The 72,089-nt window shown below is 40.1% G+C and overlaps 4 protein-coding genes across 6 annotated transcripts in view; all 4 read right to left on the bottom strand.

The window, feature by feature from the left end:
* LOC111566453 (glutamate receptor ionotropic, kainate 2) overlaps window positions 1–24,159 on the bottom strand; it is a 63,595-nt gene extending 39,436 nt beyond the window's left edge. The window contains exons 1-5 of one of the 3 annotated variants that reach the window (XM_035946709.2): window positions 23,487–24,159; window positions 5,751–5,918; window positions 4,570–4,833; window positions 1,888–2,069; window positions 154–207 (exon numbers count right to left, since the gene is read on the bottom strand). In XM_035946709.2, the coding sequence (XP_035802602.1) occupies window positions 154–207; window positions 1,888–2,069; window positions 4,570–4,833; window positions 5,751–5,918; window positions 23,487–23,610 (792 nt within the window). In that variant the 5' untranslated portion in view covers window positions 23,611–24,159. The remainder of the gene's footprint in view (window positions 1–153; window positions 208–1,887; window positions 2,070–4,569; window positions 4,834–5,750; window positions 5,919–23,486) is intronic. The other 2 variants (XM_035946708.2, XM_023267043.3) reach the window with 2 other exon arrangements.
* A 19,137-nt stretch (window positions 24,160–43,296) lies between these two features.
* On the bottom strand, window positions 43,297–46,284 carry LOC111566445 (uncharacterized). The gene is made up of 7 exons (XM_055015802.1): window positions 46,263–46,284; window positions 45,712–45,741; window positions 45,582–45,614; window positions 45,246–45,417; window positions 44,394–44,506; window positions 44,051–44,231; window positions 43,297–43,863 (listed from the first exon to the last, which is right to left on the bottom strand). The coding sequence occupies exons 1-7, from the start codon at window positions 46,282–46,284 to the stop codon at window positions 43,764–43,766; spliced, it is 651 nt and encodes a 216-aa protein (XP_054871777.1). The 3' UTR covers window positions 43,297–43,763.
* Window positions 46,285–53,949: 7,665 nt separating this feature from the next.
* LOC118470288 (uncharacterized) lies at window positions 53,950–59,382 on the bottom strand. The gene is made up of 8 exons (XM_055016126.1): window positions 59,224–59,382; window positions 58,552–58,998; window positions 56,197–58,049; window positions 55,930–55,969; window positions 55,512–55,545; window positions 55,350–55,400; window positions 54,986–55,145; window positions 53,950–54,242 (listed from the first exon to the last, which is right to left on the bottom strand). The coding sequence occupies exons 3-8, from the start codon at window positions 56,625–56,627 to the stop codon at window positions 54,122–54,124; spliced, it is 837 nt and encodes a 278-aa protein (XP_054872101.1). The 5' UTR covers window positions 56,628–58,049; window positions 58,552–58,998; window positions 59,224–59,382; the 3' UTR covers window positions 53,950–54,121.
* A 3,406-nt stretch (window positions 59,383–62,788) lies between these two features.
* Window positions 62,789–66,631, bottom strand: LOC118470077 (uncharacterized). Its single transcript, XM_035946734.2, has 6 exons — window positions 65,427–66,631; window positions 65,160–65,199; window positions 64,465–64,498; window positions 64,308–64,355; window positions 63,925–64,096; window positions 62,789–63,188 (listed from the first exon to the last, which is right to left on the bottom strand). Exons 1-6 carry the CDS (start codon window positions 65,705–65,707, stop codon window positions 63,044–63,046), a joined length of 720 nt encoding a protein of 239 aa, XP_035802627.2. The 5' UTR covers window positions 65,708–66,631; the 3' UTR covers window positions 62,789–63,043.
* Between the last annotated feature and the right edge of the window lie 5,458 nt (window positions 66,632–72,089).

The following is a 72,089-nucleotide window of genomic DNA, read 5'->3' as shown; positions in this document are numbered from 1 at the left end:
AGCGTCTGCACGCCAATGAGCCCAGGAAAAGAAAACTGTCCCAACCACACATCATCAAACGGACAGTGATGCGCAGAAAAAATATAAAAAATCTAGCAAATAGCAGTCTATCAATGCATTTTGTCAATAAAGAAGAAGTGCCAGTATACTCACCAGGGTAGTAAAAATATAATGGTAGTACTCAGTCATCATCCCCATGGCCAGAGCCTGCAGGGAGAAATGAATAGCAGGCAGCAGCTAAAAGTTAAATACAAACAGCTTAATGGGCATATTCCGCTATCTATTACGATTATTCATTTAGCTGCTATTTAACCCATACAGTCGTCCTGAGACTTGTCAGAAATGCACCTGAGAGAGAAAAGGTTTCCCATTAAAAGAGCATATTTACAACATTTTAACTGGAGCTGGTGGTCGATTAATAGATTTATTCAACAGTTATTATACTTAGAATGCCATACTATCACCACAGGTAGTAATATCTCATCTAATCTATCCAACCAATAACTGACAGATATTTTTCATATAATGCAGAAGAATAAAAAGCAGTAGGTTAAAATTATGCAAAAAAAACCCCACAACAACCCTCCAATGACACCTTTATCTTTGAAAAAAAAAAGCCTGTTTTGAGAAATGATTTTAAAGTAGCTATTTTTCACACAAAATATGTTGTTTGCACTGATGTGATTTAGTTTATTTCACAGCTCCCTTGCTATGTGAATTGGCAAAATACCTTCTAAAACTCCTTGTTATGTTCAGTGGGCACACTATTAAAGCTATTTACAGTCAAGAAAGCAGTGGGTGGTTATGATGAAGGAGCGAAGAATGACATGCACACAGACTTAAAGCCAGTCGACTTACGGAGTATGCCGCAAAGTATTCATAACGGTTTCTTTTTTTTTATTTTTCAGAAAACATTCCAGAGTCAAATTCACAACACTCCCTCAGCAAACTGCTCGGCTGATGTTTGGTATAAACCTTGGGCCTTTTGTGAAGCAGAATTTACCCCAAAACCAGAGATCTCTGTGTGCACAATCCCACTAAAATACATTACGATTAGCACCGACAACAACCAAGTCCATTTCATATTTTATTGCTCATTATATGATGATTACAGTGAAATGCAAGAAGCTTTGTTCATGTTCAGATGTGCATGACGCAATAAATAACCAACTAACTATTCACCCTAATAAATAATCATTCTTGTTGTTTTCCCGTAGAAGCGCCGCAATAGAGTGAACTCCAACTTCCATTCAGTAAGAACCCCCCACAGTTCTCATAAATAATGTGCCTCCGTTAAATGAATTTAACTTGCCTGGGAGCTGAATTAGACTTTCTAATTAAAAAAAACTTTATTGTGCAGTGGAGAGCATTCATTATGATAGGCCAGTAGTAGAGATCCAATATTGTGCAAAGAGATTAAAGATGCCCAGAGTAGAGAGTAGGTATCCAAATCATTTGCATCAGTGCTTAACGAGAGAAAGAGTAATAAAGGGAACACGCATGATCTTATTGTTTTAGTACATATACATAATGAATGAACAGTGACTCTGTGTACTCAGTACTGAGTCTGTATCTCTATAAGGGGGAATTATGCAAATTTTGAGACTGCAGTTAACTTGCTTTTAATTAAATTCAGGAAATACGATGATAGAATTACTGATGTTGCACACAAATGTTGCAGCCTCTTCCATCAACTTACCCTCTCTAAATGTTTACATATTGTACCTAAAGGTAAAAAATATGGGACCTAAAAGTGTTTAATGTTAAATGACTTTTTTTTCATACCTACTTATCATTTATTTATTATTAATGGCTTTGGGGGTTTCGGTTTGTTCTTTTGCAGTGACTCTAAGAAGCTATCACGGCTCATTAAGGTGGGACTCATACCTGCTTCAGGATCCAGGCAGCCATCTCGTGTCCACAATCAAAGATGACGTGGAACTCCTTCGCCTTCTTCATCTCCTTCAGAAGTGGCTTGGCGTCCTTGGTCTCCGTGGGCAGCTGTCGGATCTTCAAACGAATGTTGTATCGTGATGGCGCCTTGATCAGCTCCTGCAGTCGAATGAGACCTGCAGACAAAGAGGACACATATAGCGTGAAAGAGGAATTTTAAAGATGCGGCAACATACTGTGTTTGATCTGCCGCCATTTTGAAGGATCTCTGATTCGAAGGAGGCCATGGAAAACCAACTGGAATCAGGTTTTCTCAGCAGAAAAAAAAGAAAAGAGAAAAGGCTCATATGCATGCCTTCCTAATCCTCAGTCTATTGATCCTCCTACTCATGCTTGGCAAGCAAACACACTGCTACAGACCTATCAAGAGAATGTTACACCAATCCAGCGCGTTGCACTCTTTTATACAAAAAGCACAAAATAGAACCAACCTCCATCTGCACCCTCCTACGGAAAAACTTCCAATCCGACAGAAGCTTCCCAAATGTTGATTTGCTCTTGTCTTTCATGATACCGTACAGTAGCATGGAATAGCTTCAATTTTATCCTGATGGAAAAGCCGTGGTCAATCCCACCTCTCCTGCCTCTCTCTCGCACACACTTCAGATGTGTTCTGATGAGAGAGGCTCTGTTTGCCCAGCTTGTACTTGCCCCTAGGGAGCCCGACGCCGCCGCCGTCACATATTGAGCTACAATCTTCACCTTTCATTTCTCGACCACACGCTCAGGTAGAAAGCTCTCCGGGAGATACTGTGATGAGATTACAATGAGTTTCTCCCTCAGTAAAGAACTTCAGAGTCCAGGGATGAAAGAGGCTGGATTGATGGGAGAGATGATTACTTGTCATGGGTATAAAAATGGATGGAGCAGAGAGGGTAGTTTGAGAGGGAACTGGAGAGAGATAGGATTTTTTTTTTCTGTGGAACCACTTTAAGATAGCTCAGCCTATTTTTTATTTTGAAATGAAGTGCTGTGTGAGCAGTTTAATGGTCTTACTGTGAGTGGGGCTGGGTCTCCCCGAGGCCTATAGCGAGATTGGTGTGAAATAGGAACATGCAGGTCTTGTTGTGAAAAGTACCATTGTAGGGAGGAATACTGAACCTCCAAGAGCTTTCCTCAGGTAATCCCAATAGATCCCTACTCCAGGGCATGTGTGCGTCTCCCTGTTTTTGTTCGCACTGACACTTTGGGAGGTGTTAGGCAAGTAAAAAAAAAAAAACCTGTCAAGGGAGCTCAACGTTTGGGAAACACTGTCAGTGTAGATGTTTGTGGACTCTGGCTAATGCCTTCAGACTTTCCCCCTGGATCTTCTAACGGCTGTGTGTGAATATTTTATCCCCTCCGATAGTTTTTCCTGCCAGCCGTCAGATAGGCTCCAATCAGCAGTGCGGGGCCCTGGAGCATGAAGCTGTGTGATTACAGCCTGAGACCGGGTGGAAGCGAAGAGGGAGGTAAAGGAGGGGGGAGCAACACGGACTCTGCAGCTGTCACACTTTTCAGGGCGTCAGGTGTGTCACAGCAGAAATACTCCACAAAGGAGGCCTGAATCCCTCCTATCTGACACAGACAGAGAGGTGAGAGGTCACGTTTTGGCATCTCTCTGGGACAGTTTGCCAGAGAATGAGGGTGTTAACGCACTGAGCTCCGAGGCAGGAAGTACAGAGAGGTCAAGGAGACGAGTCAGAATAATGTGGCAAGTGGGATGAGCCACTGGGATATCATTTGAGTTTAACATATAGGTGCTAGAATCCTGCAGCACTGGAATAAGTGAAATGTATGTCACAGGTGGGAAGGGAGAGACACTGGAGGAAGGAAAATGGCTGTAAAAGGAGCAGTTTCAAGATGCGTCACTGGTAATGCAGACAGAGAGGGGTTTAAATATCTATTTAGAGGCACAATTTAGGTTGTCAGCTGCAAGACAAGTAAATTCATTAGGCAACAACCTGTCAACAATTTAAATCTCCTCCTAACTCTGTAATTTACTTACATTTACTTGTCAACCACATCACGCCAAATAGCTCATAAACTGTGAATAAGCATTTGAATATTGTTATCTTCTGCGGAGTGATTACACTTTACCTCATAAAAATATCACAGTGCTTCAGCTAAAATACGACTCGCCTTTTATAATGCATATTATGAGCCACTCCACAAAGTCACAGGATACACGAAACGGCTCACAGACACATTTGATAGCCACCCTCAGAGATCAAGTGTCTCTGTGTGTTATTAATGGCTGTTGTCAGCGCCCACATACTACAATTCTGCATTGCATTAATCTGAAGAGACATTGGGTCATTCTGGGTAATGTGGTTCTCTTTTTCTTTTTTTTCTATGCTGCTGCTCACTCTCCTGGAAGACTGACATGGGCAGCACCTGGAGGACTGAGGCAGAACAGTAAGCTATTGATTTCTGAATTAACTTGACAGGTTACAAAGCACTCACTGAACTCTGTGCAGCAGTGCTGCTTTTTGTAGTTCACCTGGCGCCTCTTTTTTTTGGTTTTCTGGACATCTTACAGGGTAAATGTTGCAGGTTTAAAAAAAAACAGTCACATTTATCATCACACAAAGCAGACACAAGGGTGGAAGATGAGGACGGACAAGACAACTGTACCTGTACCTGTGCTGTCGTCGTAGACCACGGTGACCGTTCTCCATTTGAAGAAGTGCACCAGGTCAAGGATGGCTCTACTGAGGGAGGAGAAGTCGGGGAACAGGCTGACATAGTACGAGTCCCTGTTGTCTGACACTTGATGCTTCCACTTGGTCTGAATGTGGGGCACTCCCAGAGCGTTGCAGATGGACTGGACTGCATTCGCTGACGAGCTGTGTGAGGGGCCAAAAATGGCCGCCACTCCGAGGGAAAGCTGGTCACATGCTGGTAAGCAAAAGAAACAAGAAGTAAGCTTCAAATCTTTATTATTTAGCCACATTGTAGCCCGAACAAGCAAAACATAATCAGACAAATTGCTTAATAATATTCACAATCCAGCTTATAGTCATAATTAAAGGCATCCTGTGGAGACATTTAATACCGCTAAAGATGTGGAGCAATGTTTTTGCAAATGCCACCGTTTATTGGCTACTAAGACATGTATGCTACAATAGAAACTTGACTGTAACAATACAGGCTTCAAAAATAGCAAAATAATTAGAATTTTTTGGGACTCCACAAGCATTTTTCATATGTAGCGTTATTTTGCAAGCTCATTTTTTAATTTAACTCTCTATCAGTTAATCGTCCATTTCAGCAGATAAATGTCTTTGTGGATGTTTTGCCATTACAGGTTGTATAAGTGGTTCGATGATGTGAATCACAGAAAAGAATACTAAATCGACTTCATGGTCGCGTCTAGAATCAATACCCTGTTTGTTCATTCACGACTCGATTTAATAAAAATGAATAATTATCTTCTGAGTGAGCAGTAAATCGAGATTTTTTTTAGACACTTCAGACATCATGGTTGTTTTGCCTCATCATTGAGGCGTAGTGTTGCATGACGCCAATGAATGATGCATCCATCAAATGTGATGCATTATATTAGGGGAATTTTAAGCATAAAATAGTGCACAAGGATTGGATATTACTTTTCTTTTCACACTAGGAGGGGATTATCTTAGGGCGCTCCACAGAAGTGTGCATAAATTTGACTTTCAAATAAGAGAGCGGACAGGACGGTGATTGTTCAAAGGGCTTCGTGTGAATCACTATTTCACAGAAATGTGGTGAAGGACAAAAAAACAGCGCTCATGGTGAAGCTCTGCCTAACATCCCTCCCATACCTCCTGACTCACCTTTCCGGGAGGCCTCAAAGCTGTCAAAGATGTTTATTCTCTGGATGTCATAGGTCAGCGTGGTGTTGGGGAGCAATGTGCGGTTCCTGTTGATTGTGTTCAAGGCAAATTTAAAGGCTAGTTCCTCTGCTCCGGAGGGCCCACTCTCAATGGATTCGAATATTCCTCCTGAGGGTTTAAAAAAAACGAAAAATTACATAAAAGCAAGACCTCTGAATTGTGACTTCAACCTCTTGTAATAGCCGTAGATTCCTTAACTCAACCGACATTCAAGCAAATGATCGATATGATGCAGGCAACTTCAGACTGAGCAGTGCCGTCATTTTCATCCCTCAGTAGTTGGACTCATATTATCGATGCTTTTGTACTCGCTGCTCTGCACAGCTCAGTCACACGCTGACATGAAACTGATTTACAGTGCAGATTAGGCATTTGGACCTCAACTGATTTGCATTCTCCGGTAGTCACTGGTGTAATTATAGGCAATTAGTTGCATTGGGAGGGGAGTTCAGGGGTGGGTGCCCTTCTCTGACTCCCTCGCTCAGCCTTGACAGAAAGGTTCACTCTTCCATTTTGTCCCATTGATTTCAATGATTCTCAAATGAGACGAGAGCAAAGAAAGCCAGACAGGAGAGCACAGAAATTAGAGAGAAAAAGGTAATGGGATGAGCGAGACAATAGGCGCTATTGGAGGAGTCAGGAACACAATTTAAGTGATGCATAAAAAGAAGCAAGAACAGTAGGACAGGTAGTGAAAAAAGGAGGCCAATCAATTAAAAAATGAATTAATTAATCATGCTAATTAAAAACAAATGACCTCTGCGGCACATATATTCCACTGTTACCTATGTCGATGTTTAATAGGAGAGTATAATGCTGTGCCTGCCTGAGAAATCTTTTGGGTTTACAAGAGTCACACCTCACAATGCTTATTAATTGACAAGATAAGTCACTGCCCAAACGCAAACAATATTTACAGTTTCACCATGCGGCGTGAGTCAGAAAACAATTACCGTTACAAAATAAGGTGTCGTCTACGTAGAACTGCACCCTTCAAACATGTCAGTTATATTGAGCTGAACGAGGATGATTAAATCTGCAGAATGTCCATCAATATTGGTTTTGAATCCAGGATTAGAGGCCGATTATAGGTTTGAACTGACCTGTGATTTGGTTGAACACACACACCCAGAGGCACACACATATCTATATATATTTATACACATTTATGTGTATACACATGGGTATATTGCTGTTTCAATCCCATTTAGATGCTCTGTTTCAAACGTGTCTTGGGACCTTTTACAGAAAGTGTTTGATTTCAGGTGTAAATGGGGTCAGTGAGAACGATGACAGACTACATTCACACATCCAGAAAGAGGATGAGTTAAACCGTGTCCTGGGTGGTGCAATATGCTGGAATATGCGGCATATTAAAATTTTACAACAGCTGAAACAGCAGAAGAATAAAACTACTTTCAACAATGAAAATAAACATTTAAAAAAAAAAAGAATACCCACAATACATTTCAATAGCTCGTACACCTTTGAAAATGGACTAAATCCCAAGAAAGCTTTACAGAAAATCAAACTTAAAAGAGAATGTTTGAGGGGAATAAGATGAAAGGGGGTTGAGAGAGCAGCTCTGAGAAACACTCTTGGAGACGAGAGCAGAGTTCAGGAGTCCATCCACGGCTTTCCATCCTCTCTGAGGACGGAGAGTCGGTTTGACGAAATCCAAACTGAAAAAAAAAGAAAAGTTTAAAGTCTGTTTATTGATTCAATTACCGAGAGCGAGGGAAAAGTGAGAGCGAAAGAGAAAAAGACAGAGAGTGACGCATTTTTAAAAGAGTGGAGAAAGAGACAGAGCGAGCTGTACAGTAATAGACAGAGCGGCTATAAATAGCAACTGGCCATGGCAGGGAGTGATAGAAAATGAGAGCAGGAGGGCAAAGAAGATGTCATTAACCCAAGGAAGCGAGCTCTATCATTGTCACCATGCTACAGCCACATATTAGGATTTCTCACTATATTTTATTGTATTTCCTTTAATATATAGTCCAAATCGAGTCCAAAGTGGAAAAGGATGTTGCAGTGTAAGATGAGAGCTGTGGATAAACTTATAAAGGTGATAAAGTGCATGTTTTTGTACTTCACTGTGTTACTGAGTGAGCTTTGATAATGAGTTTTCCCTTGCACTGTGCCTCCTCCTCCTCCTCTCCAGCGATGTGATGTGAACATGATGCTATTCATGTCATTTCATTTCACCGAAATGGCACATTAATCTTCAAAAGAACGAATAAGCGAGAATCACCATTAAAGACGATACCAAATCATGTCAGTCTGACCTAATAGAATATTATTACACTTTAGCCCTGAGGGAGCAGACTGAGATCCACCGGCCTGTTCAATGAGTCTGAAAATGAACATAATGGTATTAAGTTATGCTCATCAGATTTCTTTGACACACTGTGTGGCTTGGGCATGCTGGATTTTAAAAGAAATCCTATACCTTTGAGAACACAGAGGAGCGGAAACATTAAATTAAATATTTCCAGGGCTGTGTCAACTATTATAACATATCGCAAAATGACAGCAAATGGAAAATGCTGCGTAGAATGTAGCCTCGATTTACATTTTTATATAGCTCCTCAGTGTTGTTTACAGTGATGGATGAATCGAACCATCATCTTGGGGAAAAAAGCTTTCTCCCATGTAGGATTTAATGTATATTTAGCTTGCCTAAAGTCTAGTAGCGCTCTGTTTATAAACCTCCTGTCCGCTTGCTTTTGTCGTCTGTCTGATTGCAGGTGTGTGTGTGTGTGAGTTACAGCTGAGATAATCAGTGTGTGTGTGTGTGTGTGTGTGAATTATAGAGTCGCCATCATTGGGACTGGTGTGAATTATAGTGCAAATGAAAGCTCTGAGTGAGTTATGAGCTGGATAATCACCCTGACGAGAAAACAGGGCTGCTGATCTGAGTGTCTCAGTGTGTGTGTGTGTGTGTGTGAGTGTGTGTATTAGAGCGAAAGACTGAACAGAAAGTCAAAATGAAAGTGCAGTGCGAGAGGGCGTCTCTGTGTATTTTTCTCCCTTTTCAGTGTTTCCTTTTAATGTTTAATGAAATGAATTTGGATTGAGCATCACGCAATTGCTTGGTCAGTGGCTTAATTTCTCACAGAAATGAAGTTAAATTGAAATGAGTTTCTGTGAACAGAAGTCATTCATCTCTGAAGGACACACTTCACAAACAATACCATCGGCCTAACCTTGAAATTCATGCTCAGTAAAATAAATTCTGCGGCTCACACGCTGTTCTGGCAAAGATTAAAGCCGAGGCTGTTTTAGTGGCTTTGTGAGTCCGAGCAGAGAGAGCATATTTGTTTCTAAGAGATAAAGGTTATTTACAAAACTCTAAATGAAAACACAACTGGCTCTTCCTGCTCAAGGATGCTCTCGTACAATGGGAGATGGAAGTCAGATATGTTGCCATGGCAACTCATGCATCTATGCTATGGCTGAGAGGCATCGGCAGTTTTGGAATGTGAGCAGCTGATCAGTGGAGGAAGGGCGTCGTGATAATGTGGACGGCCTGTCTGTGTGACTAATGACCAGCACTGCAGCTGCAGGATGGTGGTGAGCTGTACGGTGGCTACCATGGCAACCGGTGAGCAACGCTGTCGCTAAGGCGAGTGGCCCAGGTATGTGCATGAAAGTCCCTCAGCTCGGCTTTTAAGACCACCGGCCACCACACCCCGGCCACCCCCAGAGCGGTTTCTTTCTTCCCTCCTCTTTCAGCCAGCCAGGATCAGAGCTCGGAGCCAATAGGCAGGAGGCAAAAGTGATGGAAATGCTCCATAAATATCCCTGAAAATCCCGCCGGGAGCGCTCCCTGACATGTTTGGCGGTGAATGGGACATGATGCATGAAGGCCTGCAGAGAGTCGCCGCCCCTGGTCATTAATCTGAAGCTCCCCTTGGTGGAGTGGTAGACTGACCTTCCTATGCTGCGCAAGGGCCAATTCTCCCTCTACCTGAAGATCCCCTGAAATCTGACCCCGGAGCGGAATACACCAAGTATGCTTGATAATCACCATTGCTGTGATACCACACAAACAAGCTATTCGAGGTGCAAAAAATCACTTGAAAGCCATTTAGACGACTACAGGGTGTGGCTGTCTTTGTTTTTCTTGCAAACATATTCAGTGATTGTGTAAGGTGTGATTTTCCTTTCAGCTCTCCTCTAGTCTGCACACATGCGCAGAGACACATGCTGTTTTTAGACCACTGCATAGCGAGGTGATACATAACCTCTGTGATACATAACCTCGGTGCATTGTTTGTCCAGCTACATCTTCTCTGACCTCAGCTCACAGATAGCATCTTGCAGAGTATTGGTTTTGTAAAGGCACGATAAGGAAAGCAGTAAACTTTGATAATAGGGTTTTGTTTTTTTTTTTTATGAGGCAGGTGCTCAATATATTCTTGGTTGCATCCAGCAAACATGCACTTTGCACTTGCAACATGGAAAAATGTGAATAGTATATAGAACTGTATAACTAATGAGGAAGGAATTAGAAATGAAGAGATAATTAATGAAGTGTTAATGCACAGCTCCTGAATTACTCAGAGTCAAGGACTAATGATGAGTTACCAGGACACAGACTGGGAGATACTGTATTAAAAATAATTTAGTAATGATTAGCTCATAAATATCCATGACACAGAAAAACAATCACTTCCTCCATAAGTCTTTTCTGATGAAGTCTGAACCAGCTGCTGAGTGGAATAAAATAGTAACCACTTAGTCATCCCTCATTACTTCATCATTAGTTTCATGTTTGTGCTTTTTCTGGTTTGTTTTTAAGTAAGTAACTGAACCCCTGAGAAAAGCTCAGTTAGTTTTGTTGAAGTGTTACTTCAGGTATGTGAAGACACTGAGGTAGTGAAGGAGAAGTTAGTAACTACTAAAATGAATTTTTTCCGGTTGGGAATAACTAATGATGAAGTAATTAGTTAATGAATGAGCCATTACTAGTTTGTGCCGCCCTGAACAGCTGGCTCACACTTAATCAGGAATGATTAATAAGGAACGTGATCATCACTCAGTTTCACTGATCTGAATGAATTAGATATTTTCTTATTAAATTGGCTTAAAAGAGTAAAACAAGTAGAGTAAATACCTAGTTAGTCACATAATTAGAATATAATGTAAAAAATTGAATTTTACTGAATTTTTCCTTTTTAATTTATAGATATTTTTCCTTTTTCTGAAATATATTGAAATACAATTTTAATTAAAAATATAGATGTATAAACAGACAGTGACAATGCATGTTTTATGGAAAATAAAACTAAAACTTGTACTTGAAAAACCATAAAATTTCTATTTTCAATGAAAACTTTAAAAAAATATTTAAATATTTTTGCAAATTCATCATAAATTTGCTAATATTTCCTTTTTTGTTTGTTAGACAAAATTCTTAAGTTCAAATTTAACAGTGTAAATATATTTCTAAAATTACATAGTGACAATTTTAAAAAAAATGGAAGCATTGGTTATGTAATTTTAAGTTTGTTAAATGAGACATATCTTGTATAATTACAGTAGCTTTCACTGCAAAACGTGTTGGTGCCCCAACTGCCAGAATTAAAAAAAATTTGTTGGTTTTTAACATTTATTTTGCAGTGATATAGACTAGACTAGACTAGACTAGACTAGACTAGACTAGACTAGAATAGAATAGAATAGAATAGAATAGAATAGAATAGAATAGAATAGAATAGAATAGAATAGAATAGAATAGAATAGAATAGAAATGTCAGAATTTAATGAAAGAACCAAAACCTAAGAAACCATGGAATAAATAATGACAATCTAGACCATTTATTACACTGAACTGGAAATGAATTAATACCTGTAATCAATCAGCCTGTAAGCAGCTTGTGTGAACAGCAGTTTAGCTGTTGTTATCCAGCTTGTTTTGCTTGTTCTTAGTGTTTTCTTAAGAATAGCATCGGTCCTGTCACCCTAAAGCCTCTTGACACTGGGCCGGACTGTCACCTGCCACTGCTGGACGCTAAGCCTCAGGCTGACTCACACACTTGGACACAGGAGTGCGAACACACACAATCACGCACTTCAAGGATTGAGACTAAATAAACCTGTCAGGTAAGAAACAACTGAGTCTGGGGGAAATGTGACGGACGTGAGAATTTAAAGCTCGCGCCTGAAGCATTCAAAGATATCTAAGTTCAGTTGCACTCAGAGTAATAATTAGCTTGTCCATTGCCAATCTCATCAATCTCTTATAATGAGCACACACACAGCGTTCAATTAGAAAAGTGTGCCACGGCCCTCGTCCCTGACCCAGCTCCAAGTGGGAAACCAGTGATCATATAACATGTATTAATTCTAAGCACTGGCAACAGATGTGCTAATTTGCTGGGCTCTCTCTATTCATAATAATGTGCCAGCTCCCTCCTCAAAATATGTGCTAATTTGCAAGGGCTCATTGTGGATGTGCTAAACTACCGGCTGACATTTTGTGTGCTAATTTGTCAAGCAGGGACCCCTTTTAGTACTAATTGTGCCAAACTGTGAGTACACTTCCATGGGCCTTGAATTGCCGAATTCCTAAATGACTTCTGTCTGCTTGCAGTTTCCAAGCTCTCCACCGCTCTCAAATTGCGAATGCAACTGAATAGAAATACCAACCACTGTGAAAATAAGATGTATAAGCACTAAGTGCACACACTTGCCTACGCTCTCTCGCCCTCTCTGTCACACACACACACACACACACACACACACACACACACACACACACACACACACACACACACACACACACACACACACATATTCACATAAATATGTGCCTGCTCTTGAGATTAGACGAGCTCCTTAAAGAAACAGAAATGCAGCTAGAATCAAATGCTGCGGTTTGTTTGGTCGTATCATCAAACATGCACACATGAACACGCGCTTTAAAGAAATAACAGCTAGTTCCTGAGATTACAAATGCTGCTTACAGAAACACAGGGTCACAACTACAGTTTAATATGGAGACGTGTTCTGTTAAGATGCACTGTTTTGCTGAAATAGTTTGAGAAATTATCATCTGCATCAACAGCTGCATGTGTGATGAGCAGAGTACAGTGCTGCACTTGAGTTTCAACTGTTTGGACAAACACAGCGAGAGGTAAGTGCTGTGTTTTAATGTGAGTATATGCACACTCACCCACACTGAGAGGCTTTTTCCAAATTGGCATGCACACAGAGCAGCTCCTTACCTGAAAATGACTGATCAATATTGCAGAGCAAACACAGATAATTCAGCTTAGTGCTACAACTAATGGTTATTTTCATTATCTGTTAGCAAGCTGATTGTTTTTTAGGTTCTGTTTTTTTCATTGGTTGATTAATTGGATGCACAATATGAGAAAATGGTGAAGAAGTAATGAAAAAAAGAAGATATGCAACAAAGAATAATAAGTGAGACAGTAGAGTCCAGGATTACTTGGCATGTTGATTTAAAAATAGTCAATTTGTCAACAGTCATAAATTGATTTTAAGTCTGTTGACTCATTGATTAACTGACTGATGTTACACTCAAGTAAACTACTTTATAAGCAAAGTTCATGACATGGAGCATGAGGTCAACTACAGTTTCAAAAATGCAATTAAATGAACACCTCTTGGGAAAAAATGTCATTTGTGGAGGTGAAACGTGGACAATGGTGCCCATTTGGTGCAAATCACATCCACTTTATGTTGCCATCCAGGCGTGGAATCAAAACGAATCAAAATATTTATTGAAACACAGAGGAAAGGAGGCACGCAGAGGAAAACTTGTTGTGGCTGTAATAGCACATGTAGAGAGGTGGCAATGCGTTTTGAAGCTCTTCCCGAGGCGTCATTCGATGGCGCCTGCGGAAGAGCAGTCAAGCTTCAAAAAAATATTCTCACTCTTTTCGAGCAAATACAGCAGTTCTCAATTGTCTTTATGTTGTTTCTCTGTGGGGCACTTTGGAGCAGACAGACACCGAGGCTGAGAGTTTATTTTTCAATGCATCTGCACCATCTGCCCAAATATTCCAGCATATAACAGAAAATATTCAGGATATCGCTATGGAAACAACAGCAATCTGTAAATTGGAAGCAAACACATCTATCACCAAATAGCTGCTGATGTTATTACGTTTGCCGCAGATCTATTTTAATGAATGTGGCATTAAAGTTTGCCATCAACATAACAAATACACACTTTGCAGTCATGATGTGCTTTGTCTCACAGCTGTGGTGTGAAATCACTGTATTTTTTGTGGGTATAAAAAGTCTTATTCCACTAATGCACATGCATTTTGTGGAAAAATACAGTGGCTTTCACACACAGTAGGTTTTATGAGCCTTGGAAGTCCCACACTTCCTATCTGGCTCCCATGTATAAACACGAGTATTCCCAAAATCGCAGTCACAAGGTCGTACAGTTCAAGTAAATAATACAAATCTCCAACCTGCAGTCGGGAGCTTTTTCTGCCACCACGGAAAATATGTGATTTGGCTCTAATATACAGGCCATAGGGAGCGAGCGGGACCACTTATTTAACAGAATGCCTCCCACTGCTTCGCTCCTCATCCGTCTGCCATTTCTCTTTCCGTGCTCCATCTTTTTCCTCTGCTTTATCAAACGCACACACACGGCATATTTCTCACTCCCTCAGACTAGAGTACATCTCATGGTGGCCTCGGCAGGTGACAGATGGCGACCTCGCAGCGGCGCTCACTGTAAACTGAGTTTTAATCAAGCCTAAGCACGTGTGAGAGATGCTAATTATCCACTGCAGGCTAAAGGGAGTCCAGCCTGGAGAACATTGTGACTGTGCATGTGCATCCGTGGTTTCTAATCATTTCACCATTGTGACGAAGCCACCGTTTATGGCACCGCAGAGGAGAAAGGCAGGACGGACCGGGCGTCCCTGGATACTCCAGCCCTCAAGCTGTATTGCTGAGCTAAATAAATATGGAAAAGAACTTGACTAACAGTAATCCTGGAGTCTTTAAACAAACTCTCTCAAAGTTAACCACAGGGATTTCCAACTGTCTCTCAACAAACTTGCCAAAAAGGGGGGCGTTAAGACTCTTATCTCACCACTGCACCATTTCTGAACGTTAACATTTTAGGCATAAAATCCCTCTTATCTAAAAAGAATGTGACAACAGGATAAACTTACATTACATTTACACATGGCATTTAGCACGTGTAGCCGACCTTGGCACGGAGCTGCCAAAGAAGTTCAGGTTATGATGCTGCAATTAGGTCACAGCAAATTATGTGCGACTCTATTGTCCTCTTTGCTCCCCTCGCCGCTCTCATTCTAATTCTCGCTGTTCTCCTGCTCATCAAAATGGTCCTGTATTACACTCTTCCCATTGTAATTTTGAACAAAATGGCTGTAAAATTAGACTTTCTTTCTTGTAGAAGGGCAGATGTAATCTCCCATCAGAGCCAAAGGTCAAGAATTAATTCAGGAGGCAGCTCTTTAATTCTCACAGCTGGGTTTTCACCAAGCGGTGGAGAAAAAAAAGGAGGTTGGGGGGGAGGAGGAAGAAAGAAGAAAAAAAATGAGACAGTTTACAGGATTTTGTTAATCTGATTATAATCATTTTTAATCTTCATAAATTTAGAAATCCTCACAAAGAAGGTGATTAGAATTTCCGGAAAGGTAATAACAGAGAAGCTGGGAAATGCTCACTTTAATATGCCAAAAATAAATTATGTAAAATAAAAATATGTAAAGTAAATCATACAATAATGTTCTGACACACAAAAATTTAATTACAATCACTCAGGCAGTTACAGCTTGTGGTATGCGAAGCATTCGAGCTCTGCAGTAAATCCATATGATATGTTTATTAGCTCATCAAAGCATCTATTTCTGTTCCAAAAAGGGGTTAAATCTCAGCTTTTAATTGCTGCGACAAATGAGCGTTGTGCACACAGTCCCATATATAGGTCGACATATATACATTATGTAGTAAGCTGGTGTGATTGAAGCTAAACTATGGTGTTCTGCTTCAAGATTGGAGAGGTAAAAAGTAAATATTAGATTAGAAAGATGTTATTTGCTTTGAAAATGAAAGGTACAATAAGAAATTGGGCTTTGAAATGTGCCTGTCATTGTGTGTAAGGACACTGAGACCAAGAGACAGGCAGAGGTAAGACTGGATCACAGTCAGGGAGAGGAAAGTAGAGGAAGGACCAGGAGACAAGCTGGGAGCCACAGGGAGACAAAGAGAGGAAGGACGGCGAAGGACAAAAGGGAAAGAAGTGGAGGGAAAAAAGAAGGAAACTGACAGAAAACTCCATTTTCTGGATATTAATTCGATGCTGAAAGTGCACCTCGCCGTCATGCTGTCTCCTCACAGCCCGTCAGATGTTTTTTAGAAAATAACCAGTGATGGCCATTATGTCTAAAGTCGGAATAAGCTGTAGTTAGATGGGAATGCTGTCTGACAACCAAAAAAAAGAGGAGAGTTTGGACTGCGAGGGAGGGGAAGGAAAGAGGATGAGGTGGAGGGGTGGGGCCAACAAAAAAAAATAGATGAGCGAAGGAAACGGAGAGGGAGAAATTGAGAATAAAAGAGGTCACTGGAGGCAGATAAAAGACACTCAATTAAACGAGTGAATGGATGGCCCATTAGACCTGAACGGACACCTGCACCCCTCCCCTCTGCCTCAGCCACAGGGCAGGAAAATGTCAGCTCCGGGTTTGAGTTCATCAGCCTCCCATCAGCCACCGCTGTACACAAGCTCGCCGATAATCAGAGCCACAGGTACACTTTGCTGCAAAGGTGTGTCGATTTTTCCTCGCTTGTTCTACCAGCACACAATTGCACCGCAGTCGACAGAGAGAGGAATGAAAGAGACACGCATGCCTGACTTTAGCAAGGAAAATAGCCAGAGGCCTTGCGGATGAAAAAGAGACTAAATAATGAAGTTCCTCAAATATGTGTACTGATTTTTTTTCTTCTTCTTCTCCCCAATAAATACGAAAACATCCACTGAGGATAAAAGACAATGAAAGTGGTGGGAAATCAGGAGTCCTGTTTTAATCTTTCTCCTGATCTGCTGTTTATTTCACCACTTCTCGCTTTCAATCACACCCCGCTGGGCAGCAAATTCTAAGTCTTTTGTCATGTTTAAAAAGCAATAGCCGGGTGTGTGTATATCATGGGTAGCTGTGCGAAAGGAAATCGAGATGATTGGTTTAATTATCTCTCCTCATAGTCTTAAAAGGAGGTGGAAATTAAGCTAAGTCTGTTCATCTGTTCCATCCCACCATGATGCTATATGTGCGTGGAAAAGGGTCAACGACAGAACGCTGCTAAAGACTACCGCAGCCAAAACATGCAGGTTTTAGCCTTAAAGCTTTATCAAATCACTTCCCAGCCACAGTGGAAAATGCATCTATTATCCTCTAACCTGTTTATTAACAGAGATAAATGCGGCTTTCTTTCCACCACATTTATAATCTCACCTTTTCCTTCTCAAATACCTCCCAAACAAAGACGCATGAAAGCTACACAAAACACTTAAATATCCTCTGAGCAAAAGGAGAAAAAGGGACAGAAAGAAATAAATTCAACATTGCAGGAGGAGACATTTTGCATAGCCCTTGTGGTTCGTGGACAATAGAGCGTCATGCTGATTCAAAGAACATGATTTTAAGTAATCCTGCCTCAATATGTCCTCCCACAGAGCCCATTTCCCCCTGTGTCCTTGGTTCACACAGAGAAACATTCATACATCTGACAGGCTGTGCTGTCAATGGGAGCCCGAATTCTGCTTTCTCCCTTTCAGTCCATTGCTCCCCTCCTTCTCTTGCTCCTTTATTCAGCTGGCTGGAGATGAAGGTGAATCACCACATCCTAACCTGATCAGTGCCTCACATCATAGCCAACACAGCCGGAGGGCTTTTTGTTATCGATTGACTTCAGAATCCCATGTAGTTTGGACGTCAATGCTTTCATTTAGGGTGTATGTGCTTTCAAATATGTTTACCTGGTCTGCGTGTTCGGAATTCGCACCTAATTGCCTCGGCTTGCTGGTTTTAAACATATATACGGGATAAACATTATATAGGCACATATACAGCCGAGCACTTCAGCAAGTAACACGAGCAGCGAAAAGGCAAACAGTGACCCTCCTACATGTATTAATCATAGAACAAATACACAGTAAACATTTACTCAAGCTCCCAATTAGCAGTATCTACCAGCTTCCACAACAAACAATTGACAAGCCAGGTTTATTTCCCTCTATTAGGCAATCACTTAACAGTTAATTACCACGGTTGCGCTCTCGTGAAGTTAAAGGTCTCACATGTTACCCTCACACACGACGCAAAGCGAGCCAAAGGTCTGCTTTTCTCGCCGTTTAAAGCGCAGCTATGAGAGGAAATGAGCCAATCCGACTACATTAAAGCCATGTACCCCTACACGTCACGTGGCTGCTTAAAGCTAGCTCTCATTATCATTACAATCCTGCACACCCTGCTTATAGAGCACATTTGTTCCTTTTTTTTAGTGTTTGCATTCTCACAGATGGTAACCTGCGATACACACACAAGGGGGTATCAGGGATTTGGCACTGGTTGCTTGCAGTGCTGCCAGTTTTTGCCCTTTTTTCTTTTTTTTTTTTAAATTCTTCATCTCTATACTGACTCCCACTATTTAAAAGTCTAGTGGAATTGGAGACAGTAAATATGTGAACAGACAATACAGGTGAATTCATGAGAGGGTAATAAAAGCACATTTTGGGCTCAGTTCTGCGAGGGAACCACAAGGACGCATGTGTTAACAATGTCTTCACAGCTTTTCTCTTCGGTAAAAGCTATTTCCTACATATCCAAAAGTCCCAGGCAAATTTGTTTTTTGAGCTTGTTAACAATGTGCTGACATTTATTCAGAGATGCAACGCCGGACTCCTGGCCTCCCACTGCATTTCCACAGCACACTCCACTGTCCTTTCTGTGTCTCTTCACAGAAGCCATCAGAAAACAGCAATAAAAGAGCACAACTGAGTGTGGGCTGAGAGTGGACTGCACTGAGGCAAACTAATCTATCTTTACTCCGTATCTGCTGGCCTCAACACTCACTGTTTTTCTTCTCACTCACACTTTTACAGACTCTCTCTCTCTCTCTTCCTTTTTTTTCCCTTCTCCCGACAATCACTCTTATTTTTCTTACACCTCTCAGAGTTTTCTTCCATCTCCCTCGGTGAGATTGCGAAAAGGACAGCTCCACATGTACTATGAGATGCAAAATAAATAAATAAATCATTCCTTCCTCTCTGACCTTCACTCAGCTCTGAGCCAGACAAGCAGCCACCCAGACATGCTGCAGGGCTCTTCTCGAGGGACAGTTTCATAGAACAATTGCACATATAACCCCCCTAACCCACCTGATACCCCGGGAATCCCTGAGTGACAATGACAAAGAGTGATGGGCTGTGAATAATGAAAGCCCTCCAAGAGGAAGTGGCAGGACGCAGGTCTCGGATGACTTCTGTTTGATTCGCAAAGAAAAAGAAAAACAGACAGTGTGTTAAAAGATGCAGTCACGCTGGAGGTGTTTACCCTGCAAACAAGGTCAATCAGCTAAAGCCTCCTTCGATGTAAATAATCTCTTCAGATGTGGCTGGTAAATCTCAAAAAAACTGACTAAATGCGAAGCACAACATGAAAACTAATTTCATACCTCACAGATATTTGCCATTTCAGAATGGCAAGAAAATCTGTATCCCTGAATTAATCGCCATTGAGCCTTTTGTAACTGAGGCATGACAGCAAGACCTTCAAAGACTCAGGACTGTAAACATATTTTAGAAATCCATCTAGATAGTTCCCGGCTTCAAGCCTATGTGTGGTGCTGCATGCTAATGCAAGACAGATCTCCTCTTTGTTCTTGAAACCCACGGTGGGTATTTTTAAACCATGGAAATCATTTGCCAGCAGAGATAGTTTCATATTTCTATAAGCTATGGCGGGGCCAAGTGACACATGAATATTTTAAGCAGCTTTGTGCCTATTTAAATGTGTTTGCTGTGAACATGTTGGCAGTGGGCCAGGGCACAGGGTGTTATCCGTAATTCCTGCAATCCTAAACTAAACTCTAAGTGTGCTGATAATTCAGGCTGGCAGAAAGCAAAAGCAAATAAAGTCAATTAACCACAAACTCCGCTTGAATTTGTTCCCTCTGCCCTTGCTCATTCTCGACAACCTTGTAATTTTTTTTTTTTTTTTGCCACCACAACACAGCTGAGACGACGATGCCTGGTAAATATTAGAAATACAATAAAGGACCTGTATCTTGGCACAAGCATTGTGGAGGGAGTTAGATAAACTTCACTTTCACCACAGGAGATATTTTTAACCAGCGAGGGGGAAAAATTGCTTGATTTCCTTTCCAAAATGAAAAACAATGCTGTGCTTCAGTCATAAAATATTCCCACACATGTTGTGTATCGGGAAAATATAAACAAAAGCAGGAAATACAAACAAACAAAATGAGCATCTGTGAGTCAACAATGCTTTCAGCAGCAGTTGACAGCCCAGGGACATACTGCATCTGCCAATGCTGTTTGCAGATGGCGGCGATAATGTTAGCACTCAACCTCACAGCCGCAGACCAACTATGGACATCAGAATTAAAACGCTCCTGGCTTCATTCTTGACTTTCCTTCTGTTGAATTTTCTTGGTTTTATGAATTGGTCCCGCCTGCAAGTAAAAACTCGGTCATCTCTGATGGAAGGAGCAGATGTGATGACTCATTGCTTGTGTGACTGAATGTTTGTTATGGGAGGAAGCGAAATAAAATCATGCACATAATGCTGTTTCCTGGGAAGGAATTAAAGAAGGCTCCTTTAATTTCAGCCAACCAGTTAGCAGGCGCATGATGCACTGCACTTGAAGGCAGCTCTGAATTTCCACTCCAGTAGATTCTAACTGGCCATCGGTGACAAGTGAGGAAATTGAACTTTAGCAGTATTACTGTATTTAACTGTTTCAGGGGAGATGTTACAATCTTTCCTGACATCACTACCAGAATGGGGTTATTTAAAATTTACACGAAAATAATTAAAAATTAATGCTAACCGTCCATAGCTGGGACTGCAGATGAATGCAATACCAAGTGTGCTCGCTTTCCTTCATTGTTCAAGCAGAAATGGAGAGAAAAATCCCCCCAAATTTTTGCTCTGGGTCCATGACACCCTTATCATTATCAGTAGCTACTAACTATAATTCAATGCTTTCAAAAAGCAGGAGAATCTTCTCTCTAGAGGTACTTTATTACAGCTTGTATGGGTTACAGTGGCTCCATTTCAGTGTCTCACTAAATGAATTACCTGTAAGATTTATAAATGAGGAACATGGAACATAATAATTCAATTCTGTGAGGGAATTAGCACAGCAGATTTGCCTGCAGCTGGTGGCCCAAACACTTCACATTTTTTCCCTTTTTTCCCTGACACTTGTCGCTCTGCACGCTGAGGTTGAAGCTGCAAATACAAAAGGCTGACTGTGCTTTGGTGTTACACTGTATACGTGTGTGTCTGTAAAGGTCTCAGCCCTGACAGGAGAACAGTGGTTGTACATTGTGAGCCGCCTGTCTGGACAGAATGGAACGTGGGTCTGGGAAGGAACAGATAGACCCAAGGGAGCTGACCTCCTCATTTAACCGGCCTCCTTGCAGGAGCAGCTGGGATGCTGGCTGAGTAAGCACATCCAGCAGGACAAGAGATGCTCTAGGAAGAAAAAAAAAAGCACCAGTGCAGCTTCCAGTGTCTCTCATGGCATGTCTGTTGCATTTACACTCACTGATATACAGTGAAATCGCACAACTCTATTTTTAATCTACCTGTCTCTTCTGGAGACTCTTTTAAGAGCAAACCCACAGATAAGCACGTCATCTGTTCTAAAGAGAATGGATTACACTCCAAGAAATGGTGCCATCTTGCAGAGACGTGAAGTGGGTGCTGCTGGCAATAGATAAAAACACAAATAGGGTTTCACAGAACGGATATGACTGCGTTACAAAACGTGATCACTGCGCTCTTTTTGCACAGCAACAGGCGCTCAGGTTGCCTCTGTCCGTGGTCCTGAACCAGCCGTCCTGTGTGGGACCACAGACAGACACCACCGGCTTGTTCAGCCGAATCACTGCAACCAAGAAATGAAATATATAAAAAAAATCAAGCATGAGCTTTACCCCAGAGGAAAACAGATCTCAGTGACATGAATCACCTCTTATCTCGCATGGCTATGTCCGTCTTACTACTGATGCCAGATGCCTCGCAGATGTGGCGCGTCAGCACGCGCGACATATTGGACATGGCAAGGTACATTCAACAGCTCTAATCATAGTTCATAAAGAAACACACACGCAAAAAAAAAACAAAACATAAATACGAATCAAACTGTCTCCACATTACTCAAAGTACGCACATATCTCATCCATTAATGCGCAAAATTGTCTCCAAAGAATTTTATCCGTGATTTGGCGGCTTGGAAACTTTATGTGTGGGGGGGATTTTGCCACCACCTTCACCACCAGCCCCTGAAGGATTAGTCAATAGACGCCCGGCGTGTGTCAGACAATGTGTGAGACGGGAAATCGCTCGTCGGAGCTGAAGGATGCAGCAGGAAGACAAGCACATCTCGTTGCCATAGCGGCGGCTCTTGCGGACGCGGCCTGACTCTTAAACAGGACCCTCGGGGGAACTGAGGGGGGGGATTGTAAGGATGTGTTGTCAACACTTGATGACATCCGCTGTCACTGCGCGATGTTTCTCTGCGAAGGCAACACACAGAGAAGCAGCCATCCTCCTCAGACGGATCTAATTAACCGGGAGTCGAAGCCGCAAGAGGCCGTGATTTAGTGACTTTTAGAACAGGTGGTAATGGAACTATTGTGAATTTATGAAGCGGCTCCAAGCGCTGCGTGGTGGCAACTGTTGAAGAACTACTTTTATAGTCAACATGGATTACAATCAGTCAACCAGCAGGCAGTAGTTCTTGCGGCTAATCAACTTTTAGTCCATTGAGTTGCACTTAGGGAGGCAACTATCAGTATGAGCGATGATTACGGGATGGGGCAGCACCAGCATTGAAAAGTGAAAGTATCTGTTTGAAGAATGCCGATTAGTGAAAGGAGAACTCCCGACTGGATTGCACTTCAGTGGGATTAAGGATGAAAAGTAGTGTGGGGCATATCGATTGTCCCTTTTCACAGATCAGCAATGGATCGGTAGCGAGAGGGCAATGTTTACATGGAAACATTTACAGCAGAGGACACGTTGGGGAGCCAGCAGTAAAAGGCCACCGAGGTACAAGAAACTGGTGAGAAGATACAAGCTGAACTGTTGCACGTTGGCTGCAGTCATTCAGAGCAACATGATTTAAGTTTCTTGGATGCTTGTCGGTGAGATGCGCTCATTTAGCCAGATTAAAACCGGTGACATCGAGATATTATCACCATAAACAGATAAATATTCACCAGCATGCATGATTTCAGAGTGCAGACCAACTCTTAATGCAAAACCAGGCAGCAGTAGAGCGAAACACCTCCGTGCATCTGCTCCCGCATCCCGTGAATGCCGCTTCACTTGTGTGCCAAGTGCGGCTAAACGTGGCGATGATGATGATGATAACATAAAAGCAGATTCTTACCAAATCTTAAAACGTGTGGCATCCCGCGAGAGTAACCAAGAAACAGCAGCAGAAGCGGGATCAGCCTGAGGTTGGACCTGAAAACGAGACTGCTTATCATCAGATGATGGGAGGTAATCTTCATGTTGTTTCCAAAAAAACATTTAAAAAAATTTAAAAAATGCACAGTGGTTAATCCCCCCTGGTACGCGGTTTCGGTTCCCGCACCCTCCGTAAATTTTCTGTTACGGTTTCTTGGGCAAGGCAGGGTGACGGCGACGGCCCTTGGACGAGCAAGATCACGGCATGGTCACTTTCCTCAAATCCATTAGCAGTCCCGGCATGGTTTCCTTTTTTCTCCCTCTGTCTTTTTTTCTTTTATCCCCACGTTCTCCGTCGTTCTCTTCTCACTGCGCCAAGAAACAGCAATCCGCGGGGTCGAGGGACGGCGGGACTTCCATGTCGAAGGGTATACGGATCCAGCGGGTGAGGAGGGGGGAGGGAGGGAGCCCGAGCATGGGCTGGTTAGGTGAGGTACGGAGGAGAGTGGGGGGGTTTCGCGGATGAGGGGCGAGAGAGCGCCGAGCAGAGGATACGGCAGCGATATGCAGCCCCCTATGAGGCGCTCTGGGTTGCTTGCGCTCCCATTATACTGCACTGCTGCACAGGCTCTGACGTCGAGCCAAGGTTAGTGCTGTGAACGCGCACCAGAGAGAGAAAGAGGGAGAGGGAGAGGAGAGCGCGAGTAAGGAGAGAGAGAGAGAGGGGGGAGAGAGAGATAGCTTACAGATAGACAGAGAGAAAGACGTGCCAGAGAGGGAGGAGGAGGGGGGAGGATGGAGAGAGAGAGAGAGACAGAAAAATAATGAGCAAGGAGGAGTGGAAAACTTTGTTTCATACCACCTTTCTAGGCAGTAGTTTCCAATGTTTTCCTCCCTTAACTTGGAGCCAAACTTGCATGCATCCGGAAATGTGGAGGCAAATATGCAAAAAAACAAAAGAAAAAAAAATAATAAAAGGAATCCACAGAGCAGTAGGAACTTCGGGATGACCAAAATCTTGCAATTCTATATGATCATGCTCCAAAAAAGTTGCGCAATTGACCAACAGTGATCATCTCTTCCAACTGCAGCCTCTCTGCGTGTTTCTCTATTCAGCACCGTGGACAGAGACAACAAACCTGCAAATCGCTAAATAAGGCACCAAATCTGTCTACGTTCAAACAAGCAGCACAGGTTTAGACTGTAGGCTACCACCGGCATTCTGCTGTATTCTGCACATACAGAAATAATAAACGCACCGCACTGCGCGCAATAACCTGCCCAACCTCTGCACACACAAGGCGATGCAATCTCGTGCCAGCAGGATAGCTTTTGCACTGATCTTTTCTCTCTCCCTTACAACCAGGAGTGGGCCCACTTGAGTTTTGTCATTCACAACTTGCCTCGCCATACCTTTTTTTTCTTTTTACGGGATTTCAAGCAACAACCTTTCAACAAATTTCAACCATCATTCCAGAAATGTGGGAGGAGTGGGATGAAAGGAATTAAAATTGGCAGAACAGCAAATCCGTAATATCGACGGAAGCTGCTGAAAGGCACGAATATTTAACCTATGCAAATAACTCCACTTTAGACTTGAAAGCCTTCCAGCAACAGACTGTTCTCGAGAGTAAGCCATACTCCTCCTCCGATGTGAAGGTGTGTGTGTGGGGGGCGCGCGCACACACACACACACACACACACACACACCAGACATGCAATATCTCCGGAGCCTATCGCGTTTGATCTGCGGGCTCAACGCGGCCTGTATCGTATGGTTTGCGTTGCACCGACGAGATGGATATCTACAGGTTTTGCGCATAGGCCCCTACGCTATTGACTCAACACTACATGCACCTTATCAGCGTCCGCCCCCAATGAGCAGCTCTTCATGGGCCGGTGCATCCACTGGAGGTTACAGGTAAGAGCTGCGCACCCCGCAGGCCCCCAGGGGGGAGGCTGGAGGGCTATTTAATCCCTGCGGAGACGTGAAAGGAGCTCTTTGATCGGCGCCATCAGAGTCCAAGCCTGGATGAACACAGTCATTGTGTGACTCAAGTGTGAATGGCTCGGCTTGTGTGTGTGTGTGTGTGTGTGTGTGTGTCTGTGAGTGAGTGAGTGAGTGAGTGTGTGTGGTGAAGAAACACTCCAAAATAGCTGTAAAATGACTTTGGCACTTTTTTTTTTTTTGCGCACTAAGATGTTCATTACGCACCAGTTGTAGGCCCGTCTTCTTATTAGACTGCATAATTCACAGGAAATCACAGAGAGAATGTGCGGATAAACAAAGAATCCTGACACCTACACACTCTCTCTTTTTTCTGTTGGAGTGCTACTCCGCTGTACTTTAGAGGCGCCATCAAATCCACCCGAACAAATAGAAGCGTTTAATGGCGACGAGGGCGCTTGTATCAGCTAAAGGAAACACGCAGTAATTACATGGGATCAAGTAGGTGGTGTGAACGTTGACTTTGAACGTGTGTCGACTTGCGTGGGTCTGCACACCAGCACTCTGCAGTGCGAGAATATCAAAGAGAATGGCACTCATCATGCTACCATCTGGACCATTAGCATAATTATGGAGGAATTCAGGGTTTCCGTATAAGTCAGCAGAGCTCCACACAGCATGAAAGGAATGCTTATTGAGCTCTGGGAGAAGACATCAACTGACAGGCAACTAAACTCAATGCGCCCTCTGGCCTTTTACTGAGGCACTGCACGCGTAATCAAGCCCTCAGGTGCCCTCACACACCCCAGAATTTAATTTGCACAATAGAATTAAAGCTGCGACAAATGATTCTGATTTAATTTCCAGAACAGAAATCTAAATATTACATCCTTGCGCCTGAGCATGGGGCACTTCAGGACAAATCATCCGCATTTACTCCCCACTCAAAGTGCTCAGTGCATCTTTTGTGTGTCAATATCTTGATTACCAATCAGGAGTTAACAAATTCTTCCCTTCCCAGTAAGGCAGTCAGGATGAGATGGCTGAAGAATGGAAAATTGCCTCATTATGATGCTAAAATGACTCCTGCTCCTTTAGCTTGTTGTGACTAATAGGAAAATACCCCTGTGCCATTTGGGAGATGTACGCTTTTTTTTCTTTTTCTTTTTTTTTCCAACCATGATCAAACCGTGTCGTTTTTGAAGGAGACCACAAATTAGATGAGTTTATACACACCCACTCGCTTGTAACCTACGGAGGCTTCCATATGAGCTGGCTGGTGTGTTTATTCAAACACCATTCATGCAGTGGGTAATGCAAAGGGGACTTTATGCAAAGGAGAGATAACCACTGCTAAAAGCCTTCTGTCATTCCCTCTCTCCTCCATCCCTCGCTCTCTCGCACAGGCAGACTGGTAGAAAGATAGCATTGGCACAGAGGAGGAAACCATGGAAACGAGAAGCTGATGCACTTTGAATGGTAAGACCCTGAAAGAGAAGACATTCATTCAGTTCAGTTGCCCTGCACTAAAGGCTCATCTCTACTGCATTATTTTGAATGCCACAAGTTATTTTAACGCGCTTGGCTCCAGAAAGTCAACGATGGTCTCACTTCATCAGCCCATTATGTCAAGACGACTGTAGCCAAGGATGTCTGAACACTTTGGCGAGAAGAAGAAGGGCCCCCGACAGAAACACACACACTTTACTTCATTTGCACTCACACAACTGTGAAAACCTCTTCCCTTTTTCCCAGCTACAGTATCACAGCATTTTCCCCTCTCAAATGCGCCATGACGTACCAGCCAGCATCCCTTCAGTCAGCAAATCACTTCAGTTTTGAGTTCAATATATTTACATTTCCCACTTGTGGCACTGCCTTTGAACACAGCGTGCAGAAGTCAGCACAGGCCTATATGTCTTGAGCAGTGCTGTCAATGAGATGCCTGGGACCTCAGTGGGAATACATTCTTCAGAGACGACAATTAGTCAAGTGAGACAGTAATTAGGACCTCTCTGCACACTGTCACTTCCAGTTAGTGCTGACGGATGCCCACAAATACCCCCCTCCAGCAACTGCAGTCAGGCAGACTTTTACTTCTGGTGCTGTGCTTTGACTTGGTAATGTGACAGCCATCTGTAAATTTTATTTACCATGGTAACACTTTCAGTAATGGCATGGTAATTTGGTCAGCGCTATTACAGCTGAGAACTATGGTGAATTTCTACCAGCTGTGGTTATGTACCACAAAAAATAGATCCAAGTAAGATATATTATTAAAATTACTATGATAGCATCAATTTATATTTTTTAATTAAATTTAATAAGTTCCATCATTAGCCTTATAAAAAAATACTATACATACCTAATTTTACTTGTACAACTCAGTACAAGTTCAAAATAATACCAAGTTTGTCCACATCTGCCACTTTATTTGATACACATACAGCAGGTAAAAGTAATGCAGTCCTGCAATAAATCATAGCCTCATGAAGGTTACAGCGTTCAAGCTATTTTACAGAGGCGTTGATTCAACTTTACGGTCATTTAGTTTGTGGTCCCATTGAAGTGGACAACATGAAGGTGATTTATTGCAAGGTTGCAGCATTAGAGTGCGTTAGAGTGCATTACTGCATTATTTTTTTGGCTAGAAGTGCCCAGTAAGTGTTTCAGTATGAGCGCCCCAGGAGCCCAACTGGTTGAACGGGTGAGTTTGAGTTTGATGGCCATTTGCTGCATGTCATTCCCCCACTCTTCTCCCCATGTTTCCTGTCTCTCTCCACTTTCAAAGTAAAATAAAGAGTAAAAAGCCCCCCAAAATAACTTTAAAAAACGGTGAAGTTCTGTACTGATTAGCTAGCATCCATTTGGCTTTATTTTTTTGCAATATTCAATAATATATAACTAGGGCAGTTAAAGATTAGTTACATATAGATCCTTGATTTATCACATAAAAGTTATTAGCCAGTAAGGCTGAAGACAAGGGGCATACTTGTCAGTAATGTATTGTTTTGCTGTAGTACCTGGTTGCAGCACTAGGTGGAGCCTCTTACTGTTCAGTGAGGTGGAGTTACATGTATGTTCGCTCACCACCCATTGCAGAAAATGAAAGCACATCCCTGCTGTATATCTGCCAAATTGTAGTCATGCTAGTAAAATCTGCAGCACTGGCAGCTGTACAGCTTAGCTAGCTATCTGAAGTTCATGCTAAGCTACGATTTTCGAACGCTAACAGAGCCCGGGAGCTGAGTGACTGTCAGCAGAGAGCAACTGGAACTGCCAGCATTTAGGAGCAGCATGACTCTGATTGCAAGCTTCCAAAAAACAAAATGAATCGTGACAGTGAAAGTGTATCAGAGGCACTCTGCTCAGAATAGAAACACATTTTAGAGGCAGCAGTAAAACTTGACAGATTTCCTGAACTGCTTAAGTTGCTGCAACTTCAGCTGTGGACATTTGCTCAACATGTTAAGAAACAAGTCACTGCATCACATAGATAAAGTGGGATATTATTCTGATAAACTGCTATGAAGAAATAAATAATATCACAGGTTATTTAGCGTGGGAGTTCTTCAAATTACTGATGAACCTGACATTTCATGGTCAAGCACATGGAAGAACATCCACTGTATTTCATTCATTATATTGATAAATTGATTACTGGTTATAAATGTGGCAGACTATTGGTTATGGACACTGTTTAAAATTTTAATTCCTGTGGATGACAAATATTTACCAGATTTAAAAAACATCACAAAAAATTAAGTTATCCTGGCAAAAACTGCAAAGCTAGGCAGCATTGTTTAAGAAATAACAACAATAACAACAAAACCTGTTACATCTATTTCTGTGACCATCATAAATTGTGGCTTTATTATAGCTACATAAATAGTGCTACTAGCTAGGTTTTAAACATGTGAAAAATGCCCAGAATTTGACAATATTTGGATGCTGAATGAAGTTTTTGTTCTATTATTCAAAGTACAGGTGTCAGAAAGTAAACTAACTTGTGTCTGATTATTCCTGATTACTATTTTTTGGGTATTATTCAGCCTTTAAACTAGTGATGAATGATTAAATTCTCAAAATTTGTGTCAGACCTACATTGTAAAAAAACAAACAAGCAAAAAAACAAAACAATGATAAAATTCCAGCTGCTGAGGCATCAAAAATTACTGTGAAATAATAGAAAACGGCAATATTAAAATTTTTCAATAGCATTACACAAGATCGTATGTATTGTTTTGGCTTTCTAATGTTTCATAAAGGATAATTACATGTGTAATTACACATGATGCCTCTCATTTAACAAATCTATGTGAATTTACAGAAGATTTTTTTCTTTTTAATTGCCCTAAATCTATCTAATTTTAGACATAAATTTACAAATAAACCTAAATGCATCAGTTTCATCTATGAAATTAAAAGGAGATATTTATGAAATTCTAATAAATTTGATAAATTTGTAAATCAATGAATAATTTTTTAACAACAAAAAAATGCAGTTAGAGGTTTTTAATGATATTTTACAGTTAACATGCAAATCCAGTCTGTGTTTTTTATAATCTTATTTATATATATATATATATATATATATATATATATATATATATATATATAAAAATAAAATTTAAGACACCTGGAAAAATCAATAAGACAATAAATTTAAATTTAATTACTGATTTTTTCAAGCGCACAGTTCCTTGATTTCAAATTGTTTGCTATAGTTTAATGTATCATATTTTTTTTTAACACCTGCATTGTGCCATGTTTTGAGTCATGTGCTGGTTTCATTGAATTTATATTATTATTTTTGCAAAACAGAATTATGTGCCTTCAAAGGACATCTTTACCATAGTTCTATCATATTAGTGCATCTGTATTTCATCGCAAAATGACAATCAAAACCAATACCGGTGACAGCCTTGATTACTTTGACCCCTTCATCCCTTCTGGATAATTGTAGTCTGCATTATATAAGGATACTGGTCATTTGCACAGCAGGTATTCTGACATGTCACCAAAGGACTAACACAGATGTAATCATTGAGAGCAGCAGCAGGGTGCTGCTGCTGTGCATGTGGGCTGACTGTCGTGACCTGCTGAGACACGTAATGGAACTGAAAGACTGTTATGTATCTGCTTAGCTCCATCTGTGCTTGCAAAAATTAGACTTATTTATCCAAAATTTACAGATGATAATCCTTATTAATGCTCCTATTCTTAAAACATATCTGCATGGGGCTATAAATGCTACTACAAATAAATACTTCATCCAAAACCTAAATTATTGTATCGATTGCATGCTTGGGTTTGAAAAGTTTATCTGCAGTCAGCTTGGATTCACAGCAGTTTTAATCGATGAGATTTATTTTTAGTCTAAAAGTAAAAATATCCTCCGAAACTTCTAATAATCCACCACCGTCCATCCGTGTGCTCACGATGCACTCATTTTTTAAAAATCTATTATTTTTCTTTTTATTTATTGTTCTTAGCCTAGTTATTCTAACATCAACGGAAATATTTATAGCAAAATGATGAGATGCTGAGGCCTTCTAATAATAACCCCTCATAGATCTGAACACAAATAAGTATAAATAAAGGAACAGTCTCCTTTTCAAATTTATTTTTGCATGAGTTGTTTACGTCTTTGTTCTCGTCGGGCAAATAAATGCTTTCTGTGCTTTGTGGTTTCAGATCTTAGGGAGGAAAAAAAAATCTTACATATTCACAGACACACGCACAGCAGAGAGCTGGGCTGATTGGATGGTGGACGGCTGGAGTTGTTATTACAGAGCATCCAGCAGAGTCTGGTTTGCAGGATAAGGACGTCCTTACAGGGCATTTCTCAGTGTGAACGATGAGGAAACAGCCTCCTGTGTGAGCATGGATGTGTGTGTGAGAGAGAAAGTTTGAAAGAGAGAGAAATCGGCAGAATGTGGACAGATGCATCTGTCTGCCTACATATTTTGGCCTTCAAATAGAAATCTTGGCAATGCTTGCAAAAAATGACTTTCCCCATTGGACTGCGCAGTGCCAAGGGCTTTCCTGCAGAGAAAGAGGCTGGAGACTGAGAGACGTGCTCACAAGCCTTTACATTCTGTTACAGGGAAGCCTCCAATAAACTTTCCCTTTCTGCAAAGACATCTCTATCTCCATCGTTGGCTAACATGAACTGGAGGAAGAGGAAGGGATTTCAAAGCCAAACATGGAATTGCAAAGAAAGAACGGAGACACAGGGGTGATTTGTGTACATCTGGGGCTTGGATAATGGGTTCCCTTGGTGCATATTAGTGACTCATTAGTTATTCTTTCCTTCTATTTTCAAAACCATTGAAAAAAGAAGCATGGAAACCACCTGTAAATGTGAAGACTACAAACAAAAACCAATGTCAAATATCCATGTGTCTAAACATAGAATGTGATGCAAGAAAACAAAGCGTATCTCTTTAGGCATTGAAACTTCTACAAGAACTCTAGTAGTCGAAAAAAGAGGGAAGGTTTGGTATAGATTGTCAGTATTTTTCCATTTGAAATCTGCCTCTACAGTTATACACCCGAATATTTTCTCTTCGGTGGAGGGTTATGGCTCACAAACATCCCCGACATGCTCAGGCTTCCACCTCGGTAATGCAATCCACTCTGTTTCCACAAAGATCCAGGGATCAACTGTTGCAGCTGAGGATGAGAGGGCCCAGCAGTCGCCTCAGACACCCAGGATCAGAAACTCCAAACAGGGATAACACCCTCTCAGCATTCAATGTTTTCAATCAACGGATCAGCTACTGTGACTGGAAACAAAATGTCCCAGACAGCTATCGCGCAGGAGTTGCCGGCAGGCAAAAGCTGGCACGACTAATATGGCTTGTCAGAGTGAAAATAGCCTAGTATTGTTCACACCTTCCATAAAGGTACAGGCATAACGCTTTTGTCTTGTTCATCTCTCAGGAGTCATGCTCTAATAGCTTTTCAGGCTCATGTTGCTTTAGTAAGAGGGATTTAAAGTTGGTGTTTCACTACCCAAAGAGTCTAGTGATGGAAGCACAGCTATTCATTTACACATAATTCAGCATGAATCAAATTTATACCATCATAAATGTGATAAATTTGTGTCTTTAGATTAAATGGTATTTGACGAATGGATTTGAGAATTATCAAATTGCCTGGTTAGGGATTTATTAAAAATAACTCAAGGTACACGGACTGTGTCTTATACAGTGTTTTCACTGGTTGCCAAGACTGCAGCTGTACCAAAATATATTGGACAGATGAACAGAAATGCTAAATAGTGGAACTAATTTGTCTTTAAATGAAAGCTCTCAGTTGTTAGATGCTGCAAAGAACTGTGATAGATTTAAGTAAATATGAAAGGTGTTCAGCTGCAGTACATTTTAGTATTTCCAATCCCAAACTGACAGAAAGGCAGACATTTCTGTTGAGCTCAAATGCAAATCTCTCTTCTTCTCATGCAAACTTTCAGATTCATTACAAAAGCGATAAATGGTTGCACTTTTTAAGGTTAGTTTCAAACAACCCACTCCACAGTTTGCACTTTCTCCTCCTGACTGACAGAAATCATCTCAGCATATCTGCATCTCAAGCCTGTTTTCCGTCTTTGTGTAAATCCTTAGAGTGGTTTTAATAGACAAATACTTGTTATGGAGGTCTTCAGCATTTACAGTAAGCCCTGCGCAAAACCCACCCTGCAGAGAAACATTGCCATCTAAGCCTTCGGTAAAACCCAGGCAGAAAAATCTGGATGTGGACCAGCAGATCGAGCGTCAGTGTGGAAACATAAAGAAGGGTTTGATCTCATTTATGCCCTCGCTGTTCTGGAAGTGATGAAATGAGGCCGGTCTTGAGCTGGGCGAGGTCATTCCTCTCCTCTCCTCTCCTCTCCTCTCCTCTCCTCTCTCCCCTGCTCTCCTCTCATCTCCTCTCCCCTCCTCTCCTCTCCTCCATTAATCATGTCTGTACACATGAAAATGAGCTTAACCCTTTATCCTGTGCGGCGCTCTACTTCCACTCAAGGACACCTTGCAAGCAGGTATAAGTAGGATCCCTCTGCGCATATTTTCCTCCTCTATTTCCAACTAATGGACACCTTTCAGTCTTGATCCAGCTTGACTTAGTGGTGAAAAAAAAAGCTACACGGGGCTTCATCCTCCCTTGTTAAGGCTGCCACTCTTTGCTGTGCAGCCTCATAACAATTAACGCTTCTATAAATCCCTTTGTCAAAGGCTTAATGGGAAAAAAATGGAATTTAAGGACTTATCCCTGCCCCTTGAGTCTAACATAATTTCACTCACGACTAAACTACGTGAAGGAAGGTTGGGTATATAATATAATGCATAAGCTTCTGAAAAGGAGGAGGACGCAGGGAACAAGCGAGAAGATGAAAAACATGATAAAGGCACAGAGGGAGAGCAGGAGGAGTAGGTAGAGAATAAGTAAGGAAGAGAGGAAGGAAAAAAGAAAATGAGCTTGGTTCCCTTTGTGGCACAGTGCTTCACCACTTAATCATCCCCAGGTCTATAAATAGGCCTTCACAGCCATGGAATATTGGGAGATTAATGGAAGAGAATGGAACGCCATAATGCTTCGAAGCTTCACCACTTGTGCTGCACTTCAATAGTGCAGATTTCATTTTATTTCACCACCAATCGCAGATTCCCTCCCCACCTCCTCTTCAGTTTTATCATAAAAAGCGGAGAGGGGAAATCTAGCAGATTGCATCCACCCCTCCCTCCCCCTCATCTCCATCTCTTCATGTTTTGCCTACTTCAACACAGTTTTACTGGAAGACAGTCGTTTGCAGACTCAAAGCTAAATGGCACCAAATGCAGAACTGTTGGCGTAGTGTAAGCGTGCAAGCCTGAGCAAGACACCCAAAGAGCATGAGCTTTTCCAAGAGCAGACTGTGGAAAAGTTCTCCCCCCTCATTTTGCATTCTGTACAATGCACTACAGTTTCTTTTCAGCACCTATCACAAGTGCTCATCTCCTGAGGATATGTTGACGGTGTTGAGGTAGCAGGGATCACCTTGTATCTCCCTGCTCTCCTCACTGTGAGCGTATGTATGTACCCGCCTGCTTCTGTGTGTACACTCTGGGTTTGCAGGCGTTCGTGTGGGTGCAGACTCACAACACCAGCCTTAGATTTTGAGGGGAAATATAGCAGAGACGTTATTTAGGCTGGCGAGAAGAAAGTGAGGTTGTGAGGACACGAAACCTGTGCTGAAAAGAAAAACTTTTTTTTTTTTTTTTGTTGCTATAAATAGAAAGAAAGGTTGTTAAGAAACAGGAGACAAGCCAAAACCAATTGGAGCCGTTACACATGGGCTTGTTAGTGTTGGCACGTATTTCGAGACAAAAATTTAGATTCATCGACTTGTGCTTTTCCACATTCTCCCATTCCTGTGAAACAACACTGCTGTCCAGCACCTCCCCCTATCTGTATATCATATCAGATCCCACCATCTGTTGGAAACGCATATGTCTGCATTACTCCCGCCGAATCATAACTCCCTCTCAGCCTGCGAGCTCATTAGTGCAGTCTCAATGAGCTAAACAGAAACCGAAAGACAACGAGGAAATTGCTGTTCGTTAGTAGCTTTACTGCTGTTGATTCTTCATTTGAAAAGAACAAGCCCATTGTTAATATTGTACCTTTGCGTTTCTAACTATGACAAGTGAAACTGTCTGTGAAAAAGGCCTATTACTATAAATTTCCTTCATTAACCATGACAAAAATGAAATATTAAAGAAAAGAAATAGCAAAAGACAAATTAAATGATAATCATAGTCACAAATTTCTGCCCTACATCATTTTCAGTGTCCTAGAGTCAGGCCTCAGTATCTGCATGGACATGCAAACCAAAATTTGTAGTCAAGGCAATCATCACATTCTTGGTCCTGGTTGTGACACATAAATCCCTGAGTTGGATTGTGGGTGAAAAAAAAATTCCAAGTGGGTAGTGAATTAGTATGCCATCTACATATTTCTCCATGAGAGGGTTTGAAAAATAATTTCAAATTCTGTTTAAATGTAATAAATAAACAGTGAAAATGGCTTTTAAAAGATGTGGTGCTGTTCGTACTACATGTAAACTTATTTATCGCTTATAAGGTAACTTGGGGCTGCACAGAGGCATGGTGGTTAGCACTTTGGCCTTGCAGCTTGAAGATCCCCGGTTCGCATCCCCGCCTTCCCGGGATCTTTCTGCATGGAGATAGCATGTTTTCATGCGTGGGTTTTCTCCAGGGACACCAGCTTACTCCCACAGTCCAAAAATATGTTGAGGTTAATTGATTATTCTAAATTGCCCCTAGGTGTGAATGCGAGTGCGATTGTTTGTCTGTATATGTAGCCCTGTGACAGACTGGCAACCTGTCCAGGGCATCCCCTGCCTTTGCCCCAAGTCAGCTGAGATTGGCTCCACCCACAACCCTAATGAGGATTAAGCGGTGTATAGATAATGGATGGATGGATAAGGTAACTTTTAAGTTCTGTCCTGTGTGGCTGGAGTCTTTGTCTCAGCCTGAATGTACAAAGGGAACTCGCAAATTTGCTTTTTTCGGTCTTACCAGGTAAACAAATTCATACAACGGCAACAACATAAACAAGCTACACAATATTTATACTTGTACTTACATATAAATCGCATCTCCTGCTGTAGCCACACTGTGTCCAGAAAGAGTTCTGGCCTCAATAGTTGTCTTGGGATATTTCTCCTGGAAAGTCTCTGTGAAGATGAGAGAGGTCTTCCCAGTCTCCCTCACCAGAGGGGTCATCTCTGTCAAACCAATCTGTCCACCATCCTGGAAAAAGATGATCAAATTGAGATCAATCTTGGACTCACAAGACTTTTCCATACCCATTAAGATACTGCACACTGGGTGTCAGTTGTATCAATACACAGTGTAGAGTCTCATTGTTTGTATCAGCTGATCCCATCCAGAAAGACAAATTAAAGGAGAAAATGAGTCAGACCTTTCTGTTGAAGGGGAACACTGAATGGTTTAATTTGTACTTTAAATGTCAAGAAGTGTTGTGAAAAGAACCTGCAGTCCTCCTACTGCTCTTTGCTGGATCCCGGAGAGCTTCTGCTGTGTGATAAATCAAAAAGAGAGAAGTTTCATTTTACTGAAACTTCACAAAAAGTTCCAAGGTACTTTCAGTCACATTGATATATCAAAAATTGTGTGTGATGTTCATCATGCTACAGTGAAGAGAAATACTGCTTACAGAAAGATGCTGCATTATGTTATTGTGCACATTGCGGACAGCTCATAAGAATAGTAAACGTGAATGTAGTTAGTGCAGCTAACCAGGTGAACCTACCTAAATCCAGTCTTGCTGCAATGACAACACTCAACTGTAAGTGAGAATAGAAAATTGTAATGTCAAAATATGCATCATGTTAAAAAACTAAAACAAAAGGAACATATTGCATACCTATTTAAAGAGGCAGATGCATAGTACAGGGATGAGCGTATCCATAAGTAATAAGCAGACACCTGCACCCTGTCAAACAAGCAAAACTACATTTATTAGTGGGTCTTCTTGGTGCTAGACCTTCATCAGGCAAATAGTCTGTCCTCCAAACAAAGAATCTTTCTATAAGAGGGAGTGGCTGTGACTTCACCATCAAGGAACATACTCCATGTACCATAGAGAGATATGAAATATCAAAATCTTGCACTGAAAGATAGTTTTCACTTGCATAAAGAAAACAATCCCAAATATTGTCAAATAAATAAATAAATAAATAAATAGCATGGGTAAAATCTTGGGACATTTTACATCATTTATGTAAACTTCCAGTTTGGTTTACACCCTCACTGCAGCACCAAACAGCTCTTTAAAGAGTTTTAATGATCTTCCTTTAAGGATTATTTCGAAAATTCAGCCCTAATGGTGGGCATCAAAGATACTGCAAATGGATGTCTTATCTGGCAGATAGGAGCTTCTCAATTCAGTTCAGTTCTCAGTTCAGAGCCTCAAGGCTCCATATTGTGTCCACATTTGTTTTTACTATATATGTTGTCCCTGGGGTCCATCTTTAAGAAACATAATACACCAGCCAAAAGTGGGATGGATGCCATCTCTCCTAATCAGACCAGGTTTTCTCCAGAAAGAGCTCCAATTGTCTATAAAGCCAACATCGTTTGCAGTACACCAGACACCCAGCGGCGAAACGATGGCATACGGCTAAACATATCATCGCTGGTCAGATCAGGCAGGGGTCCAGAGAAAACTACGGAGTCTGACATGGTTTTGGCAAAGTTACACACCGATGCCACACTAACTTTGGTGACCTCCGATTGGCGTAACCGGGTGTCATTACCGCCGACGTGAATAACAGTCCTACTGTATTTACGATTATCTTTAGCCAGCAGTTTCAAATTTGCTTCTATGTCGCCCGCTCTGGCCCCTGGGAGGCATTTTACTATGGTCGCTGGTGTCGCTAGCTTCACGTTTCTGACTATGGAGCTGCCAATGATCAGAGTTGGTTTCTCAGCGGGTGTGTCGTTGAGTGGGGAAACACGATTAGAAACGTGAAGCGGTTTGTGGTGGGCCGGGACAGCGGGCTTGAGCTGAGGACTACGTTTCCTACGAACTGTCACCCAGCTACCCTGACTTCCTGGCTGTTCGGGAGCTGCTAGGGGACGGCTAGCAGAAGCTACACTAGCAGCTATATTATTGCGGTCCGCACCGGCTAAGGGGGCCTGGCTAACAGCTAGCGGGGTGTTTTCCATGGTGCGGAGCCGCGCTTCCAATTCAGAGAGCCTCGCCTCCAAAGCTAGAAAGAGACTGCATTTATTACAGGTGTTGTTATCACTAAAGGAGGCAGAGGAGTAACTAAACATGTGACACACTGAGCAGGAAAGAGAAGGAGAGGAAGAGGGAGAAGCCATGCTAACAGCTAAGTGCTAGGCTAGCGGACAGAGATAACAGATTAACTTAGAATTAAGTACTGAGAAGGTGCTTGAAGAAAACGAGTGTATGTTACGATTCAAATATTACCGCTACACACAGATTTAATGAATATCAAATTAGATGGAGTGTATAAGCTACAACAGTCACAGAACACAACACAGCGCTACAACAGGAAGTGACGCAATACGCTTACCGTAACGTCAGACGTCAGCCGACAATAACTGTGCTGATACCTCAGCTGTTGTACTGTTGTGATGGAGACTGTGGTTTCACTCACGTATTGAAATCTACACGATACGCATTAAAATGTGCACATGCACACTATTCCACTTAGCAGCATGTTACATATGTCACATAACACCAGTATTGGCTTTTATCCTCTGGCGTCATGTCAGTTTCAGTCTAAATTTTAGAGCTTTGTTGGTTGTTTATACATTTTAAATTGGTTGCCACCTCCTTATTTAGCACAACTCTTACATGTTCATACCTCACTATGAGCACTGAGGTCAATCAACCAGATGCTCTTAGATGTTCCAAGATCGAGAAACGGAAAAAGAAATCGAGCCTTAGCAGTAGCTGGTCCTAATATTTCTTGGTCAACTACACAGCCGCATAGAGAGAGATTTACTGAACTTTCAAGCTTCAAAGTCTTTAGTTAATATAAGTCTTGACAGACATGGATCTGATGTACTCATATAGTACCTCCTCCATCACAGAAAGGAGGATGGCAGTGGAAGCAAGCACGATAATCATTGTACATCTTTTTGGGTTGGTCCTCATTTCTGCAGATTAATACTGAAACCGGATCATTTCCGATAAAAGAAATCACTTTGGAACTTAATAAAAGCAACATAATCAAAACAGCCACTTAACTATTTGCGCTTTGCAACCATGTTAGTGGCTTAAAGAATGGTAATGCCACTATGTCAGTCTGGTAACTAGTCCATCATTGTTGACAGCGAAAATGATAGATTACAATAAAATTTAGTACAGACGTTCATGTCTCGCTTTGGTGATCCATCAAATTATAATCTTAAACTCATACAACAACAGATGCAACATATTTATATTTGTCCTTACTTTGAAATCACATTCCCTGCTGCAGTCAGACTGAACCCAGAAAGAGTTTTGGCCTTGGACCAGGAAGTTCCACTACATCAGTTGCTATAGGTATCTAGTCAGTTTAAAAGGCAGCCACTTTTGTGACACTGAAAACTGACTTAACGCTCAATATACCTCACTATCCCACTAATCTCACCTCATAGTACAGCACTGCATTCATTGGGATTTATATATCTTTGGATGGGACCAGTTTGTGCAGCTGTTCACATTTGAACCGTTGCATAATTTTTATTGGCCAACTACATGAATAGAGATTTGACTGGTTTGTCCCTCTCAATGAACTTACATGCTTCAAAGCCTTTGAATACATATATCATACAAGTCTAAACAGACAGATGTGAAGTGCAGCTTGAGTGGTTGGTAGAACCATGAGATGATAAGTCTAGATTGTTGGTGGAATAATAACTACAAACTACAAATTGTAGCTTAATTAGTAGTTTTATTGCTGTCAATCTTGGACTCACAAAGTTTTCCCACACTCATTAAGGTATTGCACACTGGGCATCAATGTAATCAAAATGCAGTGTAAGGTCTCATTGTTTGTATCAGCTGATTCCACTCAGAAAGACAGATTTCAGAGTAAAATGCATCAGACCTTTTTGTACAAGGTGAACACTGAATGGTTTCATTTGTATTTCAAATGTCAACATTGTCACCGAAAACAATCTGTAACCCTCTTACTGTTCTTCACTGGATGCTGGACAGTTGTTCCTGCATGAAAAATAAAAAAGAGAGAGAAATCTTATTTTGCTAAAATCTTACAAAACGTTACAAGATTATATAGTACCTCCTCGTCCACCACAGAAAGGTGGATGGCAGACAACGCGAACACGATAGTCATTGCACCACTTCTTATAGGGTTGGTCACTGTTTTTGCAGATGAATCCTGAAACTGGATCATTTCTGAAAAAAGAAACCAAGGTGGCACTTAATGAAAGCAGTCTATTTAAAACAGTCACTTAACTATTCGCACTTTTTAAGTATGCTAATGCCTCAAAGAACGACGATTCCACTGTCAGTCTATCAACTAGTCCATGACAGTGGTTCAGGCTGAAATATCTCCAAAAACACTGGATGAGTTGACATCAAATTTTGTTCAGACCTCAACTTCTAATCTACTACCACCAGCAGGTTGATTTTTGCAGCTGTTAGTGAAATGTCTTGACATCATTTAGGTAGACTACAGTGAAATTTGGCACAGACATATTTATACTTACTTAGAAACCACATCCCCTGCTGCAGACACACTGAGTCCAGAAAGAGTTTGGGCCTCAATAGCTGATGGTTTGGGGCAGATCTTTCCAGGGCTCTCCTTGCGAAGATTGTAGAGGGTTTCCCAGTGTCCAGTGCCAGAGGGGTTATCTCTGTCAAACCGCTCTGTCCAGCATCCTGAAAAAATGTGATCAAATTGAGATCAATCTTGGACTTGGAAGTTTTTCCACACTCATTCAGATATTGCACACTGGGTGTCAATGTAATCAAAATACAGTGTAGGGTCTCGTTGTTGTTGTGTCAGCTGATTCCACCCAGAAAAATAGATACAAGAAAAACATGTCAGTCACACGTTTCTGTACAAGGTGAACATTGAATGGTTTAATTTGTATTTTAATGTCAAGATTGCCTCTGAAAAGAACCTGCAACCCTCCTACCGTTCTTCACTGGAACCCGGAGAGCTTCTCCTGTGTGATAAATCAAAAAGAGAGAAGTCTTGTCTTATTGACAGTTCACAAAAAGTTACAAGATACTTTCAGTCCCATTCATATATCAACAATTGTGAGAGGTTTTTCAAGCTACAGTGAAGAGACGTATTGATTTTAGAAAGATTTTGCGCTATGTTATTGTGCACATTGCTGACATCTGATAAGAGTAGTGAACCTGAATGTAGTTACTGCATGAACCTACCTAAAACCAGTCCTGCTGCAATGACAACACTATACTGTAAGTGAGAATAGAAAATTGTAATGTCAAAATGCACATCATGTTAAAAAACTAAAACAAAGGAACTCTTCGCACATCTATTTCATGAAGTAGGTCAAGTGGTCGATCATATCCACAAGTAATAAGCAGACAACTGCACCCTGTCTAATTAGAAAAATTCCATTTATTATTGGGTCTTTTTGGTGTGTGTTATTAAAATGTTCCTGTAAGGCGACCTATAAACAGTCATCGATCATTTTACCTGCAATATTCAGAGAATTTTTTGGGAATTTTTTTGAGAAACAGATCACAGATATAATAGCAAAGGAGCTTAGTGCAACATTTGGCAATGTTTTTGACAAAAGTCTTTTGAGAACATTATTCTTCTTTTAAGGAGAACTTTCAGGGAACTAAAAAATAAGTCTTCACTGAAAACATTACTTGAGCTTTGCAGAACTTTCTTGGAATGTTTTCAGAACAAAATATCCAGCTGTGGAGGAGTTTACCACACTTTTTTCAACTCCACCTGCACCAGCATTTTGGACTCTTTTGCTCTACTCAGGACCAAATGGACAAAACCAAGATCAGAGCCCTGTTTGAACAATGGTACTGCTGCTCTCAGACAGGAATGTAGATGAACTGAGAAATGGTGGAAGAAGAAGAAGCTCCAAGTCTCTGTGACACAGTTTGTATCGTGGTAACTAGACTCTGCTCAATTCTTTGTTGACAACATCTCCGCTCTAAGGTCTTCATCAGGTTGCAATACTGCAAATGGATGTCTTATCTGGTAGATAAGAGCTTCTCAGTTCAATTCAGTTCAGTTCTCAGTTGTCCCTCTCACTTGTGGGGTCCCTCAAGGCTCCATGTTGTGCCCACATTTGTTTTTATTATATATGTTGTTCCTGGGTTCATATTTAAGAAACATAATATTCAAATCTATCTGCCAACTGAAAGCAAAGACTCACTGCAGGGTCTGTTAAAGTGCTTTAAAAATGTCAAAACCTGGATAGACTTAAGCTTTCTGAATCTAAATAAAAACAAGACAGACATTGTGTTTGGTTGAGTGGACTTTAGATGACCCTGACGACACACTTGGCCCTTTGGCATCAGACAGTCAGTCTTTAGTAACAAACTTTGGAGTGATCCTCAACAACTCTTTCAGATTTACCAGACAGATCAGTTTAGTGGTCATAACTTTTTTTCACTTAAGACTTTTAGCCACAGTGAAGGCCTATCTGTCTCCCAAAGACTTTGAAAAAGTTATTGTTGCCTTTAGTACCACTCAGCTGTATGTGGGTGTAAAATTCCCAGCTGCAGTTGGTACAAAATGCAGCTGCTCATCTTTAAACAGGAAATAAAAGTGTTGTCACATAACACCAGTATTGGCCTCCCTGTACTGGCTTCATGTCCATTTCAGGATGGGTTTTAAGATTTTAATGTTGTTTTTAAGGTTAGAACTGGGCTGGTGCTTCCGTATTTAGCAAGACTTTTACATGCTCATACCTCAGTATGAGCACTGAAGACAGCCAAACAGATGCTCTTAGATGTTCCAAAATAGACAAACAGGAAGAGTGCAATCTAAAATTTGCAGTAGCTGGTCCTGACCTTTATAGGCCAACGATGATGAGCCTCTGAGACACATTTATGACAAACATGGATGTGAAGTGCAACTTGACTGGTTGGTGGAGCCAAAAGATGGTAACTCTCAATGTTTGGTGGCATGATATCTATAAAGTACAATTTGTGAAACATATGTCTGGATTATTCACACCAAGTCATAACTTTTTGTTAGTCTGGCAGCTCTTTTGTGTAGTCTCAATGGGTCAAATATAAACTCAAAGACAACGAGGAATTTGCTGTTCATTAGTAGCTTTATTGCTGTTGATTCTTAATTTGTTTCCAACATTAGCCAAACAAGACTGATTTCAAAATTACTAAAAAGAAAACAAAGACAGACAAAATCACATAATGTGCCAAACTTTCACTGAGCACATTCTGTAAGAAAGGCAAAGGTGTAAGTAATAAAATTAAAAATGGTTGAATTAAGCAACTTTAGAGTTCTGGTATTGTGCATAGTGGTCAAACTGTCACATTGTTATGTCTTACAAGGACATTCGAAGTGAACAAAACCATTTTTAATATAGTACCTTTGCTTTTCTAACTATAACAAGTGACAATATCTGTGAAAAAGGCCTACTACAAATATTTCTTTCATTAACCACAGTAAAAATTAATCATGAAAGGAAAGAAACAGCAGAGAAAGTTTTTAAAAGTCATGATCATGGATTTCTCCCCTCCTGATCATTTTCAGTGTTGGAGAGTCAGGCCTCAGTGGTTGCATGGGCATCCATACCGAACTTTGTAGTCACGACACTTGCCATACCTCTGGTCCTTGTTGCGGCAAATAAATCCATCAGTTGGATTGTAGCTGAAAAAGAATTCCAAGTGGACAGTGAATTAGTATGCCATCTACAGATTTCTCAATGAGACGGTCTCAAAGAATTTACAACAAGTACTTATAATTTATGTTATCAAATTAATGGTAAAAATCATTTTATGATGACATTTTTGTGCTACATGTAAACTTAAAATTTATCTTTTATATGGCAACTTACGCAAAGAATTTCTGCCCTGTGTTCATGGCTGGAGTATTTGTGTCAATGGTAACAGCCTCAATGTACAGAGGGAACTCGCAGATTTCGTCTTTGCTTGCTGCCTTCTGTCTCTGTTTAGAAAGCTGCTCCCAGTCCCCTGTTCCACTGGGATTGTCTCGATCGTACCACTTGGTCCAACATACTTTAGTGAGCAAAGCAAGAGAGACATGATGACTGGAGGGAAACTGTAGATCCAAATCACCATTCTCAAAGAATACTCTTCCATACAAACAATGAGAAGAGCATAAATTCCCTTTGCATTAGCAGCTTAACATTGCATATATCGAATGTACTCATACAGTACCTTCTCCACCACAGAAAGGGGGATGGCAGACAAAGCGAACACGAAAGTCATTGCACATCTTCCTCCCAGGTTGGTTCTTGTTTAAACAGATGAATCCTGTTTTTGGATCATTTCTGAAAAAAGAAACCAACGTGACACTTGTTAAAAGCAACCTAACTTTAACAGCCATTTACAGTTGTGAGCAGGAGTTTACACACATTTATAAAAGTCATGTATATAAGGCAGTCTTGAGCTTCCAATGACTCTTATAATCAAATTTTCTATGACTGAATGATTAGAACACATGCATCTTTGTCACAAAAAACAATAATTCATAGTGTCTGTTTTATAAATTTATTATCGGTCCTCTAGAAATATGCACAACGCACGATTATTATATGTGACAGACACACAGACATGAGCTTGAATTATTCCATCATAGAAAATTAGGAGTTATTGGGATTATTGTAAACTCAAGACTGCCATGACATATGTGTTCTTGACACATGTATGTAAACTTTTGTTCACAACTTGAAGCATTTCCAACTTTAACCATGCAAGTGATAATAAAAGGTAATATTAAAATGTCAGTCTATCAATGGGTCCATCACTGTGGTTCAGGCTGAAATATCTCCAAAAACATTGGATGAGATGCCATCAAATTTTGTTCAGACCTCAACTTTTACTCTGGCACCACTAGCAGGGGGACATTTGCAGCTTTTAGTGACAGTGATCTTGACAGCTGTTGGATAAATTCTAATGAAATTTGGTACAGATGTTCATGTCACACTGTGGTGATCCCTTAAACTGTAATCTCAACAAACTCATTCAATGACGACATAAATGCAACACTTCATTTATATTTGTACTTACCTATACGTCACATCCCCTGCTGCGAGCAAACTGAGTCCAGAAAGAGTTTGGGCTTCAATACCGGTTGGGTTGCGGCAGATCTTTCCAGGGTTTTGTCTGCGAAGACTGGAGAGGGTTTCCCAGTCTCCACTGCCAGAGGGGTCATCTCTGTCAAACCAATCTGTCCAGCATCCTGGAAAAAGGTGGTCAAATTGAGATCAATTGGCAACAGGGAATACTGGAATTCTGTATGTAACTGTGCATTTTGTAGTTTGGCCTAGATAAGTGTCATACTTTTAAAAAATACAAAGACAGGTGAAATGTAAATTAAAAAAACAAAAAGTGTGATCTTCTTACGAATGTGGGTGGGATAGTCGCACTGCCACGGTCCTAAATGGAGTTAAAAACACACAGGATATTAGACTTTACGTTGCACAAAGCAAAACATTGATTGATTTTTAAGTAGCAGCTGAAAAGAAGCTCTTACCTGGCCATAATGGAAGTGCAGGAGCAAATTCTGTGTAATAAATAAAAAAAGAGGAAAAATTCATCAAGAACCTGATAGAAAACCTAAATCTAATTTGATATTATATCAACAGTCATTTCTCATCTGCATGCGAGAGATTTGCTTTGCTGCAAACCTTGGATCCAAGGTTTTCCACACTCAAAGATACTGCACACTGGGTGTCAATTTTATCAAAATACAGTGTAAGGTCTCATTGTTTGTTTCAGCTGATTCAACCCAGAAAAACAGATTCAAGAGGAAAAAGGTGTCAGTGAGATCTTTCTATACAAGGTGAACACTGAACGGTTTAATTTGTACTTTAGATGTCAAAATTGCCACTGAAAAGAATCTGAATCCTCCTACCGAGCTTGGGTGGATGAGTGAGAGGTAGAAGAGGAGTGACAGGTTCTGTGTGATAAATAAAAAAAGAGAGAAGTTTCATTTTACAAACACCTGACAAAAGGTTCTTCTAGTCTGATTGATATACCAATCATTGTGTGTGATGTTTATCCAACTACAGTGAAGAGTCTTACCGAGTTCATCAAGAGGGGGCATTACACTGAGAGCCTTCAGACTGTTGTCTAGTACAGATATATAGAGATGTTATGTTTTGTTATTGTGCAAAGTGCTGATAAAGCATAAGAGCAGTAAAACTGACAACAGTTACTGTAACTACACAGATGAACTTACCTAAAACCAGTCCTACTACAATGGCAACACTCAGCTGCAAATAGAAAAGAGAATATTGTAATGTACAAATCCAAATCATGTTTAAAAAAATGGAAACAAAGGAATTCTTGACAAATCTATTTCATGAGGCAGAGGAGTAGGAGAGGAGAGCATACAGTGTTCCAGATGGCAACCAAAATGAAAATTATTTTACTTGACTTGGACAAATCTAAGATTAAAATGCCTAATTTCCCTTTTGTAAAATTAATTGTTGCTTGAACAACTGTGCAACCAGGCGCTGCACAGTGGCTCAGTGGTTAGCACTGTCACCTCACAGCTACAAGATCCCTGGTTTGTGTCTTAGCCTGGGATTATTCTATGTGGACTTGGCATGTTCTCCCTGTGCAGCATGGGTTTTCACCAGGTTCTCTGGCTTCCTCCCACAATCAAAAGACATGCTGAGGTTAATTCTAAATTGTCTGTGAATGTGATTGTCTCTATGTGTAGCCCTGTGATAGACTGGTGACCTGTCCAGGGTGTCCTCTGCCTGTTCCCTCAGTCAACTGGGATCCACTCTGGAAAATGTAGTGTCTTTGGATGAGCAAATATTCAGCTAGTCATATTGTCATGTTATCAGAAGGCCTACAATAAACCTAAGAAAGAAAAATTTTTGTGACAAAGACACGTGCTGCAATCATTCCATCATAGAAAATTCAGAGCTCTTGTTTTTGGAAACTCAAGACATTCATGTCTTTACAAGTGTAGATATCAGGGACCATCCAGGACTGCAAAGGGAAGCCCAAATCACTGAAATGTTGTGATAATAAAACAGTTTTTGGAAGTTAGACAGTGTACAGCAGTCTGCCTGTCACAAATAAATAAAGATAGACATAAAAGCAGAAATATATAAATTACCAGTTTGATCATGGTTGTGGATGATGAGAAACCTTGAAACCTGTCAAAAGAGGAAAGAGAACAAAGATAGTAAATGCTGACTGACAAATATGAAACATCATAATATGAACGCCTGTTCTGATGGTGCCAGTGTGAGCTTCTGGCCAAAATTTTGAATGTGACACTAAATAGTCTTCCTGTTCTGTCTGAGATCCGGCTCAACTTTGCCATCAGCCATGAGCCAAAGACATCAGAGAAAACAGGGTAAGTGTGAGAATCAAGACTTACCCAATGTGCTGCAGGTATGAGTGGTCCTTGTCTCTGTTGTGGTCGTAGTGGTCGAGGAGGTAACTCTTGTCCTGGTGTCCTGCGCTCATTGCAATATATACCTTTTTTGGATGGGACCTGTTTGTCCAGGAGTTCCTGACCAGCCAGCCGAGCGGCTTTAACCAGTGGGATGACAGTCCCCAGAGGCGGCGTGGACTTTTTAAGATGTTAATGGTTTTGCCCAGTCTGTGACTGACCCGACTGGATTATTATTATTTCTTTGTTCTACCAACATTCTGACAAAGTTCTGCAAAGTTCTATCTTTCGCTAAATGCATTGTGAAATCATTATGCCCTAATATTCTAAAAAGGTTTTCCCAATGTTGCACTGTTGTATTGTGACATAACATTGGACAACATTGTGGTAATGTTTTAGAAAAGAACATTCTTTAATATGTGACTTCAAGCAGCAGCCCCAAAACATCAGCATCCTCAGAACAATACAGGAAAAATCTTCCACCTTTGTTAATGAATCACAAAGCAATTTACAGAAAATGTTCCACTATCTGAGAATATCTTGAAAACATTTGTGGAATGTTGGTTTGAGAACATTTTTCTTTGGTTATCATAGACCATGATCTGTGGCCCTGGCTACACCCTCCAAACATCCTCTTAAGGGCTTTGTTAGCTTTTAACTTTATTGGAATGTTAGTGGAAATGATAAATAACCTGAAAATGGTATTTAAGCATTTGACAAAAACATTTTCAATGAAACATTTTTAGAACTTGTAGGTAAGGCTAGCCAGTGTTGTGGGAACATTCTCTGTTAGGTGGTAAAACTTGCATGTCGCCTGCATGTGATTAACTGTTTACTTTTTCTGCTGCTTTTATGAGAAATAAAAAGACTGATAAAATGAAGGCCAAAAGACACAATTACTTAGAGGCAAACCCAAAAACACTCACCCACAGGACCTGTCAGTAGAGAAAAATGGTTTTGTGAATCTGTCTGTCAAACTAAGCATCTCTCTGCCCATCTTTCTACCTATATACGGTCCTTTAACACTAACTTGAACATATTTAGTTGCCGGCAAGATGTAAGTAGTCGCAGGCTTTGGAATTATGTGTTACAGAACACACACAAAGTAAACAATCCCCCATTTGAAAAACATGCAATTTGAGAATAAGATATGTTAGCAAATAGTCATCCATGTATTGCAGTGGGTTGAGTGAGAAAACAGTTGCTGGAGATCAGATGTACAGCAACACCATTCTGCTGCAGTCACTTTAAAGCTTGTTTCATTGTAGTTTCACACAGATCAATGCACAGATAAGGAGGATGCATGCATTACATATTCTTTTTCCTGCAAACAGGTTGAAAATGGGTGTGTTGTTGTTCAGGCTAAGTAAGTGTCCCATGTGCACATAAAAACAAAAGGCTTGATCTACTTAGGAATGTGAAACAACCTACAAGAAAAATATCACAAAAACATGTTCTGCTTTTACAGAAGATGATTAATCATATTAACAGTCATTTGGTTTTCCCACAAAAGTGTCCTCGAGGAAGATTTCATGATTAACAACTTTAATGTGATTGAAAGATTTTTCCTTACTTTTACTCATGAACTATCAACGTTGCCACTGAAAAGAATCTGTAACCCTCTTACTGTTCTTCACTGTAGGCTGGATAGTTGTTTCTGTGTGACAAATAAAAAAGACAGAAATCTGACTTTTCTTAATCTTAATCAGTCTCATTTACATCGTACTTCCTCCTCCACCACAGAAAGCGGGATGGAACAAAAAGCAAACACAATATTCATAGCACATTTCCTTCTTGGTTGGACCTGGTTTTGGCAAACAAATCCTGAAACTGGATCATTTCTGAAAAAAGAAACCAATTTGGCACTTCATGAAAGCAACCTAATTAAAACAGCCACTTAACTATTTGCACTTTTTAACCATACTAGTGGCCCAAAGAATGACAGTTCCACTGTCAGTCTATCAACTAGTCCATCACAGTGGTTCAGACTGAAATATCTCCAAAAACATTGGATGAGTTGCCATCAAATTTTGTTCAGACCTAGAGTTTTATTCTACCACCAGCAGCAGGTAGACATTTGCAGCTGCTAGTGAAATGTCTTGACATCATGTAGATAGACTACAGTGAAATTTGATAGAGATGTTCATATTTATACTTACTTAGAAATCACATCCCCTGCTGCAGCCACACTGAGTCCAGAGAGAGTTTGAGCCTCAATAGCTGATGGTTAGGGGAAGATCTTTCCAGTGGTTTCTCTGCAAAGATGAAAGAGGATTTCCCAGTCTCCAGTGCCAGAGGAGTCATCGCTTGAAACTCAGTCATCAGTAAGCAATTGAGATTAATCTGGGACCCACGACGTTTTTCCACACTCATTCAGATATTGCACACTGGGCGTCAATATAATCAAAACACAGTGTAGGGTCTTGTTGTTGTTGTGTCAGCTGATTCCACCCTGAAAGATAGATGCAAGAAAAAAATGTGTCAGTCAGACCTTTCTGTACAAGGTGAACATTGAATGATTTAATATATACTTTAAATGTCAAGATTGCCATGAAAAGAACCTGGAACCATCTTACTGTTCTTCTCTGGAACCTGGAGAGCTTCTCCTGTGTGATAAAAAAAGAGAGAAGTCTTATTTTATTGACACTTCAAAAAAAGTTACAAGGTACTTTCAGTCCCACATCAAAAATTGTATGTGATGTTTTTCAAGCTACAGTGAAGAGACGTACTGCTTACAGAAAGATTTTGTGTCATATTATTGTGCACATTGCTGACATCTGATGAGAGTAGTAAACCTGAATGCAGTTACTGCAGCTACACAGATGAACCTACCTAAAACCAGTCCTGCTGCAATGACAACACTCAACTGTAAGAGAAAATAGAAAATTGTAATGTCAAAATGCACATCATGTTAAAAAACTAACACAAAGGAACTCTTCACACATCTATTTTATGAAGTAGGTCAGGTGGTCGATCGTATCCACAAGTAATAAGCAGACACCTGCACCCTGTCTAACTGGAAAAATTCCATTTATTAGTGGGTCTTTTCTTTGAGAGGGAGTGGCTGTGACCTCACTGAGGAACATACTCCACATACCATAGAGAGACATGAAATACCAAAATCTTGCACTGAATGACTTGCATACAGGAAAGAATCACATATGTTGCAAAAATAATAATAATAATAATAACAAAGCACGGGTAAAATCCTGGGACATTAATTCTTAAGCCTACATGTTCATAAAAACAGCTACACTTACAGGTTGCATATGTAGGTGAACCTCCAATTACAATGATGAAATATTCCCCAAAATTCACAAAATTTTCCTGTCTGCAGAGGCAACTTTATTCCTGCTGCCCTGCACTATAAGGGATTTATAGCTGTTGCATGACACCTGCTTGCCCAGTTGTACCTGCCAGGGATAAGAGGAACCACAAAAGTGCACTGACTTTTTAATTGTCATTGACTCTGTATGCCGAACACGTGAAAAGAAAATACACTGGATCTGGTGCTCTCTTGTTTGTGAGCTTTGCACATCAAATCACCCACCCACCGTTGTTGCAATGAATCTTTCATTCATTGTTACAGACGGTTTCATTGTAAAAAACCCTACTCCTGTGGGGTTAAACGCTGGCTGAAACAGAATGTTTCAATTGGAACAAGGTGTTGGAAGATAATGTTTCAAAATAACAAAACAAGAATGTTCCCAAACCAGCATTCCAAAAATGTTATTGAGGCCTGAGAAGACAGAATGTGTGTTACTAAAATGTTCCTGTAAGGTGACCTAATAAACAGTCATCGACCATTTCACCTGCCATATTCAGAGAATGTTTTGGGGATTTTGTTGAGAAACAGATTACAGATATAATAGCAATAGCACTTTTTTCAGCTCCACCTGCACCAACATCTTGGACTCTGTTGCTCTGCTCAGGACCAAATGGATAAAACCAAGATCAGAGCCCTGTTTGAACAATGGTACTGCTGCTCTCAGACAGGAATGTAGATGAACTGAGAAATAGTAGTAGAAGAAGAAGCTCCAAGTCTCTGTGGCACAGTTTGTATCGTGGTAACCAGACTCTGCTCAATTCTTTGTTGACAACATCTCCGCTCTGAGGTCTTCATCGAGCCGCAGTGCTGTTAAACCTTCTCCAATATGCTCAGCTGCATTCAAACAGTTTAAACCTGTATCATTTGATTGACTGACAGATGTGGTTTATTAGTTATGGCCTACAAATTGTCCTCCTGACAGTTTTCCTACTCGACTAGTCAAACTTGTTTTAAATACTGGTACGTCAAGTTTTCTGGTATTGATAAATACTTCTCTAACATCAGGTTGTGCCCCAGCTGCCTTTAAACATGCTGCATTAAAACCTCTTTTCAAAAAGAAAAATTTGGACTGTTCTGTCGCCTGTCATTTCCGGCCGACACATACACGATCTATTCTGTGCAAAGTTGTGGAGAAATTAGTTGCAATTCAACTGCAGACTTTTCCAGACCACCATATCACTTATGTAAACTTCCAGTTTGGTTTAAAATTTCACTGCAGCACCAAACAGCTCTTTAAAGAGTTTTAATGATGTTCCGTAAACGGTTATTTCGAAAATTCAGCCATCCTGGTGCTCGTCGACACTGTGGATCATTGTATCCTTATGTCTCATCTTAAACTGTGTGTGGGGATCAAAGATACTGCAAATGGATGTCTTATCTGGCAGAAAGAAGCTTCTCAGTTCAGTTAAGTTCAGTTCTCAGTTGTCCCTCTCACTTGTGGGGTCCCTCAGGGCTCCATTTTGGGTCCATATTTGTTTTCATTACATGTGCTGCCTGTCTGGTCAATACTGAAGAAACACATACTCAAATCTTTAAAACTGACAGTAAAAACTCAGTGCAGCCTATGTTAAAATGCTTTAAAAATGTCAAGACCTGGATGGACTTAAACTTTCATATTCTAAATGAAAGCAAGACAGAGATTGAGTTTGGTTGAGCCCACCTGTTAGATGATTCTGATGGCCCACTTTGCCCTTTAGCATCAGACAGTCAGTCTTTAGTAACAAACTTTGGAGTGATCCTTGACAACTCCTTCAAATTTACCAGACAGATCAGTTTAGTGGTCATAACTTTTTTCACTTTAGTTTTTAGCCAAAGTGAAGGCCTATCTGTCTCCCGAAAACTTAGAAAAAGTTATCTTTGCCTCTAGTACCACTCGACTAGATTATTGTCTTTCTTTGTATGTGGGTGTAAAATTCTCAGCTGCAGGTGGTACAAAATGCAGCTGCTCATCTTTAAACAGGAAATAAAGGTGTGGTCACGTAACACCAGTATTGGCTTCCCAGTACTGGCTTCATGTCCATTTCAGGATGGATTTTAAAATTTTACTTTTGTTTTTAAGGTTATAACTGCATTGGTGTTTCCGTATTTAGCAGGACTGTTACATGTTAACACCCCATTTAGAGCACTGAAGACAGCACACCAGATGCTCTTAGATGTTCCAAAATCGGCAAACAGAAAGAGCGAAATCTAAAATTTGCAGTAGCTGGTCCTGATCTTTATAGGCCAACTATGATGAGCCTTTAGGACACATACAATTGGAGACAAAATTATTAGCCCCCCTATGAAATTTTAGTTTTGTTTTTAAAAAAATGCCAAATGCTGTTAAACAGATCAAGGAATTTTTAACACAGCTTTTGCAAACATCCTAGTTTTATTTTGGATGCTTATATTATTTTACTTTGCACCAGAAACAAAATTATTTAACAAAAAACAAAAACTACCTGGGTCAAAATTAATATCCCCCTTAAGAACCAAACTTTTTATTAAGCCCAACCACAAACCACTGCTGAACAATCATGTGCTTTAACTTTGTAATGCTCACAGTTTGTAATTAATCAATCTGGGAGTTGAGCACCCCAGTGACCCTAATGAGGACTGAGTGGTGTATAGATAATGGATGGATGGATAGTTTTTGGTTTTGTTAAATAATTTTGCTTCTATGTGCAAAGTAAAATAATGCAAGGATTCAAACTAAAACTAGGACGTTTGGAAAACCTATGTAAAAAAAATTCTTGAAAGGTTTAACAGCACTTGGGAATTTTTTGAAGAAAAAAGTTTCATAGGGGGGTTAATAATTTTGTCTTCAACTGTATATGTCTAGACAGACATGGATGTGAACTGCAACTTGACTAGTTGGTGGAACCATAAAATGGTAACTCTAGATGTTTGGTGGCATGATATCTATAAAGCACAATTTGTGATACATATGTCTGGATTATTCACACCAAGTCATAAATTTTTCTGAGTCTGGCAGCTCTTTTGTGCAGTTTCAATGGGTCAAATATAAACTTAAAGACAACAAAGAATTTGTTATTCATTAGTAGCTTTATTGCTGTTGATTCTTAGTTTGTTTCCAACATTAGCCAAACAAGATAGATCCAAATCACCATTCTCAATGAGTACTCTTGCATACAAACAATGAGAAGAGAATAAATCAACTTTGCATTAGCAGCTTAACATTCCATATGTTGAATGTACTCATACAAAACCTCCAACACAGAAAGGGGGCTTGCAGAGAAAGCGAACACGGTAGTCACTGCACATCTTCCTCCCAGGTTGGTCCTTGTTTCTGCAGACGAATCCTGTTTTTGGATCATTTCTGAAAAAAGAAACCAACGTGACACTTGTTAAAAGCAACCTAACTTAAACAGCCATTTACAGTTGTGAACAGGAGTTTACACACATTTATAAAAGTCATGTATATAAGGGTAGTCATGAGCTTCCAGTGACTCTTATAATTAAATTTTCTATGATTGAATCATTAGAACACGTGCATTATTGTCACAAAAACAATAGTTCATAGTGGCTGTTTTATTATTTCGAGAGGACAAATTTATGATCTTCTAGAAATACGCACAACGCACGATTGTTGTATGTGGCAGAAACATGAGCTTGAATTATTCCATCATAGAAAATTAGGAGTTATTGGGATTATTGTAAACTCAAGACTGCCATGACATATGTGTTCTTGACACATATATGTAAAGTTTTGTTTACAACTTGAAGCATTTCCAACTTTAACCATGCTAGTGATAATAAAAGGTAATATTAAAATGTCAGTCTATCAATGGGTCCATCACTGTGGTTCAGGGTGAAATATCTCCAAAAACATTGGTTGAGATGCCATCAAATTTTGTTCAGACCTCAACTTTAACTCTGGCACCACTAGCAGGGGGACATTTGCTGCTTTTAGTGACAGCGATCTTGACAGCTGTTGGATAAATTCTAATGAAATTTGGTACAGATGTTCATGTCACACTGTGTTGATCCCTTAAACTGTGATCTCAACAAACTCATACAGTAACAACATCAATGTAACACTTTATTTATACTTGTACATACCTATAAAACACATCCCCTGATTCTCCATCAAGACTTTGGACATCAATAGCAAATGGGTTGCGGCAGATCATTCCAGGGTTTTCTTTGCGAAGATCAGAGAGGGTTTCCCAGTCTCCACTGCCAGAGGGGTCATCTCTGTCAAACCACTCTGTCCAGCATCCTGGAAATAGGTGGTCAAATTGAGATCAACTGGCAACAGGGAATATTGGAATTCTGTATGTAACTGTGCATTTTGTAGTTTGGCCTAGATAAGTGTCATACTTATAAAAAATACAAAAACAGGTGAAATGTAAAAAAAAACAAAAGGCATGATCTGTTTACTAATGTGCGTGGCATAGTTGCAAGCTAAAGTGAAGAGTCTTACTTCTTTCATCATCAGGAGGGGGCATTACACTGAGAACCTTCAGACTGTTGTCTAGTACAGATATACAGAGAGATGTTATGTTTTGTTATTGTGCAAAGTGCTGATAAATCATAAGAACAGTAAAACTGACAACAGTTACTGTAACTACACAGATGAACTTACCTAAAACCAGTCCGACTACAATGGCAACACTCAGCTGGAAATAGAAAAGAGAATATTGGAATGTAAAAATTCACATCGTAAAACAAAGGAATTCTTCACAAATCTATTTCATGAGGCAGAGGAGTAGGAGAGGAAAGCACACAGTGTTCCAGATGGTAACCAAAATGAAAATTATTTACTTGACTTGGACAAATCTAAAATTAAAATGCAGAAAATTCAGAGCTCTTGTTTTTGGAAACTCAAGACATTCATGTCTTTACAAGTGTAGATATCAGGGACCATCCAGGACTGCAAAGGGAAGCCCAAATCACTGACACATTGTGATAATAAATCAGTTTTTGGAAGTTAGACAGTGTACAGCAGTCTGCCTGTCACAAATAAACAAAAATAGACATATAAGCAGAAAGATACAAATTACCAATTTCATCATGGTTGTGGATGATGAGAAACCTTGAAACCTGTGAAAAGAGGAAAGAGAACAAAGACAGTAAATGCTGACTGACAAATATGAAACATCATAATATGAACGCCTGTTCTGATGGTGCCAGTGTGAGCTTCTGGCCAGAATTTTGAATGTGACACTAAATAGTCTTCCTGTTCTGTCTGAGATCCGGCTCAACTTTGCCATCAGCCATGAGCCAAAGACATCAGAGAAAACAGGGTAAGTGTGAGAATCAAGACTTACCCAATGTGCTGCAGGTATGAGTGGTCCTTGTCTCTGTTGTGGTCGTAGTGGTCGAGGAGGTAACTCTTGTCCTGGTGTCCTGCGTTCATTGCAATATATACCTTTTTTGGATGGGACCTGTTTGTCCAGGAGTTCCTGACCAGCCAGCCGAGCGGCTTTAACCAGTGGGATGACAGTCCCCAGAGGCGGCGTGGACTTTTTGAGATGTTCATAACTCTTGGTTTTGCCCAGTCTGTGACTGACCCGACTGGATTATTATTATTTCTTTGTTCTACCAACATTCTGACAAAGTTCTGCAAAGTTCTATCTTTCGCTAAATGCATTGTGAAATCATTATGCCCTAATATTCTAAAAAGGTTTTCCCAATGTTGCACTGTTGTATTGTGACATAACATTGGACAACATTGTGGTAATGTTTTAGAAAAGAACATTCTTTAATATGTGACTTCAAGCAGCAGCCCCAAAACATCAGCATCCTCAGAACAATACAGGAAAAATCTTCCACCTTTGTTAATGAATCACAAAGCAATTTACAGAAAATGTTCCACTATCTGAGAATATCTTGAAAACATTTGTGGAATGTTGGTTTGAGAACATTTTTCTTTGGTTATCATAGACCATGATCTGTGGCCCTGGCTACACCCTCCAAACATCCTCTTAAGGGCTTTGTTAGCTTTTAACTTTATTGGAATGTTAGTGGAAATGATAAATAACCTGAAAATGGTATTTAAGCATTTGACTAAAAACATTTTCAATGAAACATTTTTAGAACTTGTAGGTAAGGCTAGCCAGTGTTGTGGGAACATTCTCTGTTAGGTGGTAAAACTTGCATGTCGCCTGCATGTGATTAACTGTTTACTTTTTCTGCTGCTTTTATGAGAAATAAAAAGACTGATAAAATGAAGGCCAAAAGACACAATTACTTAGAGGCAAACCCAAAAACACTCACCCACAAGACCTGTCAGTAGAGAAAAATGGTTTTGTGAATCTGTGTCTGGCAAACTAAGCATCTCTCTGCCCATCTTTCTACCTATATACGGTCCTTTAACACTAACTTGAACATATTTAGTTGCCGGCAAGATGTAAGTAGTCGCAGGCTTTGGAATTATGTGTTCCAGAACACACACAAACTAAACAATCCCCCATTTGAAAAACATGCAATTTGAGAATAAGATATGTTAGCAAATAGTCATCCATGTATTGCAGTGGGTTGAGTGAGAAAACAGTTGCTGGAGATCAGATGTACTGTAACACCATTCTGCTGCAGTCACTTTAAAGCTTGTTTCATTGTAGTTTCACACAGATCAATGCACAGATAAGGAGGATGCATGCATTATATACTCTTATTCCTGCAAACAGGTTTAAACTGGGTGTGCTGTTGTTCAGGCTAAGTAAGTGTCCCATGTGCACATAAAAACAAAAGGGTGGATCTACTTAGGAATGTGGGTGGGACAGTAGCAGGACCATCATAAATGGAGTTCAAATAAACACTCAACCACTGAATGGTCATTTTAAATATCACCTCAAAAGAATCTGCAATCTGCCTGTACTGAAAGGAAATGCTATGAAAGAGGTAGTCCTGTGTGACAAACAAAAGAAAGGAAGAAGGAATTTATCAACAACCTACAAGAAAAATAGCACAAAAACATGTTCTGCTTTTACAGAAGATGATTAATTATATTAACAGTCATTCGGTTTTCCCACAAAAGTGTCCTCGAGGAAGATTTCATGATTAACAACTTTAATGTGATTGAAAGATTTTTCCTTACTTTTACTCATGAATCATCAACGTTGCCACTGAAAAGAATCTGAAACCCTCTTACTGTTCTCCACTGTAGGCTGGATAGTTGTTTCTGTGTGACAAATAAAAAAGACAGAAATCTGACTTTTCTTAATCTTAATCAGTCTCATTTACATCGTACTTCCTCCTCCACCACAGAAAGGGGGATGGCACACAAAGCGAACACAATATTTATAGCACATTTCCTTCTTGGTTGGACCTGGTTTGGGCAGACAAATCCTGAAACTGGATCATTTCTGAAAAAAGAAACCAATTTGGCACTTCATGAAAGCAACCTAATTAAAACAGCCACTTAACTATTTGCACTTTTTAACCGTACTAGTGGCCCAAAGAATGACAGTTCCACTGTCAGTCTATCAACTAGTCCATCACAGTGGTTCAGACTGAAATATCTCCAAAAACATTGGATGAGTTGCCATCAAATTTTGTTCAGACCAAGAGTTTTATTCTACCACCAGCGGCAGGTAGACATTTGCAGCTGCTAGTGAAATGCCTTGACATCATGTAGATAGACTACAGTGAAATTTGATACAGATGTTCATATTTATACTTACTTAGAAATCACATCCCCTGCTGCAGCCACACTGAGTCCAGAGAGAGTTTGAGCCTCAATAGCTGATGGTTAGGGGAAGATCTTTCCAGTGGTTTCTCTGCAAAGATGAAAGAGGATTTCCCAGTCTCCAGTGCCAGAGGAGTCATCACTGGAAACTCAGTCATCAGTAAGCAACTGAGATTAATCTGGGACCCACGACGTTTTTCCACACTCATTCAGATATTGCACACTGGGCGTCAATATAATCAAAACACAGTGTAGGGTCTTGTTGTTGTTGTGTCAGCTGATTCCACCCTGAAAGATAGATGCAAGAAAAAAATGTGTCAGTCAGACCTTTCTATACAAGGTGAACATTGAATGATTTAATGTGTACTTTAAATGTCAAGATTGCCATGAAAAGAACCTGGAACCGTCTTACTGTTCTTCTCTGGAACCTGGAGAGCTTCTCCTGTGTGAGAAAAAAGAGAGAAGTCTTATTTTATTGACACTTCAAAAAAAGTTACAAGGTACTTTCAGTCCCACATCAAAAATTGTATGTGATGTTTTCCAAGCTACAGTGAAGAGACGTACTGCTTACAGAAAGATTTTGTGTCATGTTATTGTGCACATTGCTGACATCTCATGAGAGTAGTAAACCTGAATGCAGTTACTGCAGCTACACAGATGAACCTACCTAAAACCAGTCCTGCTGCAATGACAACACTCAACTGTAAGAGAAAATAGAAAATTGTAATGTCAAAATGCACATCATGTTAAAAAACTAACACAAAGGAACTCTTCACACATCTATTTCATGAAGTAGGTCAGGTGGTCGATCGTATCCACAAGTAATAAGCAGACACCTGCACCCTGTCTAACTGGAAAAACTACATTTATTAGTGGGTCTTTTCTTTGAGAGGGAGTGGCTGTGACCTCACTGAGGAACATACTCCACATACCATAGAGAGACATGAAATACCAAAATCTTGCACTGAATGACTTGCATACAGGAAATAATCACATATATTGCAATAGTAATAATAATAATAATAATAATTACAAAGCACGGGTAAAATTCTGGGACATTAATTCTTAAGCCTACATGTTCATAAAAACAGCTACACTTACAGGTTGCATATGTAGGTGAACCTGCAATTACAATGTCGAAATATTCCCCAAAATTCACAAAATTTTCCTGTCCGAAGAGGCAACTTTATTCCTGCTGCCCTGCACTATAAGGGATTTATAGCTGTTGCATGACACCTGCTTGCCCAGTTGTACCTGCCAGGGATAAGAGGAACCACAAAAGTGCACTGACTTTTTAATTGTCATTGACTCTGTATGCCGAACACGTGAAAAGAAAATACACTGGATCTGGTGCTCTCTTGTTTGTGAGCTTTGCACATCAAATCACCCACCCACCGTTGTTGCAATGAATCTTTCATTCATTGTTACAGACGGTTTCATTGTAAAAAACCCGACTCCTGTGGGGTTAAACGTTGGCTGAAACAGAATGTTTCAACTGGAACAAGGTGTTGGCAGATTATGTTTCAAAATAACAAAACAAGAATGTTCCCAAACCAGCATTCCAAAAATGTTATTGAGGCCTGAGAAGACAGAATGTGTGTTACTAAAATGTTCCTGTAAGGTGACCTTATAAACAGTCATCGACCATTTCACCTGCCATATTCAGAGAATGTTTTGGGGATTTTGTTGAGAAACAGATTACAGATATAATAGCAATAGCACTTTTTTCAGCTCCACCTGCACCAACATCTTGGACTCTGTTGCTCTGCTCAGGACCAAATGGATAAAACCAAGATCAGAGCCCTGTTTGAACAATGGTACTGCTGCTCTCTGACAGGAATGTAGATGAACTGAGAAATAGTAGTAGAAGAAGAAGCTCCAAGTCTCTGTGGCACAGTTTGTATCGTGGTAACCAGACTCTGCTCAATTCTTTGTTGACAACATCTCCGCTCTGAGGTCTTCATCTAGCCGCAGTGCTGTTAAACCTTCTCCAATATGCTCAGCTGCATTCAAACAGTTTAAACCTGTATCATTTGCTTGAGTGGCAGATGTGGTTCATTAGTTATGGCCTACAAATTGTCCTCCTGACAGCTTTCCTACTAGACTAGTCAAACTTGTTTTAAATACTGGTACGTCAAGTTTTCTGGTATTGATAAATACTTCTCTAACATCAGGTTGTGCCCCAGCTGCCTTTAAACATGCTGCATTAAAACCTCTTTTCAAAAAGAAAAATTTGGACTGTTCTGTCGCCTGTCATTTCCGGCCAACACATACATGATCTATTCTGTGCAAAGTTGTGGAGAAATTAGTTGCAATTCAACTGCAGACTTTTCCAGACCACCATATCACTTATGTAAACTTCCAGTTTGGTTTAAAATTTCACTGCAGCACCAAACAGCTCTTTACAGAGTTTTAATGATGTTCCGTAAACGGTTATTTCGAAAATTCAGCCATCCTGGTGCTCGTCGACACTGTGGATCATTGTATCCTTATGTCTCATCTTAAACTGTGTGTGGGGATCAAAGATACTGCAAATGGATGTCTTATCTGGCAGAAAGAAGCTTTGCAATTCAGTTAAGTTCAGATCTCAGTTGTCCCTCTCACTTGTGGGGTCCCTCAGGGCTCCATTTTGGGTCCATATTTTTTTTCATTACATGTGCTGCCTGTCTGGTCAATACTGAAGAAACACATACTCAAATCTTTCTGCCAATAAAAACTGAAAGTAAAAACTCAGTGCAGCCTATGTTAAAATGCTTTAAAAATGTCAAGACCTGGATGGACTTAAACTTTCATATTCTAAATGAAAGCAAGAAAGAGATTGAGTTTGGTTGAGCCCACCTGTTAGATGATCCTGACGACACACTTGGCCCTTTAGCATCAGTCAGTCTTTAGTAACAAACTTTGGAGCGATCCTTGACAACTCCTTCAAATTTACCAGACAGATCAGTTTAGTGGTCATAACTTTTTTCACTTTAGTTTTTAGCCAAAGTGAAGGCCTATCTGTCTCCCGAAGGCTTAGAAAAAGTTATCTTTGCCTCTAGTACCACTCAACTAGATTATTGTCTTTCTTTGTATGTGGGTGTATAATTCTCAGCTGCAGGTGGTACAAAATGCAGCTGCTCATCTTTAAACAGGAAATAAAAGTGTGGTCACATAACACCAGTATTGGCTTCCCAGTACTGGCTTCATGTCCATTTCAGGATGGATTTTAAAATTTTACTGTTGTTTTTAAGGTTATAACTGCGTTGGTGTTTCCGTATTTAGCAGGACTTTTACATGTTAACACCCCATTTAGAGCACTGAAGACAGCCAACCAGATGCTCTTAGATGTTCCAAAATCGGCAAACAGAAAGAGCGAAATCTAAAATTTGCAGTAGCTGGTCCTGATCTTTATAGGCCAACTATGGTGAGCCTTTAGGACACATACAGTTGGAGACAAAATTATTAGCCCCCCCCCATGAAATTTTAGTTTTATTTATTTTTTAAATACCAAATGCTGTTAAACAGTTCAAGGAATTTTTAACACAGCTTTTCCAAACATCCTAGTTTTATTTTGGATGCTTATATTATTTTACTTTGCACCAGAAACAAAATTATTTAAAAACAAAAACTACCTGGGTCAAAATTAATATCCCCCTTAAGAACCAAACTTTTTATTAAGCCCAACCACAAACCACTGCTGAACAATCATGTGCTTTAACTTTGTAATGCTCACAGTTTGTAATCAATCAATCTGGGAGTTGAGCACCCCAGTGACCCTAATGAGGATTGAGTGGTGTATAGATAATGGATGGATGGATAGTTTTTGGTTTTGTTAAATCATTTTGCTTCTGTGTGCAAAGTAAAATAATGTAAGGATTCAAAATAAAACTAGGACGTTTGGAAAACCTATGTAAAAAAAATCCTTGATAGGTTTAACAGCACTTGGGAATTTTGGGAAAAAAAAGTTTCATAGGGGGGTTAATAATTTTGTCTTCAACTGTATATGTCTAGACAGACATGGATGTGAACTGCAACTTGACTAGTTGGTGGAACCATAAACTGGTAACTCTAGATGTTTGGTGGCATGATATCTATAAAGTACAATTTGTGATACATATGTCTGGATTATTCACACCAAGTCATAAATTTTTCTGAGTCTGGCAGCTCTTTTGTGCAGTTTCAACGGGTCAAATATAAACTTAAAGACAACAAAGAATTTGTTATTCATTAGTAGCTTTATTGCTGTTGATTCTTAGTTTGTTTCCAACATTAGCCAAACAAGATAGATCCAAATCACCATTCTCAAAGAGTACTCTTGCATACAAACAATGAGAAGAGAATAAATCAACTTTGCATTAGCAGCTTAACATTCCATATGTTGAATGTACTCATATAAAACCTCCACCACAGAAAGGGGGATGGCAGACAAAGCAAACACTTCCCCTTGTAAAAAATGACAAATGACCTACAATTTAATGTAGAAGTTATAGCAAACATAATGAACACTAATATTCTTTTTCTGCAAAGTGTACTTCTGAACCTCCACCACAGAAAGGGGGCTTGCAAAAAAAGCGAACACGATAGTTATTGCATATCTTCCCCCCAGGTTGGTCCTTGTTTAAACAGATGAATCCTGTTTTTGGATCATTTCTGAAAAAAGAAACCAACGTGACACTTGTTAAAAGCAACCTAATTAAAACAACTATTTACAGTTGTGAGCAGGAGTTTACCCACATTTATAAAAGTCATGTATATAAGGCAGTCTTGAGCTTCCAATGACTCTTATAATTAAATTTTCTATGACTGAATGATTAGAACACGTACATCGTTACAAAAAAACAATAGTTCATAGTGGCCATTTTATTATTTCGAGAGGACACATTTATGATCCTCTAGAAATACGCACAACGCACGATTATTATATGTGACAGAAACATGATCTTGAATTATTCCATCATAGAAAATTAGGAGTTATTGGGATTATTGTAAACTCAAGACTGACATATGTGTTCTTGACACATGTATGTAAACTTTTGTTTACAACTTGAAGCATTTCCAACTTTAACCATGCTAGTGATAATAAAAGGTAATATTAAAATGTCAGTCTATCAATGGGTCCATCACTGTGGTTCAGGCTGAAATATCTCCAAAAACATTGGTTGAGATGCCATCAAATTTTGTTCAGACCTCAACTTTTACTCTGGCACCACTAGCAGGGGGACATTTGCAGCTTTTAGTGACAGTGATCTTGACAGCTGTTGGATAAATTCTAATGAAATTTGGTACAGATGTTCATGTCACACTGTGGTGATCCCTTAAACTGTAATCTCAACAAACTCATTCAATGACAACACAAATACAACACTTTATTTATACTTGTACTTACTTAAAAATCACATCCCCTGCTGCAGCCACACTGAGTCCAGAAATAGTTTTGACTTCAATATCGGATGGGTTGTCGCAGATCTTTCCAGGGGCTTCTCTCAGAAGATCGGAGAGGGTTTCCCTGTCTCCATCACCAAAGGGGTTGTCTCTGCTATACCAATCTGTCCAGCATCCTGGAAAAAGGTGATCAATTTGAGATCAATTGGCAACAGGGAATATTGGAATTGTGTATATAACTGTGCATGTTGTAGTTTGGCCTAGATAAGTGTCATACTTTTAAAAAATACAAAAACAGCTGCAGTGTAAATTATAAAAAAAAAACAAAAAGTGTGATCTGCTTACGAATGTGAATGGGAGGCTGAAAGCTACAGTGAAGAGTCTTACCTATTACAGGATAAGAGGGCACTGCACCGAGAGCCTTCAGACTGTTGTCTAGTACAGATATGCAGAGATGCTATGTTTTGTTATTGTGCAAAGTGCTGATAAAGCATAAGAGCAGTAAAACTGGCAGCAGTTACTGTAACTACACAGATGAACTTACCTAAAACCAGTCCTACTACAATGGCAACACTCAGCTGGAAATAGAAAAGAGAAAGTTGGAATTTAAAAATCCACATCATGTTAAAAAATGTCAACAAAGGAATTCTTCGCGAATTAGCACCGTCACCTCACAGCTACAAGACCCCAGTCCACATCCCTTCCTGATTATTCTATGTGGACTTGGCATGTTCTCCCTGTGCAGCATGGGTTTTCACCAGGTTCTCTGGCTTCCTCCCACAATCAAAAGACATGCTGAGGTTAATTCTAAATTGTCCATTCTGTCCTGTGATCGACTGGTGACCTGTCCAGGGTGTCCCCTGCCTTTTCCATAAGTCAACTGGGATCAGCTGTAGTGTCTTTTGATAAGCAAATGTTCAGCTAGTCATATTGTCATGTTATCAGAAGGCCTACAACAAACCTATGAAAGAAAAAATGATCCACGAGTGTTTTTGTGACAAAGACACATGTGCTGCAATCATTCCATCATAGAAAATTCAGAGCTCTTGTTTTTGGAAATTCAAGACATTCATGTCTTTACAAGTGTAGATATCAGGGACCATCCAGCACTGCAAAGGGAATCCCAAATCACTGACACATTGTGATAATAGATACATTTTTGGAAGTTAGACAGTGTACAGCAGTCTGCCTGTCACAAATAAACAAAAATAGACATAAAAGCAGAAATATATAAATTACCAGTTTGATCATGGTTGTGGATGATGAGAAACCTTGAAACCTGTCAAAAGAGGAAAGAGAACAAAGACAGTAAATGCTGACTGACAAATATGAAACATCATAATATGAACGCCTGTTCTGATGGTGCCAGTGTGAGCTTCTGGCCAGAATTTTGAATGTGACACTAAATAGTCTTCCTGTTCTGTCTGAGGTCTGGGTCAACTTTGCCATCAGCCATGAGCCAAAGACATCAGAGAAAACAGGGTAAGTGTGAGAATCAAGACTTACCCAATGTGCTGCAGGTATGAGTGGTCCTTGTCTCTGTTGTGGTCGTAGTGGTCGAGGAGGTAACTCTTGTCCTGGTGTCCTGCGCTCATTGGAATATATACCTTTTTTGGATGGGACCTGTTTGTCCAGGAGTTCCTGACCAGCCAGCCGAGCGGCTTTAACCAGTGGGATGACAGTCCCCAGAGGCGGCGTGGACTTTTTGAGATGTTCATAACTCTTGGTTTTGCCCAGTCTGTGACTGACCCGACTGGATTATTATTATTTCTTTGTTCTACCAACATTCTGACAAAGTAACTCTTGTCCTGGAGTCCTACATTCCCTGTTAGCTGCTAAAACTTGCATGTCACCTGCATGTGATTAACTGTTTACTTTTTCTGCTGCTTTTATGAGAAATTAAAAGACTAATAAAACGAGGGCCAAAAGACACAATTACTTAGAGGCAAACCCAAAAACATTCACCCACAGGACCTGTCAGTAGAGAAAAATGGTTTTGTGAATCTGTGTCTGGCAAACTAAGCATCTCTCTGCCCATCTTTCTACCTATATACGGTCCTTTAACACTAACTTGAACATATTTAGTTGCCGGCAAGATGTAAGTAGTCGCAGGCTTTGGAATTATGTGTTCCAGAACACACACAAACTAAACAATCCCCCATTTGAAAAACATGCAATTTGAGAATAAGATATGTTAGCAAATAGTCATCCATGTATTGCAGTGGGTTGAGTGAGAAAACAGTTGTTGGAGATCAGATGTACTGTAACACCATTCTGCTGCAGTCACTTTAAAGCTTGTTTCATTGTAGTTTCACACAGATCAATGCACAGATAAGGAGGATGCATGCATTACATACTCTTTTTCCTGCAAACAGGTTTAAACTGGGTGTGTTGTTCAGGCTAAGTAAGTGTCACATGTGCACATAAAAACAAAAGGTTTGATCTACTTAGGAATGTGGGTGGGACAGTAGCAGGGCCATCATAAATGGAGTTCAAATAAACACTCAACCACTGAATGGTCATTTTAAATATCACCTCAAAAGAATCTGCAATCTGCCTGTACTGAAAGGAAATGCTATGAAAGAGGTAGTCCTGTGTGACAAACAAAAGAAAGGAAGAAGGAATTTATCAACAACCTACAAGAAAAATATCACAAAAACATGTTCTGCTTTTACAGAAGATGATTAATTATATTGACAGTCATTCGGTTTTCCCACAAAAGTGTCCTCGAGGAAGATTTCATGATTAACAACTTAAATGTGATTGAAAGATTTTTCCTTACTTTTACTCATAAACCATCCACAGATGGATAGACAGATTGATAAATAAATAAATATATTGATAAATAAAAAGATAGATTGCAAGACAGATACCTTACCTGAAACCGAGATGAAAATCAGCATTTTCGGTTCCCTTCTTGTAATTAACAGAACAATGTTGACAGCTGAAACTGCACAGCTGTCCTGAATCCCATAATCCAGACAGAAATTTGGCTCACTCTTGCAGTTAAAGGCAGCTGTCATGCTATCACGCAATTATAAAGGGATGATTCAGGTGCAAGTGGCTGATAGGAATTGGTGCACAGCACCTGTACTCTGAGTCACAACCAGCAATAGCGATATTTTAGAGACTGTTTAGGTGTTGTGGTTATATAAGGTGGAAAATTTGTGTCTGTAAGCCTGTGTGGGTACATCACATCTCCTCCTGTACCAGAGGTTTAACTAAATGGGTTTTGTAAAGATCTTCCAATGCTCTACTTTTAAACATTGACAATAACCTTGTCCAAGGGCGCTAGAATTTGGGCATGGTGGATAGGTGTCTTCTTGACCCTACCAATATTCAGCAACTACTGGATGGTCTAGGTCAATAATTTTGATCTAATTATGAAAATAATAATAATTTCTGTCAGTGTGTTATGAATGTATTTAGTATACAAATGAGCAGATCTCGTCCTCTATAACAAGACCCGCCTCCCTGGCCCAGCTACTTAATGGATTGACTTTGCCATTTCTTGCTAACGTCAACTGTTCTCAGTCAGCCGTATGTGCTTGTAAGTGATTGAGGAATGACACCATCATTTTACCAACAGTTCTGTGCATGAATAAAAGGGACAAATTGCATCTGTATTGATTCAGTAAGCAAGAGGAATTTTATCTTTCAGGTGACTAACTCCATTTCGTGTATTGCTTTTGTACTTTGCAGATATTATGCAACCAGCGATTTAGAACAACCACCAACCAGTCAAGCTCCAATTTAAATACGTGTTTGTCCAGATTCCTGTAATATGTGTAGCGAATACCTTGCAGCAGGTATGTCCACTGGGAGAAACGAAGTGAAAATAGCTTTCTTTGTGTTCAAATGGTTGACCAATAAAGCTGATTCTGAAAGAGCAGAAAGTTGCAGCCATAGCAGTGGACAATTCTGATGATGTTGCTAAAGAGAAGCTATAAATTCAAAAATGCGAATGCTTCATCCTCAACTTGACAGCACAGAAGGTTTATATAATCACCACCGTTTCAAGGTGGCCACCAAAGATTAGTGTCATTAATTCAGTATCCAGGCAAATGTGAAATATAGTCACAATCTTCCTTCCTGCTCCTGAGTTATGGCACTGAATAATGACGAGAAAAGTGCTTGTGTAGAATATTATGATGTCTAAGTGGAATTGACCTTTGACCTTTCAGTTATAAAATGTCATCACTTTATCATTTAATCCGATTAAATATTTGGGTGACATTTTGTCATAATTAGTGTATTAATTCTTATTTTGTGGCACAAATATGATTTGTGAGGTCACACTAACCTTGACCTTTAATCACCGGAATAAAATCAATTCATACTTAAGCCCAAGTAAATAAATACCTGAGCCAGACTTCAAGAAAATCCCTCAAGACTTTCTTGAGATATTGTGTGCATGAGAAGGTTGACACTGGTGCAGAGGCAAAAAATAAAACGGATGTTATGTTTTCTTTTTTACAACAAAGAGCAAAAGTAATTGGAAGTCAGCTAACTGGTCAATGAACATGTTGATTTTAAATGAAACCCTGTTTTCAACTGTGGAGAAAAAATGCCAACGTTAATTATAGAGCCACTCCAGTGAGAAACAAGTATTCTGCCTTGTTAACATGTCTATGTGGTGTGTTTTGTATGCTAGAAGACACATAGAAGACCGAAGCTGTGTCCCAAATCAGTCACTACTCACTATTTAGAGTGTTCGCCAATATGTAGTGCTGTCCAGATGTAATGGTACAATTGGTACACCCTATACAGTGCACTCAAAGTATCCCACAATGCACCATGACAAGTAGCGTTTAGTTAATGATTACTAAACCAAGCTTTATGCACCATCATGCATCGCCTCGAAGAACCATGACAGACGGATGGGCAGACGGACAAGAAAGCCAGCTGAGGATTGGTGGCATTTCCACAGCTTTCTGACAGCTATTTTTATTGTTAATACGTATTTTATTTGTATTAAGACATATTTTCTATGGATTATATCTTTTCTATATGTGTTGCTTGCCGAAATGGCACAAGACACATCCTGGAGCTATGGTGCAAAAATGTGCAAATTAAAAATAATTGAATTAATATGTTTAATGGAAACAGAGCAATGTATCACAACACAAAGAAAAAAGTTATGTTAATCTTTGGGAAACACGTTTAGCATAATATGAAGCCATCATAAAAATGTAAAAGTAGTAGTGTCTGAAAGCTCCCTACGTAGTTCACTATATAGTGGTCCCTGTGTAGGGAGTAGGGAATAAGTGGATGATTTCAGACACAGCCTGAGTATTTCCCCCTTAAAACTGCAGTCATCGCTGAGAGTCTCATAACTACAGTTTCTTTCGTAACTAAGCTAAGGAGTCAAAATGCCGTCAGCTTGCAGGGTGTTCAAACATGTATGACTGAATTACTCCAGTGAGCAGCAGAGAAATGGAAAAACTTTTTAAATATGTAACTTTGATACAATGAGATGAGATTTGACGGTTTTAATCAATGACCAGAAAAGGACTTAAACCTGGTTAACTAGCATTAACTAACAAGCTAATCCTGGCTTCTGTCATCTGTGTGTTAGCAGTCAGGTTGCTCTTGCAGGAGTAAACATAACATGAGTGAACACAGCAAATAAGGAGTTAAAGTTCAATCTTGAAATCCCATGAGAATATCACCAGAAATGAATCATTTTGTATGCAGGAAAGAGCAGCGGGCTAGACAAGTTGAACAGGCTAATGAGGAAGCAGGTTTTTCAGGATCTCAGGTGATGTCCTATAGGGAGACATTAGCATTAAAGTGAGTCTTAGGATGTTCAGATGACAAGGGATACTTCAGAATACCAAATGCAGTGAGGTACGAGAGTGAAACGGGTAAAGCTTACTGAATATATAAATGTTGATGCCCGGTGCAAAAATGCAGAAATACCGCTGGATGTTTTTTCTCTCTTTTCTGTCAACAGGCATTTTCCTGTACATAAACCATTTTTGTGTCAGCGCTCTCTTACATTTCAGAAAAAAAAAAAAACACGCAAATTATTTAAAATTGCATTCATTTTCATTTGTTGTCAGTAACAAAACAGATGATCGGCAGTGGCTTTGAAAAGTAGGTAGACTTGCAGATATAAAACAACAACAACGAGCTTAAAAGCCTCCACAGCTGAGGGGAAGTGGATAGATAATAATTTTATGAGTTTAGCCCTAAAAGCGACACGTTTCACATTACATTATTAATATGACAATATTGTTTGGAGCAGCTTTAAAATGTTAAACACTCCCTCTCGTAAAAATGACAAAATGACCTACAATTTAATGTAGGTGTTACAGCAAACAGAATGAACACTAATATTCTTTAACTCGAGTCTTTTTTTTTTTTTTTAAAGAAGATGACATGCAGCACAATCAGAATAATGCTTCCTGTGCAAGTGGATGTATTTGCTTAAAAAAAAAAAAAAAACTAACTGAAGGGCATTGTTTGGGAAACAATTAACAGCAATATAAGGAATCAATCTTGGAAATGAGAATAAACATTTTTTCCAAGAAATCAGTGCAATTTTGTAGAAAAACTGCTCCTGAATCTTTGAGAAAATAAATACAATTGGTATTGCTACACATACAAGACCAGAGTATCGCTGTCCTTTTTCAGTGTCCACCTTCTGCAGCAGCTCTGTGTGTGTGCACGCTAATTAATTGCCCTTTGAGAAGAATACCTACCTCCCACTGTTCAATAGCAGCTGGGGATAGTCTCTGTCTATTCATACATCAGCGTTAAACTTTGTCATCTGAAGGGGCCGGCGTAATATTTTACACTAAATTGTGCTTTGGACTGGATGCCAAAGTACAAATGACAACATGGTGTAGACTCATTTATCATCCCTCCTCGAACATACACACACCTCCCGCCATCTCCCTCTGCCCCTCCACACCTCCAGCCTCCCTCCTTCCCCTTGTCTCCATGGAAATCACTGGTGTCTCCATCCTCCTGCGATGAAGGAGCTGACTGCAGACTTTCTGTAGACCATCGGCCACATTTGCACAGATGGAGCTCCGAGAAAGCAAAGTTTTTGAGTGGAATCTCAAATATATACACGTTATGTTCTTTTCTTTTCTTTTTTTTTTTTTTTAGTATCACAGACACGTATTTGCCAGTTTCCCATTACTTTGATCAGCGCCAATGAATGCAAAAAGCAGCGCGATGATTATGTGTCACTCTGATCCGTAAATGTGCTGAGGATGGATGATGGATGAGTGTATAGTCGACACTGACTTGCTCAATAAACACTTTGAATCTTGACATCTTGATCCTGATAACTGAGATACTGTACATGTAAATGAACTGAATGTTTGGTTTTGTCTTGCACTGCTGTGTTATTTCTTTCCACCCCGCATCACGTTCTGTTTACTGTCGGTCATCCTGACACCTGCTTTGAGAAAACTGACAGTAAAATTATGTGAAGTCGCACTTTGGAATCTCAGGCAGCAGTAAAAGCACCATCTTTTTAATAATTTCAATATTTTAAAGAAGGAAAAGGGTAAAAGTCCTCAGGATTCTAGACTGAAATTATACCGTCCCTGTAATCCCCACAGAATGTGCTGTAGTTAATAATGTCACAGAAAGGTGTGTGGATTAGCCAGAATCGTGGAGCATTGTTTCTGAGAAGCAAAGCTGGTTGATGAATTTAATAACTAATAATTTAAACCTGCCATAGCCTATTTTAGAGAGCAGAGAGAAGCTGCAAACCCAGCAGTGGCATTTCCCATTTAAGCTGGTGATGAACTGATGAACGGGCATTAAATATTCATTTGCTTTTTAGTTAACTTCACCAACTCCTGGGGGAAATATCTGCCTCTTCGGCTGCTAAGCGCTCCAGGATGCTTACCACGACCGAATATGACCCTGATGACTGAGAAAACCAAAACAGAGAAGGTGTGGTCTGGAAATCAATCAGCTGAAGTAGAACCAAAGAGGACGGCAGGGTCAGGTTATAACTCTCCGTGGGTTTGTCACTGTGATCTTTGGTATACAAGTAAGTTTACACCACAAACTAAATTCCATTTTCGTCCACTGTAAAAGGCAGAAATCTCGAAAGACACATATCTCAAAACCTGGACAAATAAAACCTAAAAATCTCTGCAAGGCAAGTTACTACAAGAGAAAATATGTTGTGGTTTCCAT

Source organism: Amphiprion ocellaris, chromosome 12 (genome assembly GCF_022539595.1).
Source record: "Amphiprion ocellaris isolate individual 3 ecotype Okinawa chromosome 12, ASM2253959v1, whole genome shotgun sequence".
Classification (NCBI taxonomy): domain Eukaryota; kingdom Metazoa; phylum Chordata; class Actinopteri; family Pomacentridae; genus Amphiprion; species Amphiprion ocellaris.
The sequence above is the reverse complement of the archived record's forward strand: the minus strand, read 5'-3'. Positions and strand labels throughout refer to the sequence as shown.

Coding starts and splice junctions, on each gene's coding strand:
- LOC111566445 (XM_055015802.1), bottom strand. CDS start 46,284: ATGCCCCCTCTTGATGAACTCG. Junction 45,615..45,711: donor TGCACTTCCATTATGGCCAG/GTAAGAGCTTCT, acceptor AACTCCATTTAG/GACCGTGGCAGTGCGACTAT. Junction 44,232..44,393: donor CCCTTTCTGTGGTGGAGAAG/GTACTGTATGAG, acceptor TGCTCACTAAAG/TATGTTGGACCAAGTGGTAC.
- LOC118470288 (XM_055016126.1), bottom strand. CDS start 56,627: ATGTTCTTTTCTAAAACATTACCACAATGTTGTCCAATGTTATGTCAC. Junction 55,401..55,511: donor TGTAGTCGGACTGGTTTTAG/GTAAGTTCATCT, acceptor TATCTGTACTAG/ACAACAGTCTGAAGGTTCTC. Junction 55,146..55,349: donor CCCTCCTGATGATGAAAGAA/GTAAGACTCTTC, acceptor ACCTATTTCCAG/GATGCTGGACAGAGTGGTTT.
- LOC118470077 (XM_035946734.2), bottom strand. CDS start 65,707: ATGTTGGTAGAACAAAGAAATAATAATAATCCAGTCGGGTCAGTCACA. Junction 64,499..65,159: donor CCACAACCATGATCAAACTG/GTAATTTATATA, acceptor TTCTATTTCCAG/CTGAGTGTTGCCATTGTAGT. Junction 63,189..63,924: donor GCAGGGGATGTGATTTTTAA/GTAAGTACAAGT, acceptor TTCTTTTTTCAG/AAATGATCCAAAAACAGGAT.